The sequence below is a fragment of the Vulpes lagopus genome, chromosome 5, assembly GCF_018345385.1.
Source record: "Vulpes lagopus strain Blue_001 chromosome 5, ASM1834538v1, whole genome shotgun sequence".
Lineage (NCBI taxonomy): Eukaryota > Metazoa > Chordata > Mammalia > Carnivora > Canidae > Vulpes > Vulpes lagopus.
In genome coordinates, this window is record NC_054828.1 from 42,212,739 (window position 1) to 42,284,827 (window position 72,089).

A 72,089-nucleotide genomic window follows, 5' to 3' on the forward strand; every position below is an offset into this window, starting at 1 on the left:
GAAGAACATGTTCTATACACTATACAGAAGGTCTCATTGAAAGAAATTTTTAAAATAAATAAATAAATAATGAATAAAAAATGACATTAAATAATTTTCTAATGACCTCTGCAATTTTTATGTGCTTTGGGAAATTAAACAGGAATGCATGTTTTTTTGCCATGTACTTTGGGACGGGATGCAGTCAGGCTACAGAAATTTCATTATACTTAATACTATCTTTAAAAAACTGAAATCTGGAGCCAAAAAAAAAAAAAATTGATGCTGAATATGTCTAAAATGTTCTAAAAATTATAAATCAAGATTCTGAAATTATACTATGTACTAGAATTATACAAATCATAACAAATTAGAGATACAATATATGAATCTAGTGCAGAATGTATGTGCGTGTTTGTTTTTGTTTTTGTTTTTGTTTTACCAAGGCAAAGCTGGGTGCCACAGTCAGAGCCCTGCTCTATAGTAAAAAAAAAAAAAAAAAAAAAAAAAAAAATTCTACACTATTCAAGAGGGCAGCGAAACAGAGTGTGCACTCATCTGGAAAATCCTCAGGCCTACATAGAGGAATCCCTATTGCTATTCAAACCCTTATGATAATCTAATCTAGAGAGATATTTTTCTTAATGAATGAAAATGGCTTCAAATGACTATAAACCTATGTTAAATTAGCACCCTGTTAACTTAATACAAATAGCATCTTAAGCCAACTGAAATTAAATGATCACTGAGAAAGATTATTGTGAGACTTACCAGTCTTTATCTAACTAAAAAGAATTTTTATTTCAAGTGATATATAAATATCATTTCATTTATCTGATGATCAAACTTCAAACAATCTGACCTACCTAAAACACTACTTCAAATATAGAAAATAGGGTTCTTTTTTTTTTTTTTTTTTAATTCCCTGACTGGCAAATTGCCATCAGAAAAAGAGGAAAATCCTTACACTCATGCTCTGCTGAAGTAACCCGAAGCACCCCACATAGCTGGGTGGAAAATAAAGCAGGAGGGTAAATGGGAGAGTGATGAGGTACAGCAGGTGTCATCGGAAGGATGAGACAGGAGAACAATGCAAAGCAGACAGAACTATACAAGCAAAGGGCTTTGAAATTATTTGTGCAGAAATAAAACATCCTTTGATTTAAACCAAAAGTATTTCCGTGCAAGCATAAGACGATGTATCTTAGAAAATAAGACAGTGGTTCTCAAATTCAGCATGTATCAGAATCACCTGAAGCATTTGTTAAACCATAGACTGCTGGGCCCATCCCAAGTTTCTGACTTCCTAATTCAGGGATGAGGTCCAAGAATTTGCATTTCTAACAAGGTCTTGTGTCATGCTGATGCTGCTTTTCTGAGAACTGCCCTTTGAGAACCACTGATCTAGGATACAAGAATTCCTTCTTTAATGAAAAATCAGAAAAACAGAGAGGTAAACAAAGGAACTGCTCAAAATGAGACAATGTAAGCCAAAGGTTGATCCCTAAATGGACTCACTTACCAAGCCTCATCCTAAAGCACTGACTTGTCAGTTATTATTCTTGCTGTTCTTTCTTTCTTTCTTTTTCTTTTTTTTTAAGATTTAATTTATTTATTTGAGAGAAAGAGCACAAGCAGGGGGAACAGCAGAGGGAGAGGGAGAAGCAGACTCCCTGCTGAGCGGGTAGCTTGATCCCTGGACCCTGGGATCATGATCTAAGCTGAAGGCAGATTCTTAGCACATTGAGCCACTCAGGCACCCCTCCTTGCTATTATTTTAAACCTGAGTTTTTACAAGAATAACCACATTCTTATGGAATCTGTTTTCCTAAACATACAAGACATTCCTAAAATCATACATTCATGCATGCTTTATAATCATTGGCATTATTATCTAAATCAATCTAAAATGTGGCGGCAACCTGTAACTATGTGCCTTGTTTTATGAACTGGTTGGTATGATTTCCTTAAAAGCTATTTATAAATGAGGCTTTTTGTTTTTGTTTTTGTCCATTTGTGTATTGGTCTGCATTTAGGTGACATCAAAGCACATTTAAAATACACAAAGGGATTTCAGTTTAAAGGAAGCTTGCAGAAAAGCCTTTTCAAATCTGAATGATTATTACACACAAATTTTAATTCTCTGATAAGCTAGATTTTCATGCACCAGTTTGGTAAAAAGCAAACTTGTCAACACACTGCTCCAAAGATTTCAGATTTGAAAAATTACTTTCACCTTTTTATTTCTCTCTTGAGGTAATTCTCCTACTTCAAGTTAGCCTCATAAGTAAAATCGTCACATGTGTTACTTTTAATTTCTTTTCATCCTTGAGAAAATGAAAGTATCAAGAGATTCTTCCTTCAGAGCGGAAGGGCTTGTTTGAAACTCCAATGCTCCAAGCAATGCCCAAAGTAGGTCAAATTTCCAAGCTGTAATTTCGGCAGACAAATTTGCCTGATTCCCTGAGACAATAAAAGAGGATACTTCACTGCAAGGGTGTTTCAACTGTGGAATCTCAACCTTCAAAGCCTTTGCAGTCTAGACCAACGCAACCCAACCACCCATGCCATGCGAACATTTGCTTGAGTACAGATACTCATTCCAAAATTCCAAGCTGTACTTGGGGTGCCTGGCTGGCTCAGTCAGTAGAGCATACGAAGCTTGACCTCAGGATTGTGAGTTCAAGCCCCATATTTGGTATAGAGATAACTTAAAAATAAAATCCTAAAAAAGAAAAAATTCCCAACTATGCTTATACATTTCTCCATTCTGAATGTCTTCTGTCCTCCAACTTATGTTCTATTCATCAATCTTTGAGTCCAACTCTTCAAGGTCTTACCCAAACACTTCATGTCCCAATGCTCTCTCTCTTTTCTCTATGCCTCCTAAATTCACTTCCTATATGGCTCATTACTGTACATTCTGTCTCGTGAAGGGCTTTAGCTCTTTCATAGACTGCTTTTTATCCTTAAGTATAGAATCAGTTCTTCAATGTTAAGAAGTATAACTTATCTAGCACAACCATAGTTACTCAACACATAATTCTTCAATATTCTATGTATAAAAGTTATTAATCTGTACCTATGATAGGCCTCACACTCCTGTCCAATTAACTCACAGATGAGCTCCCTGAGGTGGCTCATCTCAGAAACTCTTAGATTTCCTTGAGATTGCTTCCCCCAGCAGGAAATATATGGGCTATTTCTTCACCATGGCAGAAGAACAAAGTACCAACATGGAGCAGCTCTGCTCTTGTGACAGCCTTGCCTTCTCTTTGAGATCAATTTCCATCCAAGTCTCCACTGAAAATATTTTGTGCTCCAAATAATTGAAAGTTTCTATGGCGATATAACAAAGGGCTTCACTATTATACAGTGGGCATTACATCTCTTCATACACAGAGCAGTGTTAAGTATGATGTTTACTCTGACAAAACATCCCAACTCAGAAAACCAATTCCCAAACACAGTATTACCTAGCACAATGGTTAAGAGTCTGGGCTTTAGAATCAGTGATGTGATTTGAAGGGTTTCTGCATTTTACTGGTGGTATGACTTTGGACTAGGTATAATCCATCCTTGGATGCCAAATGTGAAAATGGGATCAGAATGACCCCTGACCATACTGCTTTAAATAATCAATTTAGATGCTGTCTATAAAGAACTTAGCAACATCTCATACAAAATAAGCATTTAATAAGCAGTGGTTGTAAGTATTATTAATGAGATTTTAGTCAAGCAAACTACAGCTCACAAATGCGGACCACTGGGGCACCGAGAAAGCATGAAAGACAAGTAGCTAAATATAGGCACTGGCCTGGACACATTTGGCTGTTAATCACAAGCCACTAAGTTGCCCTGTCCTAGAGGCAACCAGAAATCCTGTTGGTTTTTGAAAAACAAAATAGGCCTATGAGGGAGATGGGGAGATTCTCCTATAGAGTGGACTGCTCAGCAAATATGGCATCAGTGAATGGCTTAAAGTATATCTCCTATAGGACTCATAGCCACAGCTTTCATTTTCTTCTGTTTTTCCTTTTAATTCTTTTCCTCGCCTGATTTGCTCTTTCCCCTTCTATCACTAGCCCTAATCAATGCAGCAGGTCAGGTTGAAAGAATGGACAGCCTCCGAGCCACATACATTTAAACCACTTTAATGCAAATATTGATCGTAGGAGCATAGACACAGGGTGGGCTGCATTTTTTTTTAATGGATGTGCTTTTTTTTCTGGGGCTGTGCTACCCATGATAAAACAAGATCACCATAGATCAGCACTCCACCATCTTTCTATGCACAGAAACGCATAAGGAAACCCAAAGCCTGGGCCGCCTTCAATGCTGAGCTTGTGAGCCTCCAAAGCAGGTGTTTCAATAGTCTGCTGGGCTATATTTTCTTAACCATTTACGCTTTCCTTCCCATACTTCCCAGATGAGCTGCATTGGTGTACACAGAAGTAGATTATCAGAGAGGGTGTGGTGCCTTGTGTCACAAAAATAGTTGTGCAACCGTGTCCACTGTGGTTAAAACGCTTAATTCCTGTGTACACAAGATTATCAAAACATTGTATTAGATAGCCACTATCCAAGGCATATTTAGCAACAGAGTCCAAGTCTGAGCTGAAATCCAAACTGAAAGATCAAGGGCAGGAAAGAATTCTAAGGGCCACTTTGAAATTTGATACTAAAAAGATCTGATATTCTATCTGTAGGCATTTTTAGGTTGGACTGGAGAAAAAAAAAAAAAGGAATGAAAGAAAGAAAAAGAAAACCTGCTTGTACAAAGAAAGCCTGCTTGGCCTATTGCCAAGAGAGGAGGCGTCACAAACTGGGTAGTTTGAAAGCAACACAAACCAAGCTAAAACCAAAGAAAGGAAAGGGGGGAACAACTCGACTTAAAAGCCCCAAAGGAACACCAGTTGCTTCAAAGCAAAACTAGTTGCTTTCAGATGTTTTTTAATTCTATTTTTTTTTGGGGGGGGGGGGATAGGTCTGTAGTTGCTGTTGTTGTGGCCTGTTATAACTCCAAAGGAAAATTAAAAAAAAATAAAATATAAAATAAAATAAAATAAACAGCAACCTTCCACCACATGCACGGAGCTGGCCATGGGGATGGCAACCCTGGCCACCCCTGGAAGGAGCTTTTCTGCTGCTTCTGCAGAGCGCAGCGGCCGGCACATCTCCATGCAAAGGGGTAAATGTGACCGTGAGGAGGAGCAAGCGGGATGTGCACTGGATGTGCACTGGATGGTGGACAGGATGTTCGCTGGGGGCTTATCAGCCCCAAAGCCGCAGATACCTGGAGGTGAAGGGGAAACCGAGCGCTGTGCAGAGCGGCACGAGGCCTCTGACCTTGGCAGGGCCGAGTCCCAGGGAGCAGGGGGAGGGCGAGGGGCCCCCCGGGCTGTAATCTATTCGGGTGAAAACGGGGCTGTCATCCTGAGCTGCAAGTTAGAAAGTTATTACTTTTAATATGCCACTACCTTAGGCCTATACTGTTATGCAAAAGAAAAATAACCTCGTGTGACAGTTTAACATTGATCGATGTGCCTGCCAAATGCAAAGAGATAAATAAGCAGGTGATGAATAAACAGCACTTCAAGTAAAGACATTACGCCGCATGCATAAAGCGGCGCCAGGCACCTAGGAGCTGTGGGTGGCCGGAGGTTGGCCATTTCATGCCCACTCAGTAAAGCAGACTTAATCGCTTCCAATATTTTCTGTTAAAAAGCAAGCTTAATGAGCCAATTTCACAAGCCCAGAGAAACTGATTATTATCTCTGAGTTCCAACAGAGTTGGTTGTTTTCCAAGAGCTAGTTTTTTTTTTTTTCCCCTTTGACTGGATAAAAAAAAACAAAACAAAAAAAAAAAACTCTTTTTAAAAAAAAAAAAAAGAGAGAGAGAGAGAGGGTGGAGGGGGGGAGCGCGCGCGAGCGAGGGCGAGCCGGGGAGGACGGCGGCGGCGGCGGCGGCCCGAGGGCAGGGCAGGGCGCGGGGCGGCGCGGGGCGGCGCGGGGCGGCGCGGCCACTAGGTGGCAGTGTTACCCCGCGGTCGGCGCCCCGGCCCCGCGCGCGCCCGGACAGGGCGAGCGGCTCAAAGGCGGGCGGCTGGAGCGGCTGGAGCGGGCTGGAGGCAGCCTCCTGAGGAGTTCACACCTGCCCTGCGCCCTCCGCCCTCCGCCCTCCGCCGACCCTTTGTCCACCAGGGCTCCGTGCTCCAGCCCGGACGCGGCGGAGACACAAAAGGGGCCGCCCCCGAACGGCCGCCTTGCAGGAGGCCAACAGCCCAGGGCTCGGATTATTCTTCTGAGCAGCCGCGTTTCACAAAGTGCAAACCCGGCTGGACCCACTGCTTCCTGGTGCTTTTTGGTTGTTGTTTTGTTTTTTTGTTTTTTTGTTTTTTGCCCTTAGGGGTTTGCAATCTGCGCATCCTCGCAGGGCTATGCACGTGGCTGCCCTAGGGCCTGGAAACCCCAGGAGCCAGTAGCCTCCGCTTTTCACCATTTTTTTACATTTTTCCCCTTGCACCCTTGTTTTGGACTTGGGGGGTGGAGGGTGGGGGGATGCTAAAGAAAGGAATTTGCCCTCAAAGGTGCAAAGCTCTTAGTGCAAAGATTCCAAGCTGGGAAGGGGAAGGAGCACCCTCCGTGGGGGGCCAGTCATCCCCAGGGTGAGTCCGGGCCTCCCCCAGCTGCAGGCCCGCGCGGTGACGGCTCAGGATTATTTTCACCAACTGCAGTTATTCAATAGCCACTGGCTGAGAAGACCCAGAAACCAGGCCTCAGCGTATAATTAACTCAGATATTAAAAACAAAACAAAAAAATTTAAATGAACTGCTGTTAGGTTCTAAATTGAGATGCACGTTAATTATTTATGAATATTCATAGAAAACTTGAACAATTTCCAAACTTGGCCTTTCGTTTCTCATCACTTAACCAAATAATTGATGTGTGGGGTGTGGGGTGTGTGGGTGGGTGGTGGGGTTTGTTTTTTTTTTTTTTTCATTCTCCCCTCCGTAGGATAAGTTTTTCTAGATGTGCAACAAAGCTATCAAATCCATTAAGATTTTTTAGATTCATTTTGTCTAATGGGGAATCAAAAGGGAAGGGGCTTGGTTCTAGAGAAAAAAAAAAATGATTTTAATCTCTTATCTTTTGCTTCTAGTCACCTTGTAAGAGAAGAATGAAATGACACACAACATTGGTGGTTCCTGGGAAAGGAAATTGGGACCGCTGAGGAACTTTCAGAAGCAGCAGATTAAAATTTGACTTTCTGGATGTGGATGGTGGAGTAGAGAGGGAGGAGGGGCAGGGAATGTCTGGGGTGGGAAGTGAGCACAGAAATGGAACAAGGTACCCCAAACTCCAGAACTTATTGTAGGTAATCGTTGCCACTCTTCTCGTTTAATTACTCTGAACAGAGAGCCCCTGGATGTCCCCTGAGTTTCAACACTCCAGCCCCTGCTCTTCTCCCTCCCCAAAGGTCCCTCCCCTCTCCCCAGATTTAAAGCTGTTCCATCCCACTCCCATGGAGGCAGCTCTCAGGTTCTGAAGAAGCTTGCTCACCAACCGCAAGAACTCATCTCTGCTGACAGATTAACCAACAGCCACGCTGGATTTTCCAGTGACTGCAGAACCTGGTGCCTGAAGAACAAGCAGCTATTCATCAGGACTCCCCTGATGAACACTAAATCAAAATCACGAACACTCCCCCGATGCCTCATTTTAAGTCTTCCATTACAAACAAAATGCAACAAAACAAAATACAAGAGTTAAAAGGAATATGTGGTAACCCGCATCAGAAATCTGTCATTTCAGTGATTTAAGCAACAAAACCCTCTCCTGTTTTAGGCCTAGCACTGTGCTGGATGCTGGAGACAGAGAGCCAAGATTCCTGTGCTGTTTTCAAGGAGCTCACTGGCTGGTGGTTCCAACACAGCGAGAAATCAGAGACGTCCCTGGTGCCCAGAGGTGCCCCCTCAACCCCCCCACCGCCACCCCAGACCTGGTGCCCAGAGGTGCCCCCTCAACCCCCCCACCGCCACCCCAGACCTGGTGGGTCCTAGAGGCTACTTCAGCTGGGAGTGGGCTGGTGAGAATAAGTCATTTCAGGGGACTGCCCTAACAAATTACCACAAACTGGTTACCTTCAAAGAACAGAAATCTATTCCGTCACAGTGCTGGAGGCCAGCAGTCTGCATGCAAGGTGTTGGCAGGTTTGGTTCCTTCTGTAGACCAGGAAGGAGGAAACGTCCATGCCTCTCTTCCAGCTTCTGGTATTGCAACAATCCTTGGCCTTCCCTAGTTTGTAGAGGCAACACTCCAATCTCTGCTTTTGTCTCTGTGAGGACTTACTGGTGTTTCTTCTCCTTTTCTTATAAGGACATCAGTCATATTGGCTTGTGGGGTCCGCCCCCTTGAATGCTTCCATCTTGGCTAATTACAGCTATAAAGACCTCATTGACTAAGAAGATGACATTCTTAGGTTCCTGATAAACATACATTTGGGGTCAATACTATTCAACCCAATACAGAGGCCATGTCAGGCCAGGATGCCAGAGGACACAAAGCATCCTAAGAATTGCAGGTAGTTCCTTGCAGCTTCAGAATAAGATGCAAAAGAAGTGTGGGGAGAGTTGGATTGGAAAGGGAGGCGGAAGCAGGTGAAAACGGATCTTATCTAAGATATTGAGGAGTTTGGATATTACAAAGGTGGCAAAGGAAAGTGGGTTTAAAGCAAGTAAACGTTAAAAACACATTTTGCTAGGGATATAGATATTTGGAAAGTAGTGAAATTGGAAGCAGGTGTATCAGTTGAGGTGGTGGTGCAGTAATTCAAGATGAGACTATAATAACACCATGCCCATGGGGATGAAAGGAGAAAACAAAAAAATTACAATTTTTTAAAGTAATAAATTATAATTTTCAGAATTTCAAGTGGGTAGAATTAACAAAATATATATGTTTTAAGAGTGAAGATGTGGGAAAGTGGCAAGAGAAATGAGGTTAATCATCAAATCATTATGCAAGGTCAGAAATAGATTCTTAAGAAGAAACAGACTTGAAGACTAGAGCACATTGAAACTGGTTCGATTTTGTGCATGCATGCGTGCGTGCGTGCGTATGTGTTGGTATATGCATTAGAGAGGTTGAATTTCTACTCTGCCATATTCATGGAAAACACCAATACTTAATTGATACCTAAGGTGAGACTTTCAGCCTTTTCCAAGATCTCTAAATAATGAAGATACAGCCACAGACAGCAACTTGACCCACTAAAGAGATATGAAGAGGGAGAGAAATGGCAGTATTTCCACTCTAGACAGAACACTTCATTAAAAACAATCCTCAATAAATATTGAAACAAAGGTACTTCTCTCTCATTTATTGCCAACCCACTCACCTTTTACTCATTGATATGTTCAATGACCGGTGTGTTTGCAGTACTTATAAGTACTCATGCTCTTTCTTAAGTGGTCAGAAAGATGATCACAGAACAAGAGCCTCGACTGCAATAAATAGAACACTACACATTTAATACAGGCCAGCAAAATGGACTATAATATTTAGTCAAACAAGACCAAAATTCAATTCAACTCAGAAAAAAATCTGAAGCACTAAGCTACTCACAGGCTCGGATATTTATCCCAGTATATGGTTGATAATTACTGTGATGCATGACAAGAGTTTGTGTCAAAAACCAAAAGAGGGCATCTGCTCACTTTTCTAGGTTAAAAAAATTAATTCTTAGCAATTCTGAAGCAACGGAAGCTCCTACCTGTTTCAACAAAGTTCAAGACATTTTAAGACATAGTCAAACTAGTTTAAATTGATTCTCTGCGTTTGGTGTAAATTCAGAAAGAAGTTATTTCTGCAATGTAAGATTTATGCTAAGGTAGAAACAAAAACACGAAGGTCAAAGAACTGCCAAAAGTGCAGACGTAGTAAAGGACAGCCAGCTGCAGCTCTAATTATCCATTACTCTTACATCTTCTATACGTGAGTACAGAACAACTCAATTGCTGCTGTATTTAGAAAACTATAATAATGGCCGTAATTAGAAAGAGAAAAGGAAAGTAACTTAAGAGTGCCTGCAAAACACATAATTTTCAGAAAATGCAAAAACATACAATAGATTTGCTACTTGAGTCTCTCAAATGGAGACTTCTACTTGAAATCTTGAATTACAAGAGATGTAAATTTCTCCATAATATTAAGAACAATTACCCATGATTTTTTTTTAATCTAGAAAAGTGAGCAGATGCCGTTTTCACATTATTTTTTATAGAATTATTAGAATAGAGATAAGTGAATTGATTGGTCAAGAAATTACCCTTATATTGGGATAAAGGCTATAATTAAAGAGAAATCTCTGTGAAGGGTCAAAATAATCAAGATAATATCTTCATTAATATATTTTGGAAGCAAAACTAACAGCACTGCCAGTATGCTAATACACGCTCCTACCTAAAGACCATGATGCTTTGTCTCTGAAGCATATTGGTATAAAGTGCCAAGATTCCCATATTGAATGTATTCCAAACGTTCAAATTGAAATATATTAATATTTTCTAAGATTATACAGATATATGATACTTGTGTGCATGTGTGTGTATCCCCTCCCAGGGTGTAGTTTCTTTTGTTCCGGGTAGCTTCCCTTCTGTCTGTGTTTTCAATGCTTACTTTGTCAACTTCACTAAGTGCTAGTCCATTCTCAGTGGGCAAAGGCCCAATGCCTCAATAACTATCTAGGCTGAACTCGACACTGTATCTACAACCACATAAAATGCCTTTAGCCTATCTTATTTGCAAATATTAAAAGATTTTTTTTTTCTGAGACTCTTCACCAAGGTGGTAGCCTGGCGCATGACAGGTGCTCAACAAAGGTTGTAGAAGGAAGAATAAATGTGCCAACAGGGACAGTCACCTCCCTCATTAAAATGCTCAACCGGTTACATGTTTCATTCTTCCTTTCCGGACTCCCCCCTTGACAATGAACTAACCCTTATCAGTTAGTGGATTCTATTCTGTATATTTTACTGCATGTACTCTTATAGGTATCCCTTGAAGTAAAAAAAAGAGGGGGGAACCCCTGGGTGGCTCAGCGGTTTGGCATCTGCCTTTGGCCCACGGCATGATCCTGGAGTCCCATGTGCAAGTCCCACATCGAGTTCCCTGCAGGGGGCCTGCTTCTCCCTCTGCCTTCGTCTCTGCCCCCACCCCCTCTCTCTCTCAAGAATAAATGAAATCTTTAAAAAAATTAAAAATAAAATAATCAATCAATCAATCAAGGACCAACCCCCCACCCCCCAAGCCCTATGCCCTATCTGATAAGAATGATTTAAATGGTCATATCAAAGAATCTGTGATGTGAATACTGGTTAAGGATATAGAGCTAGGTGATCCTTAGCCACTTCAGATGTCATTGCAGATGCTCTACCTTGCTAAGAGAGGCACCCATCAGGAAAATCAAGAGGGAAGGGATGTCCTCACATTATTTATCAGGCAAAACTGTGGATTGAGATATTGCTTATCATTTCATTTTCTTCTCAAATAAAATAGACTTTAAGGTTCAAACTTTATTTTAATCCTTTTAATGAGAATATTCTAGAAACTAGATAACAAGTATCAAAAGAATAGATTATATGATCTTTAGCTTCCATAGCATGGTAATACCAAAACACCATTTTGACCCTGAGGAAATACACAGTCTAAAAAAAGGGTCAAATTTCCACCCAGCACCTAGTGGAAGCCAGAATGACCTTGGCTTGACACCCAGCTCCGGCAGTTACATGTTGCTGAACTCACATTTCTATTTCCTCACCTATAAAATAGACATGTAAGTAAACCTCCACAGTTTATAATGAGAATTGCAACGGTAACACATATAGCTTAATCCAGGTGTTCTGTATATGCTAGACTCTTTCTCTTTGACCCTTCCTCGTTAAAAAAAAAAAAAAATCCACACTTCACTGCTTTCTTAAACAAGATATACATAACAAAATTTATTTTCCTTGACTTCTCCCAGCCAAGTGGTTGTAATACATTATTTTATAACATATAATCACAAAAGAAGGCTTTGTTTACATAAAAAACTTCTATTCTTACAGAATATACAAGATTTTGTTTCCATCACTTACAGAGAAAAGTTTTCTAAAATATATTTGTTCTTTTTATTGTTTTAATGATATTATAAATTTAATAACTAAATAGATGCATATTTATTTGAAAAATACACAAAAAAAGCACAAAGAAGAAAATAAAATCGTCATAATCCTCTCACTCAGAGATAATTACTGCTAATTTGGGGGCCTTTATTTTCATTCTATGTATTTGAATGGGATAATTGCCTGTGTGCTGCTTTGTAACCTTTTTACATTTATTAATATTTTATGAACTGAACACCCATAGTCTTAACTAGTCTACATAATATATAATATAAAGATCATTTTATTGACTGCATATTATTTTATATCATGGATACGCCATAAATTATTTAATCAAAGCCATATTGTTAAACATTTAAGGTTCTTGTTGATTTTTCAGCAAGCCTGATCTAATGAACTACCATGTACTCATGACTCAGTCTCAATGGTTATCCACTCATGGGTAGTCTTATTTCATTTATACTCTCACCTATCTCTTGAAAGGAGAACTTTAAAAAAAAATCATAATATCAATATCATCCATCAGAAAATTTGCAATAATTCTTTTGTATCATCAAACACCCAACTAGTGCTTTCTCTCCCTGCCTCTCTCTCTCTCTCCCTCTCTCTCTCTCTTCCTCCATCCCTCCCTCCCTCTTTCCTCCCTCTTCCTTCCTTCTCCAAATCGATCAGCATCCAGTAAGATCCACACACTATAAATAGTTAATGTCTCTTTTAATCAAGAGATTCCTCTGCATCTCTCTTTTTTATTCCCTTGCAACTTATTTGTTGGGGAAAATAAGAAAAAGAAAAAAAATCGTTCAATAGATTTTTGGTATTTCTCCTGTCCTGGATTTTGCTGATTGCACCATCATTTGTATCATTTAATGTGTTCTTCTATTGACTGCATTTCCTAGAAATAGCTACTTAAATCTAGAATTTTGCTCAGATTCAGGTGCCACATTTTGGCGATATTTCTTAAGTTGTATGATACGATGCCCTCAAGTGGTATATAATATTGGACTGTCTTTCTTTTTCTGATGTTAGCAGATCCAGTACTGATCCATAATCAGTATTATAAAATGGTGATATCCTAATTATAACAGTTTTGCCAATACAGAAAACATGCAATAGCTAAAAATCTTATAGTTCATTTTTGTTAACATCTATGTGCACATATTTATATTTAAGAAAAGTTCCTAAAAATTAAATATCTGAAGCAAAGTAAATTTACATTTTAAAATTTATATTCCCATTTCACCTAACTGCACTCCAGTAAAGTTATACTAACTTCCATCTCAATGTCGGGTTATTATTGTCTTCAACATTTATATTAATTTGTTTGCCAAGAATGAGAAACTCACTGTAGTATAGTTTGCAGTATTTGGCTTACCAAAATATAAGGCATGTTTTCCTTAAATTTAAATTTGTACTTCTTCTTTTGTGAATTGTCAGCGCTTGTTCTCTGACTACTTTTCTTTTATGTGTCCATCTTTTCTTTTTTTCTTTTTTTCTCCCTTGCTTCTTTGATATACTTTGTTAAGTATTATGGAAACTGATCTCTGATGAGTAGTAGCACTATTGTAATATATAAAGACACCATGTACCTGTAACATCCAATTGCTTTCTATGCTGTGTTTGACCAGCATAACAGTTTATGCAAGATCCTCATCAAAAATTGCAAAGCAGACATCTGCAAAACAAGCTGAACATGACTGACATACTATTTTAGGAATGGTATTTTAATTCATTACAATGAGGGACTGAGGTAACTGGCCTAGTCTACCATTGTTCTCAGCAAATGATTTTCATTTCAAGTTTGTTTTCCTCTTATAATTTAAACATTATGCCAATTCATTTTCCAATAGCATTATGCTTAAGGAACACAGAACATTATACTAAATAGAGGAGGCCCTATAAAAATCCCTGTACCCTATAAAAGGATTATACATTTACTTATCTCTTGTCCTAGCTTTGCAAGCATTCTTCATCCTCCTACAAAGAATGAAAAGCAATAAGCACTTTTATTATGATACATTTAAAAGTAATAAGGAGGGGCACCTGGATGACTCCATCAGTTAAGCATCCAACTCTTTGTTTCAGCTCAGGCCATGATCTCAGTGTCAAGCCTCACATCAAGCCCTGCAGTGGGCTCCAGGCTCAGCACAGAGTCTACTGCTGGAGATTCTCCCTCTCTCCTTCTCCCTTTGCTTCTCCCCCACGACTCCCCTCCCCACTCTCTCTCTCTAAAATAAATAATCTTTTTAAAAAATAAATAAAAGGTAATAAGGAACCCATCACAGCTGAATCACTATAAGTATAAAGGCTGACTATTGCTACTTATGAGTTCTATACCTATACATGCCATATGTCATACAACAGGCTCTAATGCTGGAAAACAGTCATGCACATTCACTCCAATTTTTTGAATATTTTTCTCTGAAAAGTGGAGTTGCAAATAATTCAAAGTATAGGATTGACACATTAGCATTTATGTCATCTAAGCCAAATCTAAAATGAAAAACAATAATAATATTTAGTAGGAGATGTAAAATGTTAAGCCTATTTGGTGGGGAAAATACTTAGAGCTGAATAAGGTAGCTAAAAGGTAAGTTAGGTCTTTGCCACATATGATTTGTGCATTCAGACCATGCAAATAGAATTAATTAGTGCTTAAGTCACTTAGTTGCAAGTAGTAAGCCAAACTCCATGGTTTTCCAATTTCAAGCATATATAATGCATAATGGAGATAATGTGGCATCTTCTAGAAAATGGAAAAGAATGAAAAGGGAACAGAAGGGAAGAAAGAAGAGAAGGAAAAAGGAAAAACAACTTGCTAAAAACAATTTCATTTCAGAGAAACCATCTTTTAATTATTATTAAATGACTACAATGCTCCGTTCACTAAATTCAGCCCCATTACTGTCTTTTCAGTTAAACTCCAGACGAGTCCATCTTGGAATTTTAAGATAATACCCTTGTAGTGTCTACATAAACCCAAATATCACACATGAATTTCCTTAAAAGATTACAGATGGACACAACTGAAAAGGCGGTCAAAACTATTTCAAGGAAGAAAGTAAACTTTCTTACCTTCTTAGAAATGAGAAATCTTTCTCGAGAATGGTTATTTTGAATCATACCTATCAAAAGTGGCATGGAAGTCCTAGCTGTGTGGTCTGAGCTCTGTTTGAGCTTGCTGAACTCTGTAAGAGAGGGAAGAGGCCTCCTTCATTGGGCTACTTTGAAGTTTAAATAAAGTACTGCATACAGATCCTTCATACAGTGGCTGACAGCAATGTGCTCAGTGAACATTAGCTACTGCTGTCATCATCATGATGATCACCCTTGTTATATCATCAATGTGTCTGGAAAATTTTACATCAGAATATGTGACCTATAGAAAAAATCCTCATCTGGCAAGGATGCCTTATTATACAGTATATGTGTGTTAAAGTAAGTGTCTTAATAGTAGCCATATAGTGAAATCAGGTTCCCAATGTGGGGAGGGGGGTTGCCTCCAGGAAATATTTGTCAGTGTCTGGAGATAATTTTGTTCGTCGAAAAGCAGTAGTTGGCTATTGCTAATGGTGTCTAATGGGTAGAGGCCAGGGGCGCCGCTGAGAACACTGCTACAGTGCACAGGACAGCCCCCTACGATGGAGAACAATGGAACCCAGATACCAATAGGGCTGAGGGTGAAAACTATGCAGCAGACTCAACTCACTCCAAAAAACCACATCTAAAAATAAATATTCGGGCCTTTGCCGAAACAAAACTTTTTAATTCTCCCATGTATTTTTCTAATTTATATTTAACTGCAACAGGATTCAGAAACAACTTAAATAAATTCATTTAAGGAAATAGGATGGATGAGACCCACTGCCTCAAAAAGCTTAGTTTCATAATCAGAGTTACTGTGCCCACTTAAAGAGCCATGAATTTATCATTCTTTTCTTGTATACGCTAGTAGTTTATTTATATGTTTGGGGAATTTCTTAAGAAGCACTAGCAATTTCTTACATTTGATGTTGTAATGTCTAGAATGTATATTTTTATCTTAATGATTTCAGTAGGAGAAAAAGTACATGTTAGCCATATGGAAAAGACAATGCGGTTTAGTAATTAAAACTGAAAAGGTAAAGAACTATGCAGTAATTAGAACACTGATTAATCAGCTGATAATTTTATCTTGATTAATGCTGCTGGTTTCTCTTCTTATTGACCTAGGAAAGGTAGGTTTAGACCAATTAAATATAAATTATTCTCCTTTTTTTACATTCTGGGCAGCTTCCAGTATTCTAAGTCATACTACATTTAAGAAGTACTATTGAAACGCTTTTACTAAATTGGGCAGCTCAACAAAAGATAGAATTAGGTTTATGTTCCAAATATGCTCATGCTTTTATCTAAGCTAAATTACACAGAACTGTTTTATTTCAATATTATCCAAGGAATATTAAAATTAGAGTAAATTGCTATTTTAAAAAAAAAACCCTCTGATAACATTCTAACAGTAAAAAAAAAAAAACAACTAGATTTGACTAAGTCTCATTCATTTTGCTAAGTATAACATGAGAATTCAGAATTACTTAAGTTAAAGAATATAACTAGTTATTACATATAGGGCTTCACTTCTTGGAACCCTGTGGCTATGCTAGTTAACAGAATAAATCATTCTAGTATTAAGGAGACACAGTCACTAATCTTAGCCAATCAGCTTTCCTTTTTTTTTTTTTTTTTTTTCTTTTTTTGGCTTTGAGATATAATTGATATACAGCATGTGTAAATTTAAGGTATACAACAGGATGATTTTATATGTATATATAGCAAAATGATTACCACAATAAGGGTAGTTAACATATCCCTCACCTCACATATTTACCAATTTGTGTACATGGTGAGAATTTTTAAGACCTATTCTCTAGCAAATTTCAAGTTCACAATACAATATTGTTTATTTTAGTCACCATGCCATTAATTAGATCCTCAGAACTTATTTATCTTAGAACTAGAAGTTTGTATTCTTTGGCCATCTTCACTCATTCTCCCACTCTAACTCCCTACCAGCAACCAGAAATCTACTGTTTCTATGAGTTCAGTTTTCAAGATGCCACATCTAAGTAATATCAGACGGTATTTCTTTCTCTTTCTGGCTTAATTCACTTAGTGCCTTCAATGTCCAACCATATTGTTGCAAATGACAGAATTTTCTTTTTTTTCCCCATGGCTCAATGATATTCCATTGTGTATACAGACCACATTTTCTTTCCATTGTGTATACAGACCACATTTTCTTTATCCATACGTCTGTTGAAAGACAGACATCTTGTTTCCATGTCTTGGCTATTATAAATAATACTGCAATGAACATGGGGCTGCCATAGTGATATAGTGATTGCATTTTTTTTATATATACTCGTAAGTGGGATCACTGGATCATATAGTAGTTCTATTTTTAACTTCTTGAGGAACCTCGGTACTGTTTGCCAGAGTGGCTGCACCAATTTACATTCCCACCAACAGTGCACTAGGATTCCCTCTCTTCACATCCTTGCCAACACTTGTTATCTCTTTTTTATAATAGCCATTCTAACAAATGTGAGGTAATATCTCATTGTGTTTTGATTTTCATTTCCTTGATGATTAATTATGTTGAGCACCTTTTCATGAAACTGTTGGTCATTAATATATCTTCTTTAGAAAAATGTCTATTCAGGTCCTTTGACCATTTTTAAATAGGATTATATTTTTGTTTTTGAGTTGTAAGAGTTCCTTCCTTCCTTACTTCTATCAGTATAATATGGTTTTGCAAATATTTTCTCCTATTCCATAGGCTGCCTTTTCATTTATTGATCATTCCTTTTACTGTACAGAAGATTTTTAGTTTGATGCAGACCCACTTCCTTTTTAGAAGCAGCACCTACTCCAGCGATTTTTCTTCCACTTGTTCATATTTGTTTTTGTCGCTGTGCTTTTGGCATCATATGCAAAAAAATAATTGCCAGGACCCAAGTCAAGGAGTGCTTTCTCCATGTTTTGTTCTAGGGGTTTCACAGTTTACCAATTAGTTTTCTATAAGATATCCCCCAAAATAAATAGAACAACTTTTTAAGCTTCCTGAATTCCACGGGAAGTATATCACTAGGGCTAACTTTTTAAAATCCTAAAAGACCTAAAAAAAATAGCCAGAAGGACTAAATGAAAATGATTTAGAAAGAGTAAAATCTTTCTTTTTTATAACGAAAATGATTACACTCAAGTGATGGGTAAATGTCAAGGGAGCCCAGCATTTAATATTCCCTACCTCTCTAAAACATTTGAAATACTTTGGTCAGACAACAAAGCTAAACTAAAAACTCCCCAATTTGAAATTCAGTATTTTTCTATATCTAAAAAGATCAGGTTATATATAGTACTCAATGTCTGAGTTATTCAAATAATTTTCAAGTTGCTGATTAGAGAGATAACATTCATTTAAAAATATGTATTGAGGGACACCTAGGTAGCTCAGTGGTTGAGTGTCTGCCTTTAGCTCAGAGTGTGATCCCATAGTTCCAGGATTGAGTCCCACAACAGACTTCCCACAGGGAGCCTGCTTCTCCCTCTGCCTGTGTCTCTCCCTCTCTCCCTCTCTGTGTCTCTCATGAATAAATAAATAAAATCTTTAAAACATATATTTATTGAATCTCCTCACATGCAACTATTATCACCAGCACCAGTACTCACAATTTATTATGTACTTAATATATAGTATGTATTTAAAAGACATTGTTTCACTTCATTCTCACTACCCTATAGAGTAGACACCCTTATTCCCATTTACTATTAAAGGAACTAGACTTTACAGAAGTGAACCAATTTGTCCACCAGTGCACAGCTAGGAAGGGGTAATTTGCAAGTTTCGATGGGACACATAAAAGGGAGTAAGACAAACCATGTTCATGATTTCACATCTAATAGAGTAAAGCAGATATATAATAACTATACCTCTAACTATGGTAACTATATTTACTTAGTACATCTAGCCAGAACTAGAAATTAAAGTCACCATTTCAGATGAGCATTTTAGAAATTGTTTTTCTGCCATAGACTGTTTTGATCTTCTTATAATACTATAAAGCCACATATTCTCAAAAGAATATGAAAATTAACTACATTTAACCAAAGCAGATATAAACCAGGACAGACTAGAGATGTTAAAGAGAAAGAATAACCATAATTCCTTTAATCTCATCTACTAGATGCTCATTATTATGTCCCATAATAGAAAAGATACAACAAATGTTATGCCCTGACCTTGGCTATCTTATCATCATCCTAGGAAAATTGTTCTGAAATCTCTAAACTAGATATAGAACACCACTGAGTGAAATATATTAAAACACCACATTGAATATCACTGCAGCCTGTGGTTTCCTGGATCTTGTCCTCATCTTCTGTGTGGGATCCAATCTCATTTATCTAGAAGGTCTTGATAGATTAATTCATGGAAAACCAACCTCCTTCATCTTTTCCTGCTCTCAGCCTGCCCCGTGTAAGTCTGGTCCTGGAATGTTTTTCTAGGCTACAGTCTGAGGAGATGTGAAGGAAGGGCTATGGGTACTCATAATCTTAGAAAACCTTGTGTGTGTGTGTGTGTTCAAGGCATAGGAAGATGATTATAATAAAAACAGCCACCCCCAAAAGCCAAAAAAAAAAAACCAAAAAAACAAAAACAGCATCACCTAACATTATTTGTGCATTTGCTATGAGCCAGGCACTGTAACAAAGGTTGATATTTATTGTATTATTAACCCTCAAACAGTACAATGAGTTAGGGTCTGTTTTAGCCTCATTTCATGGATGAAGATCAAGTCACAGAAGGATGAAAAAGTAGAATGCAGGACATATGGGAATTAGATTCAGGGAGCATGACTTCACTCTCCTGGCTCTGATTTTTGGTTATTTGGACCATGTTGCAACATAAATTCCACGTGAGAAGAGAGAATGACTTATCCATTTTATAGGTAAGCATGTATTCAATAGGCATATCTTTCTGACTAGTGGTGGTTTAAACAAGTGACTAATTTAATTTTCGATATGCTTTGCTGCCTGTAAGTTTATAAAATGCACCCAAGTGTCCAGTGAGATTTTACAGTCACTGTTAATGATAGGGAGGCTGATATAGGAAATGCTTGCTCAATTAAATGCTTGAGTATGAGATGAAACGATTTCTTGGTTTTTCTCCCATTGAAAAAGCTACCCACTCAAGAAGTATATTTAATACACTTAGCCTCTTGCCAACCTCTGTTCAAGTCGCTATGTTTTATACTAACTAATAATGTTTTATTCATTCACTCATTTGATAATGCCTCTTAGATATAAGATACAGAAATGAATGAAGTACTCCTTATGGACTTTACAGTCTAATTAGCTGGAATAAAAATTAAAATTATGTGGAAAACCAGGGGCATTACATGTGTTATTCCCCTATAGAAGTCAAGGAATTGATGTCTGAGTTGAGATTTCAACTTCAGACAGTTATTGAAACTTGTATTAAATAGAACAGTTACATGCAACATATGTATAGCTCTTAGTAATTAACTAAATACTTATTTTGTCTCTCACAACATTCACTTAAGTTACATCAAACTGCTGTGTCCCTGTACTAGAGGAGAGAAAAACTGTGGCTCTAAGAAATTAAGTTTCTTGCCTAAGCATATTGAATAAGCAGTGAAACTAAGACCAAAAATTTAAGCTGTGGTGGGAAACCAAACAAATAAAATACTAACAAAACTATAAATACATACACACATGCAAGATTATACAATAAAGAACTAGGTAAACAAAGCTCATTTATTCTGCAAATATTTATTTCTGTCTACTAGGTGGGCCACATGGAATATGTAGCCCTTTATGTGGGCCTTGATGATTGAGTAAACTTTCAAACAAATATAGGAAGAGGACTTAAGGAGGCAAAACACTGTTATAACTTTGCAAACCAAGACAAGATGTGAAACCATGAAAGCATCTGGTATGTTTAGGGAATTATGACCGTTGAGGACAACTGAAGCATGGGGTCAGTGAGGAGGATGTATTAAATGAAAGTTGGGACCATATACTGACAGATGTATTGGCACTGTGCAATAAATATATACTTAATTGGCTATACCATTAAAGGTTTTAAATGGGAGAAGGGAATGTTGTGTAGTATAAATAATGTAAGGAAATTAACAGCAGGAAGAAGAAAAGATTGGCAAGATAAAACTTCTACAATTTGCTTATCTCTTCTCAACCTTATGGTGTGTGTGTGTGTGTGTGTGAATAATAGATAATAATTCAATATGGGTAGAAAACAGAGAATTAAAATACAAATGTAAAAAGAGGCAACCGGAAAGGTCAAGGTTTTACAGAGCCTTGTTAATAATTTAATCATTTTTGTAGGCAGGGTTTATGACACTTATGATCAAATATTATGTTATTTGCCCATTTATATTTCCCTCAATACCTAGCATTGGATCACTGGATTGTATATGTGGAGAACAAACAGCAAATGTTTTTAGTAATTAATAATAAATATAATTTATTAATTAAATGTCAACTTATTAATCTAGTCTGCATAAGACTAAATCTAATGAAAAGCAGTAGAGAGAGGGATTTCTCTGGAAACATAATGTATGCATGTCTAGAAAAAATATCCTTCCTCCTCTACTATATCAGACAATAAAAAAGATAGTTTATAAAGGAATACAATGGTGGAGCACTTATAACTATAACCTATGAATCTTATAACTAGAGCATAATAATAAGAAAAGAATTCTAATTTTTTTTTTTTTTTTTTTTTTTTTTTTTTTTTATGATAGTCACAGAGAGAGAGAGAGAGAGAGAGGCAGAGACACAGGCGGAGGGAGAAGCAGGCTCCATGCACCGGGAGCCTGATGTGGGATTCGATCCCGGGTCTCCAGGATCGCGCCCTGGGCCAAAGGCAGGCGCCAAACCGCTGCGCCACCCAGGGATCCCAAGAATTCTAATTTTTAAAATACTTGCATAGTTTAAAAGATATACTATGATAAATATGGGACTTAACTTTTAAATAATGATGATGGGTAAAATGAGCATGGTGGAAAGGAATATAAGGAGAGGTTGCTGAATGATGTGAAAAAGAACAAAATCAATGCAGGAAAATTGCTCAATTAGCTTATCCAAGGCAGAGCATGTGGTCAGAGTGAGCCAGGATAGAGCTTACAGCCAATGGGCTCCATAGACTAGTACTCTTTTCTTCCATTTCTAAGAGGCTTTGCTGTGTTAATGTATTGAGTCTCAACGTTGTTACTTGCTGGCACAAAATATTAATTGCACATGAGCCCATGTAATTTCCATTCTAAATAGGTATCATTCCATATTTATAAATTATATAAGACCTAATTCATATTATAGAAGCACATATATAACAGAAGAGACTATAACCAGAATTATTGAATCCTCCAACATCAACTAAGCAGTCCTTTTTTCCTTTTTTAAATTTACCATACACTGAAAAATATTAATAACATACAAATGACATATAAACGAAAAATGACTATAAAACATGCAGCCACACAATTACCATTCAGCTTCAAACTAGTATTGATATTTTTGAAGCCACGTCCTGATCACACTAACATCAGCGGCCCACACTCAGAGGTAACCACCCTCCTGAATTTAGTCTGTATCATTCCCTTACTTTATTCATATTTTATCCTAAGTATTATGTTATTTGATTCTGCAAGTTTTATTTGTTTTATTAATGAAATCATATTGGACATAGTCTATGCCTTGGTTTTTTCATTCAATATTATGCTTTTAGATTAATTATCATGCATGTGGTTGTAGCATATGCATTTGCACTGCTGTATAATATTGCATTTCATGAATATATCAAAACTTATTTATTCACTCTACTGTCAAGGGATATGTGGCATATTTTCCACATTTTTTTGCTATTGTAAATGAGGTATCTATGATTATATCTTTTACCTGTCTCCAACATAAATAGTAGGTATATAATAGTTGATTGTAGAGAATTTGCATGTTCTACTTTATTTTATGATACAGATCGATTCCTTAAATGATTTTAATACTTTCATTCTCAAAGACATTGTATGAAAGTTCCCAGTGCTCCACATTCCTACCAACATGAGACACTGTGACTTTTTTTAATTTCTACCAATCTGCTAACTAGGAATGTCCTATCCTTTCAATTTGTATTTTCCTGATCGCTAAAAAGACACACACCTTTCTTTTACTTATGTGTTAGCCATACATCTTTTAATGTGAAGTACGAATTCAAGGTATTTGTCCATCTTTTGTTTGGCATTATTTGGCTTTTACATGTAAATTTGTAGAGTGTATTTGTGTATTACAGATTCAAATCCTTGGCCAATGCATATGTTATTACATTCTTTCCAGCTGTAGCCTATTTTCACTTAATGATGCTTAGTCATAAACAGATATTTGTAATTTTTATGAGGTCAAATTTGCCTTCATAGTTTGCTAATTCTGTGTTTTCATTAAGAGATCTTTCCCAAGCAAAGGGCATAAATATATTCTCCTATATTATCTTCCAAAAATTAGAAACTGCCTTTTTACATTTAAGGTTTGTAGGCATGAAAACAAATTTTAAAAAGAAAGGTTTGTAGGCACGGAACTCTTTTTTTATATAGTGTGACATAGGGAGCGATGGAAGGAGAGGGTTTCATTTACCCACAGTGACAATGAATTGTCTTGGAACAACTCCTGCAGTGAATACTCCCCACCCCACCCCCCACTAATCTGCAGTGCTAGCACTGCCTTAAAGGAATTGGGCATCTCTTTCTGGCATCTCTCTTCTGTTCCACTGGTCTATTGGCTAAACCTGCAAAAATACCATGTATCTTAATTACTTTAACTTTATAATAAGAATTAGTGTCTTGTAGGGCATGTCTTCCAAACTTGTTCTTTGTCTGTGGGAATATCTTGGCTCTTCTTACCATTGCTCTTCAAACACATTTTATTTATTTATTTTTTAAATTTTTATTTATTTATGATAGCCACAGAGAGAGAGAGAGAGAGAGGCAGAGACACAGGCAGAGGAAGAAGCAGGCTCCATGCACCAGGAGCCCGACCTGGGATTCGATCCTGGGTCTTCAGGATCGCGCCCTGGGCCAAAGGCAGGCGCCAAACCGCTGCGCCACCCAGGGATCCCTTCAAACACATTTTAAATATTATCCAGGTCCATACCAAAAATCAGAGGCAGAGGAAGAAGAGGAAGAGAATGAAGAAGGAGGAGGAGGAGGACAGTGGAGAAGGAAAAGAAGAGGAAGAAGTTGAAGAAGAAGGAGAAGAAGAAGAAAGAAGAAGAAAAAGAGGATAAAGAGAAAGAGGAAAAGCTTTCAATATGTCACCATCAAATATGATTTTTTTTTTTGGTAGAGATTCTATCTGGTTAAGAAATGTCCTTTATACATTATTCAATTAATTCTGCTAATACTTTAAATCTTTAGGTCTAATTTCATGGTGAAATTGGTCTATAATTATCTATTTTTACACTGTCTTTGTTTCAAAAATATAAGTTGAGAAGTAGAGTCCTTCTTTCTCTCATCTGAAAGAATTTTATAAGATTGGAATCTTCAGTTGCTTAAATCTTTGGTAAGAAATTCCAGTAAAATTATACTGTAATGATGATTTTTTTGAGGACAAGATGAACTACTGATATAATTTCTAATAAATGTAGAGCATTCATGTGTTCTATTTCTTTTTTTCCTGTTTTGGTAACTTGTATTAGGTATTTGCTCTTTCATGTGGTCTCAGGTTTAGCTACGAAGAGGTGTTCATTATGTCCTTTTATTATTTTTTTGAGTCCTGATGAGTTTTCATTCTCTCAGCATTCTAATACTATTTATTGTTTGCCCTCTTTCATTTTTTTCCAGAGGGCCATTGATTTCATTGGTCTTTTCAAAGAACCAACTTAGTGTTGTTGATCTTCCCATATTTATTCTTTTAGTATTTTATTAGACCTCTTATGTATGTTATTTCCTTTCTCTTAATATCTTTGTACTTATTTTCAGTTATTTTTCTAATTGTTTAATTAGACATTGAGATTTGATCAAAGTTGGAAACTTTTCCGTAGATCTTCCAGTTATTGAGTATGATATTCTCTATGTATTTCTTCCACAAAACTTGTTCATTGGGTTTTCAGTTGTTTGACCTGTGAATATCTAAAGACATGTTTACAAATCTCCCAATAAGTTGGTGCACATAATCATTTTTTTTCTTGTAGTTCTCAGTCCTTCCTTTGTATATTTTAAACCTATTGTTTTAGACACATAAAGATTAGAATGTCTGTATCTTCCTAATTAAGGGAAACTTTCCTCAATGTCTTGACCTACTTCATATTTTGTCTTTTTGCCTTAAATCTCTATATCTTGTACTACTATGTCTAGAATAGATTTCTTTAGTTAATGTTTGTCTAGTACATCTTTTTCCGTCTTGTAACTTAAGTTTTTGTGTTCATTTGCTTAAGGCTGAAATCTATTTTGTCTTGTTTAAGTTTGTTCTACCCTCCTAATGAAATAATCCATTTTGTCTTTGATTTTTTAAAAAGATTTTATTTATTTGTGAAAGAGAGAAAGCAAAAAAAAGAAAGCATGAGCAAGGGGAGAGGGAGAAGCAAACACCCCACTGAGTAGGGAGCCTGATGCTGGACTCTATCCCAGGATCTGGGATCATGACCTGAGTTGAAGGCAAATGCTTAACTGACTGAAGCACCCAAGTGGCCTCATTTTTTCTTTTAACTAAAAAATTTGTTCATTTATTGATTATAATTATATATTTACTTTTTTATTTGGTGCTTTTTATTTATCCTATCTTTACTTCTGTTCTTTTTTTTTACTCATTTGACTTTTACATTGAGTTTTGTTATCGATACTTCTTTCCTTATTGTTTTCTAAATAATTTGAGATCTATATATATGTTTTATCTGTTAGTGGTTGCCTTATTAATTTTATAAGCATATTTAACTTAAAGCCTGAAGATAAATCTTTAACTCCAATCACCTCCTCCAGACAAATACTATTTGGGTGATTGTATTTTAGTTAATTGTATCTTCAAATTAGACTTAGTCAATGTTTAGCTTTTCCCACAAACTTTCCCCGTCTCAATCTCTTTCTCTCTTCTCTCTCTCTGTATCTTAGACTTTCCAAATAAGATTGACCTCCTTTCTAAAGGACCTATTTTAGAATCCTTTTTTTGAAAAGACTTTATTTATTTATTCATGAGAATATACAGAGAGGGGAGAGAGGCAGAGACACAGGCAGAGGGAGAAGCAGGTTCCATGCAGAGAGCCAGACACAGGACTTGATCCCGGGACTCCAGGATCACGCCCTGGACCAAAGGCAGGCGCTCAAGTGGTGAGCCACCCAGGGATCCCCTAGAATTCCTTTTGGAAAGAGAATGTCGGTGATAAACTCTCCATCTCATTTTTCAGGAATTTTCTTCATGTTGCCTTGTTTTTGAAGGAGAGTTTTGATATATAATTATAGGTAAACAGTTGTTTTCTGTATGCTGTTTAAAAACACAATCCCATACTGCCTGTCACTTTCCAATATTGATTGCAATGTCCACTTAATCTAATCATCTGTTCATTGTGTATAAACTGTTTTTACTAATTGAGTGGCCTTTTATATATTTTCTGTGCTTCAGCATTCTGCAGGCTCTCAGTTCAAGGTTTCTAGGTTTGGGTTTTTTAAATTTATCCTTTGAGACTCCTGTATCTGAAAATTAAGGGTTCTCCATCAGTTCTGGAAATTCCTAACCATTATTTCTCTAAGCAGTGCCTCTTCTACATTCCATTTTTCTCTTCTAGGAATCTAATGAGGTATAATATGGTGCTTTTTCCTTTTAATACATCTTTCAACCTTTCTTCTTCCGTATTTTTTATCCTTTTGTTTATCTTTCTGTGCTGTTTTCTGGATGATTTCTTTAGATATTCCAGTTCTCTAACATTCCTTTTAACTCCATATAGTTTGCTATTTAACCCACTTTTTGAAATATTTTGAAATTATGAATAATATACCATTAGATTTTTCAAATCTGCTTGATCTTTTTTATAGTTCTTATTCATATTTTCCTACCCAACTTTGAAACACACTAACCATATTTGTATTTAATATTTGCATGGTGTATACATTTTATATTTGCATAAATTCATTACCTGAAATCTTTTCAGGTTCAATTGCTGTGCCTTTTTTCTACTGGCCCTCATGATAATCTCTTTCCTTGTGTGTATGTGCAAGTTTTAATTTTTGATGATTCACTCTCATCTTTTGTAACTTGATCTTTGAGAATTCTTTGAGGCCTGAAAGTACTTGAGGTTGAAACTAATTTCCCTCAAAGTGTACTTCTGTTTATCTCTGTCAAGTCCCAGACAATTAAGCGAGGTCCTACTTAAAATAAACAGTTTGCATGAATTATTTCTATTTGCTTCCTTTGTTTTCATTTCTCCGTGAAGAATATATTAATTCAGATTCAAACAAGGCTGGTTTGTGCTATGAAGTCATAGAGATGTTTCTCCAACCCTCTCCAGCTACCACTAACGGTAATATAGGAAATTCCTTCTTTCTGGAAGTTTATTTCTAATTCACTCTTAAACTGAAACAAGCAGCCAAAGTCATGCAATAAGCTCCTAAAACACATCCTGCTTTTACACAGGCAGTAAATTTGTTTCACGTCCTGTGATCATCAAAACCAAAGATCAAGATCATTTGCTATACAAAGGCTTACCAGGCAAAGTCCATGTTAGTACTGACTTACATGTCTGGATTTCCACCAACACAGTATTTTGAAATTATGAGGAAACCCAAAATTCTTGGTAGCTCTGTAATTTAAGTTTTATTCTACTTTTAAATTAAAGTGTTTTCATTGGACATGTGGTTTAAGGTATATCTATTCTGCATATTACCAGACGGGTGGTCAAGATTCTCTTTTCTTTCCATTGTTTTATATGATAAAGACTCCAAATATTTGTCAGATGAATAATGGTTAATGGGTGAAGAAGTGGATGGCTCAATAATCAGCTCCTCTATGCCATCCCTCTATACTCAGGTTGGCAAACTTTTTCTGTAAAGGGCCAGACAGCAAATATTTTAGACTTTGCTAAAAAGTCCAAAGGTCTCTATCTCAATTATTCAACTCTGCATTTTTAGTGTAAGAGCAGCCACAGAAAATACCTAAATGAATGAGCATGGCTATGATCCAAAAAAAGAAGAAGAGAAAGAAAAGAAAAAAAGAAAGGAATCAATTTATCTGTGCATTGTCTAAATAAGTAGTGGTGAACTCCCACTGGCACAGGAAAAACTTCATTTATCTAAGCTCAGAAGCAATGTCTTGACAAAATAAGTATAATGAATATTTCTCTGAAGTAGACAGACACGGTGAATTTCCACATTGTACACCAACTTCCTAGGAAACCAAAGGAACTAGGAAGACACATTCATCTTCCCCAGCTGCCCTCTGAGAGCTCTCATTCCAAGAAACTATACAGTAATCTCTCATCTGTGGTAAAGTTTGCACTGGGACCTGTATGTCATCAGATATATTGTATAATATTTTTTCAAAGAGAAAAACATACACTATAGTATTTGAGAAAGTGTGAATTATGTTACTTGGGATTGGATATAATGTATGCCCTTGAACTGGGCAATACTTAAGTGGTTTTCAGATGGCAAAACTGAGATTAAAAGGATTGCTCACTTGAAAATGACCCTTTTTGGTGCTCCACAAAATAAAACTTTATAAATTTAGGCACTAAATGTCTTTCTCAGAGGTAAGGCATCCTGTGGAGTCATGCTTTAACAGTTTGATCATTAACCTAGATTGGGTCTTTTAAAATTTTTCGTTATAAATTGTAAAACATTATAAAGGCCTCAAAATTTAGAAACTGCTACTTTTCCTTTAATATCAAAGATCACAAATAATACCAACAACTCATTTTCATGGACAGCCAAAAAAAATATCCAAACATGACAAAAAAATCCAGCAGGATTATATTACCTTCGCAGCTAATATTCTAGAAGAATAAATGCTCAAAGTATTGGTTAGGCATATCTGTTCTTGTAGACATGTTGGTCAACTTTTCTCTGGACTCCATATGATATTTGCTAGTTTGAGAAAAGAAAAATATGAACCACTATTCTAATGCAGTCATACTCATATTTCAAAATAGTTCAATAATTTATATAAAATATATACCTATGTCTGAGTCTTTAAACTGGGCAGAAATGGAGTCAAACATTTTTTTTTTTGAGTCAAGCATTTTTTGGCAAAATCTGGACTAGCAGCTAAACACTGCCCTACATGAGGTTTCCTTGCTTCTCTCCAAATAGCACTCTTGGTAGTGTCTCTGGGGCAGATAAAATGAAAAGACCCGAGGCAACATGCTTCTCTCTCTAGACCTAGATAACCCACCCACTCAGTATTATGTCATTAACTTCCAGTTGTTGAAGGTTCCTATACTTCATTACATTTAAGACTCCATATTCTCATCAAACATTTTTTAAAAGGACAATTTAAAAGACGGATGTAACTACAGATATAGTGATAAAGGTGATATTATTACATTATCATGTAATATTATTCTGATACATGATTTAATGATAGGCTTTTTTCTTTATATTTTTTATTACTTCCACATTTTCTACATGGAACATGATTTATTGTTATAATCAGGGGAAAAACACACACATGCACAGTAAATAAAAGTAGTCATTTTTTAAAGGTTTTATTTATTTATTTTGAAAGAGAGAGATAGTGAGGGAGCACAAGTGGGAGGTGGAGAGGAAGCAGGGCTTCTCCCTGCTCAAAGCAAGGAGCCAAAAGCAGGGCTCAATCCCAGGACCCCTGGATCATGACCTGAGCAGAAGGCAGATGCTTAACTGACTGAGCTACCCAGGTGCCCCATAAGTCAGTCTTTAATGTCTAAATCTTGTCTTCAGTCTACCCAGTGCAGCTATGGCATGCTCTTGCCTTCATGGGCTTGAGCCATCTGTAGGGTGATCCATCCCTACCCATAACCACCAGCTCCAGCTCCTGCCATCCTTCTGCTCACCCCTTGCTTTTCAGCACAAATCGCTGATTAGACTCACCTGGTTTTTGGGATGTGTTGTGTTACCAACCCCATGTCAACAGTTCCAGAAAAGCTTGGTGCTAACCTTTTACTTGTTTCATTCTTTGAAGGGAAGCCAAGAAAAGGGGGGGGGGTTAGGCTTGGGTAGTTCTATTTCTTGCTAACTCCCGTAAGGGGAAGTGTATAGTAGCAAAAAGGAAACATTGTGTAGTTCTGTATAGGTGGTAGTGGCTCAGATTGCTTACTTTTTAATGATAGTTATCAATTTCTAATACTGGATGGCTACAAATTTACATCCATTTAAGGCTTTAGAAATGCTTGTATGCATTTTATGTGAACTATATCTCAATGAAACTGAAAGAAAAATATGAAAAAAGACCTTATTACTCAAACCATGGGCCAAGGACCAGCCCCCTTACATCAATCCCACACATTTCTCCAGGAAACAGCTCCCATAACCTAAGTAACATCTATAAATTATCATGATCTTTTAAGATCCAGATAGTGGACCTCACTTGATCCTCAAAGAGTGTTCAATCATTCGCTGTAGTGCAATTTTACCATTTCATGTTTTACCTATTACTTTACGGAGAACTAGAAGTATCAATACCAGATTTCTTAACCTTTGTTACTCAAGAGGAACACAGTGATTTCAGCTGGGGACTTGACAGTAGTGCTGTAGTATCTCAGGTCCCAGACAAAATCTACTGAATCATAATCTGCATTTTTGAAAAGGATCCAGGCAATGAAAGTGCACTGCTTTCAGTGCTATGCACTGATACTCATGCTCTTTTAAAAGCAAACACACAAGGGGCTAATAATTCACAAATATGAGTAAAATTGAGTGGCAAGAATTGTATAGTTTAGAAAAAGACCAATCAAGGCATACTGGTTATGCCTCCTTACTAGCCTATTGGTTATTGTGACTTTACACTGTAAGTTCTCCAATAACAGGAGTCACCTACTGTGATATTATGATTTATAATAAGAAATGTATATTTGGTCTTTGTCCCCATTACTGGCACAGAACTCTAAAACCCCTGGAATTTCCTAAATGCTGAGAGTGATAAAGGTGTCTTTGTTATGTTAATAAGGTGATTTCAGGAAGGCCCCTATATTACCTAAGGATGGGGCTGCTCACCAGAGCAACCACCTTGCCATAGAGGGTTAGAATTTTCCTTCCCAATCTCCTGACCTCTGGGGAGAGGAAGAAAAGCTAGAGGCTAAATCATTTGTCAATGGCCAATGAGTTAATCAACCATTTCTATGTAAAACCCAAGCTGATGGGGTTCAGAGAGCTTCAAGGTTTATGTGCTTATGAAGGTGCTGGGACAAAGACACGCCTGGAAAGGGCTTGGAAGCTCTGTGCTCTTGCCCCATGCATCTCTTCTACCTGGCTGTTTGTAAGTTATATTTTTTATCATAAATCAGTAACTTAGCTACTACATGGGTTTCCTGAGTTCCTAGAGTGGCTCTAGCAAATTTTGTTATTATTTAAGACCTTTATTAATAGGTGCTTAACCTTTGTTGGCTTTAAAAAAAATAAGTTGTAAGTTTTTATTACAAATTTAAAATAAGACCCTTAGAAGTTTCAACTTGACCAGACATGAAACAATTTAAAAACCTTTAAAGGTGTGTTGAGGAACAAACAGGCTTAAAAGAAACAGAAAGAGAACCCCACGTTTGACATTACCAAAAAGAGACATCTTCAGGTAAAAATAATAAAAATCTCATGTTGCATAGACAATGCAGATAGTTCTATTCATCTGGTCAGGGGATAAAAAGCAAGCACTTATGGTCTTCAGCTCCAATTTTTTGTTCATTTCTTATTGTTGTAATTTCGTATTGATTTCTGCCTGTTGCATGACTAAATCAGATGACAGGAGAGATGGTAAGCCTGCATTTACTCAGTCCCCCACTGCTCAGCCTCCCAAAGGGATTGAATTCTCAGCTGGTGGATTGGCTGCTTTTAGCTCTTTGCCATCTTGTGGTTTAGGGTTTTCTGGATGTCTGCACAGATAATTGAAGTTGCAGAGGTACTGACGCTGAAGTGGCTGCTGACCTTGGCCCTCATCCCTTGACTTTCCTTACTTTCTGTACTTCAGTCCTGCCTGTGTTGAGGAGGACCCCTGAAGAATCGTGCTCTGTACCCAAATACGTATCCTGTCTGTGACCTACCTTGTTCTCCTGCACCATGGTTGCCAGCTCCTGCCATCACCCCTCCCTTCATGCCATAGGGTCTCCACCCTAGTAAGGTGGGAACTCAGGTGCGGGAGGGCCAGGCTGTTGGGCTTGGCCTTGAGGGGCACTCTTGCAGCTCTCCTCCTTTTCCCACTCGCACTATTCTAGTAATTCTCCTGGGAATTGCGGGGAGGATCCCTGCCACATTGAGAAGTCTATAAATTGGTTACAAGTCTACTGCAAATTTTCTGCCTTGCACCGGAACTCCACCAGTGCCTGTCACATTTGCTGCCTCCGTGCCTTCTTCCTTCAACAACATCAAACTCCACAGTCTTTCTATGCCCTATGCTGTGAAGGCACTTCACAGTTTTTATTATTTTTAAATTTATTTATCTTTTATTTTTTTAATTGAGTACGAACAGAACTTTTGAAAATTGATACTGAGATTAATGTCAATAGAAAATAGGTGTAAATAACATGATCAGAAATTTCACAAAAGAAAAAAATGGCCATAAAACACAGAAAAAAAGCTTATTATTTTAGTAATAAAAATACGTAGTAAAAGAACAATAATATATTGCCAAGCTATCTAACTTACATAAAATGTTAACCATATTAGACAGTGCTTGCAAGACTGAGAAATAATTATTCCGATGAATTGCTGGTGGAAATGTAAAAGTTAAAACTCTTTCTGAGGAACAGGTGAGGAACATGCAACAAAAGCCTGAAGTATTTGCATACTGTAAGTCCAACCTTTCAAATTTACCCTTAGAAAATAATCTGATCTGTGCAATGATGTTCAGCTATCTCTTTTGAAAAACCGTTAACAACCTAAATGCCAAGTAGGAGAATTTGGTCAAATAAGCCAAGGTATATTGACACATTGTAATATACAAAGATTGAATATGTTGTAGAAGAACATGTAATAACACGAAAGCAATTAAAAATACATTATGTGAAAAAAAGTTTAAAGCAATGTGTGCACTATGATTCTTTCTAGAAAATAATACATATCAATTACGTAAAACATTCATGTATGTGTGGATGAAGCTAAATTGATAGAAAGTAAGATACAAAGGTAAATATGTGGATGGACAAATCAATAGATCAATTAATGGACAGATAGGGGTATGATAGATCACAAAGACTACAAGAATATTCACCAAAATATCAACAATTTTGTTTAATTCTGAGTGATATATTAATGGGTGCATTTGAAATAGTTGCTGTTATTAGTTATTTTTTTAGGTTATTATTTTTTTAACCAGGTATTGTTTTTTGGTCATGCAAAAATTATTAAGTTTTCATGTAGTCAAATCTATAGATTTTCCCTTGTGATTTTTAAAGTTATTTATAATGCTTAAAACTATTCATCAATTACTAAGTCAACCAGTGGACTCTGTTTTTTATAGTTTTTATAGGTTTCCAGAGATCTCATATTTTTATTTTACATTTCTCTCTTTAACTCAGATGGAATTTATATTGATATATGATATGAGGTGAAACTAAATCTAATTTATTTTTTCCAAGTGTTAAGCAATTGTCCCTGAGCCACGTGTGAATAGTGTAACTTTCCCCTACTCATTTGTGATACCAACACAGAAAGTTTTACATATTTGAATCTGTCTTGATTTTCCTTCTTTTCCATTGTTTTGTCAAAATGACACTGTATTGAGTATTGTAGCTTTATAACTTATAAGACAATTGTATTGGCTATTTGCCCCTGTTCATACTGAGAGATAAACATTAGATTTACTATGGCAAATTAAAAAAAGAAAAACTTACTGTGGTTTTATTAGGTAATATCAGTTCTATGAATTATTATGAGAAGAACAGACAACCTTTAATATATTTAATCTTCAGTTGATAAAATTGTGTCTTAGGTCTCAGCAAACTTTTACCATTTTCATTATATAGTTCCCACGTGTTTTTCTTGTTAATGATATATCAAGATATTTTGCATTTTCATTATATCTTAAATGGGACTTTTCAATATATATTTTTCTAACTTCTTAGAAAGCATGAAAGCAGTTGATTCAAAAATTATTCTAAAAACTTATTTTGAAATCAATTCTGACACACATAATTTGGAAGCAATAAACAAGCTATAGACTTTTCACAGGGACAATGATGAAGTAACCCAGAGTAGAACACAGCAAATAAATAATCAAAAGTATGGTATGACAAATATCTGTACTTAGTAAAAGAAGTAAATAAATATTCTCTCATAGATTTCCTTTCCTTAAAATGAGATGAAAATTTCAAAATAAAATTTAAAATTAATCTTATCAGAAATCATCAGGCAATACCCATATTACTATTCCCACTGAAATATTTAGATTTAAATTTGGATGATGCCATAGTGTCCCAGTTTATAAGAACCACATTTAAAAAGTGCAGTGTACTAAAATAGTTAATTAATTTTCTGGATCACACACTATTAAGAATTATCCAGGCTAGGCTATGGGGTTGGAGTTAGAGAGAAGGCAGGAATGCCCCCCTCTGTGTAGCATGAATGACAGCAATAGCTCCTAAGGGGAGAGCTTAATTCCCTCGGATTCAACCCTACTATACAACAGATGTGGGGGTTCCTGTGATGCAAATTGCCAGGGAGGATTTAGGCTGGACTAAGAAGATATCCATTATGGAAGAGTAAGATACAAGAATTCTTTAGGGATTTGGGCACAAGCAAATACTCAGAATTACCCCTGGTTGCTGGGATTTTGACACCAGAAAAATCCACACAGTGCATGTTCCATAGAAAACAGTCTGACTTTCTAGAAACAAAAATTAAGTCCAGTGTAAAGATATGTGCATTTGGTTATTTGTTAGGCATACCTAATGATGACCTAAGAACAGGTACTTGGAATGATCTCAATCAGCCCCAAATACAAAAATACAAAGGCTTTGAAGGAATAACTGAATCTTAGGTTTGAAGAAGTGTTTAAGTATTTAAACCAACTAGTTCACCCACAAAACCCAGAATGTTCACAGAATATGGAATATTGATTAACTAAGAAATGACCCCTAAATTTTCAGACCAAATCACTTTTAAAACAAACTCTTTGCAAAGTGTTCTTTTATTTTCAGTCTAACTGTAGAACAAGCATTATTCTACTGTTACTACAGTGAATCGTATAAAATAACTTACATTGCTTCTGATATTGTTTTATCAACAATTTTTTTCCTTCCAAATATCAAAAAAGATTCCAGTCCCTCACGCTTGACAGTACTTCTATGGAAAAATTTAACAGTCAATATTATGAACTGAATATAGAAATAGGGAAATATGAAATTGATTTGTCAAACTGTTGGTAAAAGATAACCCAAAATACCACAATTCCCTAGCTTCATTATTCAATCTATCACCTGCAAACACACTAATGTCTTTAGCTTCTAAAATAATTTAAAATCCTGATTTTAAATCAGAATGTGTACTTTTATGAGAAAATGTGACATGGAAAAATACCTCCCATTCAACAGGAAGCTTGTCAGTGAACTAAGAGTGAGCTTTCCAAGAAAGTGGATTAATTCATGATTTCAGTAGCAACTATATTTCACTTTGTGGTATCATATTGTTTACTTATGATCTGACAAAACTGAGAAGTTTGTATAGCAATCCTGTCTTCAAATACTGAAATCAATAAAATAACACATGAGAGAAAGAATATACTTTAACCAAGGTTTAAAGATCATCTTACAATCATTTTCTGAAATAAGGGTTGACTCCTAAGATATGGTTCTTTAAGAAATGAGAATTTATAGCTAGGCAACTCATTAGCATTCAATTTTGGTTGCTATATAAACTTCTTATTTAAAAAAATCTTATTTAGCCAAGTAATAATCCTGAACTAGTAACTGAGCTTTAGTGAGAAAAATCAGAGTTCCAGCACATATTGAAATGAAACACTCTTAGATGGAAAAGAATAGAGTGATAGAGATGATGATGATTCTCATTTACACTGGATTTTTAAAGAAGGATTTTCACAAAGTGACCATGTGTCTTTTTAACATCCAGGGAACAAAGCTAGAGATCTGAGAACCGTTACTGTTATAAAAAAAAAAAAAAAAAAGGTTAAAAAAATCACCAATTCTGACAAATGCTAGTAGGTACTGGATTAAATAAAAGTGACTTCTTTAATGGGCAGTGGTACACTGTTCTCTAAGCTGTCTAATGAGGCAAAGAATAAAAACAGAGCCATTTTAGGAAATGGCAGGGCTGAGTTGTATAGTGATCATTCAGTTGTTGAAGATGTGTAAAAATTTATTGATAAATCTAGTTACTAAATAATCAGTTTGCTAGTATTTTTAAATATGCAATCCTATTTGTAATACTAAATAGACACCAATAAAACCCAGAATCTTAAGTCAGATATAACCTTTATCAAATATTATAGTCCTACTTCTTAAAAAATAAAGGCAAAAATCAACTATTTAACATGCTCACTCAAGAATCTGGTCTATTTATATGTATATTTGGATTTAAATTCCTTGACCTTATCAAGCCCTAAAAGAAAGCAAGAAATAAAAATATATTCATAGCCCTCAAAAGAATAAGGTTATAAAGAATATAACAAGTGAAAAAAATAAAAGCATAATGCATTTGAGTAGATATAGTAATAATAATAAAGTTGGTAAAACAGAAATAAATTATTACAATTGAAAAAATATTGAAAAGAAATACTCACTATAATGGCTAAAATTAAAAAGACTAACAACACCAAGTGTTGGTGATGGTAGTGAATAATTGGAACTCTAGTACATCTCTGGCGGAAATGCAAAATAGTTCACCCACTCTGGAAAACATTTAAATTTTTTTTTTTAAATTCAACACATGTACCATGTGACTCAGCAATCATACTCCTAGATATTTACCCAAGAGAAACTAAAACTTGGATTCACACACGAAAAATCTATATGCAAATGTTTCCAGCATCTTTATTCATAATCTCTCCAATTGGAAAGAGCAAAAAAGTTCATGAGACAGTAAATAGATAAACAAATTGTGGAGTATCAACACAGTAGAATACTACTCAGCCATAATACGGAAAAATCTATTAATTCATGCAATAACATGGATGAAATTTAAAAGCATTACCCTAAATGAAAGAAGCTAGGCACAAAAGAGCACACTGTATGATTTCATTGATATGAAATTCTGAAAAAGACAAAACTATAGCAAAAGTAAGAAGATTAGAGGTTGCTGAGGATCAGGGAGTGAGTGTAGGGAAACCAATTTCAAAACAGTAGGGAAGTCATTTTTGCAATGATGAAAATGTTCAACATGGTAATTGTGGTACTAGTTACACAATACATACATTTGTCACAACTCATTGAAATATGTACTAATAACAGGTAAGTTTTATTTTATGTAAATAATACCTCAATAAAGCTGATTTTATAAAGGAATGCAAAAAAATATAAATTTTATGTGTAAAATTTCTAATCTTCATCTGCCTTAAAAAGAGGATAACTGATGAAACAATGAAAAAATGAACAATGTGATATCATAACAACTCTCATAACTATTAATAAATCAAATCAATAAGCCTATGTGATATTGTGGATGAATGGCTAAATGACACGAACCTGGCTCTATAATGGAGATACTGTTCTTAAGAGTTGCAAAACCTGGGGTCATGGTGCTGTTGTAATGAAAAATGCTATGTCACCTTGAATCCAGCTCAGGAATTACTTTTATTATTTCTCTACCACAGGAGGCAAATTGTAAACTTCATCATGGTAGGATGGAAGAAAACACTGATAGAGCCAGAAAAAAATAGATATAGGACAAAACACTCAAGTTAGAGAGAGGAAAAAAAACCCTACAGAGTCAAGGAAGAGCAAGCATTATTTGGATTAATGGCCTTTGTTTTATGGAGTTTATTTAAAGAAGCACTCTGTGCAGAAATCCATTAAAAAGAAAAGTTATTTGCAATTAATTTTAATTAAACAAAATGAAAAGAGCAAAAATGAAGAACTATTTAAAAAACACACACACACACAATAAAGATTGTTACAATAAGAAGCAACTTCTTAGCACAAACCAGCAAGGAACAAGAGTGATATGGAACATGGAGCCCAAATGATTAAGCTGATACAAAGATATATCAGCTTCACAACATTTATTATTTTTCTATGGATATGCTTATGCAAATTTATGATAAAAGGCATGTAGTTATTGAAGCATGTGTGTTCAATTATTCTCAAGTAATTCTTTTGTCATCAAATGTAGATTATTGGACTGTACAGACTATTTTATGGTGAAGAGTAGGAAAATTTCTTTAAAATCCTAAACCTAAAAAAGCAATATTATGGATCAAATGAGTATTACAGAAGTTGAGGAATAAGAGAGAATCTGATCAGAAGATTTTAGAATAAAAAACTAAAAAATTAATATCATAATGTCATCTCTCTGAGTTATGAAAGTTTATAACCAAGTTTTGAAACAGTAGATAAATCAAATGTGCAGAGCCACAAATACTGTGTATTTCCCACGACTTAGCTTTTAATATCTTATGACTTATAAAATGATTTGTTAAATAGATTATTAGTACATCAGACTGAGAGTCTGAAAATGACTTGCCAGTGGAATGGAGAAGACATATAGATTCAAAGAAATACAGTTGAAGGAGCTAAGAATGAAAAGTTGGGAGTGGAAAATGCATCTATACGATACATAGGAAAATACTTAGCAAATTTCTAGTCCTATCAAATCAGAAATGTTGAACTAATGAAGGGAAATCCTTAAAAACAGTTATTTGCAAGAAAATAAAGCCTAAGATCATTTGTTCTATGAACACATGGGAAATGTTTTCATCATTCAAAAGATGTGCAAGACACAACACCTTACTCTTAAAACAGGTAAAGCACATATTAAAATTATTTATTAGAATAAAGCCCAGTTCTAACTGCATCTAGATAAAGAGACAATAGTTCAATTTTAATGATATGCATTTATTACACAGATTTTTCTGTGAACTGAAGGAACTGTAGATCTTTGCTAAAATGAATAAAATACTGAACCAAGCACCTCAGTCTTGGGTAGATACACAACCCAAATATGACTGAATAGTAGATGTAGACATTATAGAATTTACGTTCTACCCAACGAAAAAACTTAATGGTGAACATGTAAAGAAACAGGTTCAAGTGCTGACAAAATGGCGAATATCAAGAAACCATTACTTAATTTTCAAGAGAATGATCATCGGCAGGATGGAACATTGTACTTCCAAAGGCAAAAACACTGATGGCAGGCCCATCAAAGGAGCTTTCTGCCCCCAAACAGTCTAACGGAGAAGAACCACAGAAAACATTAGAACACGTCATTTCATCAGCTCTGCACGCAAGTGCATGATGTTGCTCCAGGCCTGGAATTCAGTGAAAAATGATCTGCATCCAAAACCAAAGCATTTCTCATCACGTCCATTTGGGATGTGACGACTCATGGCTCCTTCCGAATTTTTCTCCATCCTTCTTTCACTTCTACGTCTAGGGTTCCTCCAAGCAAAGTATTTCCCAAGCCACACAGTACACACTATAGGAGAAGCATCTGTTTTCTTTCCTTTACCAACAGCAGCAATACTCATCCCCTTCTCTCTCACATTTTCAGATAGATGCTCTCCATACAAAGCACCATTCATTTTTACAGTATCGTCCAAAGGATTGACGGGGTTGTTTCAGAATAGCATCCACCCTTTCCCTAGTTCTTATAGAATTTAGGGGAAACAGTAATGGGAGGAAATCACAAAACGCTTTGCTCCTGGAACGCTGCAAATTTAATTCCTCCACCTATGCATCCCCAACTTCTTCTACTCACACACATTTTGTTCTACCTCTACACTCATCAATCTTGCAAATGCAACAGCGGGCACACTCGGCCTTCTTCTAAAAGCAACAAGGAGACTGCCCTTTTTCAAAACGATTCTGTACTGTTCTGTGGCCACAGTAGCACTTTTCACAGTTGGGATTATTCTCCACATTGTTGTATCCAGTCAAAGCCACTCAAGAATTCCTATGGTCCCAGCAGCACTAAAAATACATAACAGCCTCCTTACAATAATGGCTGTGAATCACAGCATTCCTCGGCTGACATAAGTAGTTAAAATAGTAGGGGAAAAAAAAAAAAAGTTAAATAAAACTTTTTAAAAAGTTCAAGTAAAAAAAAAAAATGAAAAGGGGGTTGAAAAGGACTCCCCTACCGTCTAACAATATTAAAGTCTGTCTCAAATTTACAAACGTCCTCAGCAACATCAAATGCCGCAGCTTCAAACACACGCGCCAGCTTCAAGCCCGACAGCTTCAAATGCCGCAGCTTCAAACACGCGCGGCAGCTTCAAACGCGCCAGCTTCAAACAGCCTTGGGGCAGCCATCTTGCACACGCTCCAAGGAGCACAACCTTTGGGCTCTTAGGCGGCCACCCCATCCCAGAGGCCACACAGAGGCTTTGTTGGGGGAAAAATGGGAAGAGGAAAAAAAAGAGGAAGAAGAAGAAATATAATTTGCAGACGTTAAATTAGCCCATAGAGGGAGCTCACCTAGCCCCATAATTTCACAGTAATTGGAATCTCCTGTAATTTAAAACGTAGCCCCATCATTTGTCAGAGAGAGCCTCCAGGGGTCAAAGAGTGCATGTCTTACTCCATACCGATCTCTGCATGCCTACAAAATGCAATTCCATTTAGACCCCCCTTGACCGTGTGTTTTGTTATCGCCACAAAAAAGATGATGATTCTTGGATACATGTTCTCCAAAACCAGCCCAGAAATTAAAGTGGCTCGTCCATGTGTGCTGTTAGGGTGAATCCAACTGAATAAAGACCGTAATAAGAATGAAGTTCCAACAATTAGAATTGTCATGGCAATAACCTAAATGTCCCCCCCATTCACGGTGTTCAGTTTAGAAAGCTAACGTGCTCCCTTTCAACCTTGACTGGAGATAGTCTTGTGGCTCTCCATTTCTCTCACTGTCTAGAATCCTTAAACCAGCCATGCTGCAACGTGCCTTCAGACAAAAGGATAAAACCGGAAAACGAAAGGATATAATGGCAGAGAGCCTTTTCAATAAAACATGAGAGGAAACAGAATTCCAAAATTCTGTGGAAAGAAATATTGAGGAGAAGCTACACTCAGAAATAAAGCATCCGAATGAGCAGTTGAGAGTGGAAATATATTACCTGCTCTTGTGAAACACATTTTGAAAGGAAACAAATTTACATTAGGTGACTCTTGAATGTTTAGGAACTTTATATTTATGTAAAACTGAAATGGCTTCTAAAAACATCTAACCTTTGAAGTGATTTCTATCCTAGAGTAAACACAAACTAAGAATGGAAAGGCAGCACAAACTGTAGAGCTTAATCAAGAATGTGACATATGTGCATTGTATTCTATTTGGGATAATCTATTAGGTGTTAAGAAAACATATCTACTTCATTTAAATAACTCACAGGCTTCTATGTTATTATTGCTTCTCCGAAATGTACCTGTTGGTTTGGGGTATTATGATTACATTTCCTGCATCCTGTTGTTTAAAATTATATCACTCATAAAATTTGAGGATTTAAGTGATGTTTTAGTATTACAAGATACTATATCAATAACTGTAAAAGGCAAACTGTATATAGGTGGGGAATCATTTGCCTGAAGATGTGAGGCAGAGCTCAATCCCAAATTCTAATAATCACATCTAGTCGAGATTCCATGTTAGGGATAAAAAGGATCTGAATTTTGTCTGAATTTGCCCAACTACTCTGCAGTCTTCTCGCTGCTTTATGTATTTCCAGCATAGAAATGCCTCCCTTTTTCTGAGATGTCTGAACACCAACTTCCTGATTTCTAGCTCTCATTTCAGACTCAATGAGAAAAACTCTAAAAAACCTTGTAGATGTGATTCATCAATAATGACGCCATAAAAACTCAGGTTTTCTTGCGAGCAAGATAATCTCAGGGATGCTCACCCTGGTTTGGCAAGTCTTGGGGCTGCCAGGAACTCCACAAAGAGTATGAAGGGCAAGGGCAGACTCAAAGGACAATGCTTAAGGTTTACGATCTTGAAAAGTAATGGCTATACTTGCCATGGAACTACAAAGACTTATCAACTGCACACTTGTTAAACTCATGAAGGCTGGCTTACACATTTATCACATATAAGAATCTATGTTCAAGTAGTTAAGGCTACGTATTATAGAAGATAATAATCGATGAATTATCTTAAAGTTACCAGTGATCATGAGCAGGAACAAAGGAACTAAAGCTTACTTGTTGTTACAAAGGATAGCTGGACAGTTTCTGTCACTTGAAAATGAGAAAGTTAGCAATCAAGGGTCTTCTTCCAATGAGGGGAAACAAACAAACAAACAAACAAAAAAAAACAAAGAAGAAAAAGTAAATGTAGCCTCTTCATTTCTAGCTTCTCATATTAAAAGAGTCACATTCCATTATAAGCCTGAACACCATCTGACACATACTCTAAAACTAAGCATGTTATGTGATAAACAGGATAACTGAGCATATTAAAATATAGTAGTTCTGCTATTTATCAATAACAATGATAAAGGGATACAATCACATTGTAAAAATGAGAAAAGGCAGCACTTCGATTTCACTTTGAACTCTGAGCAAGCTTGGTGTCTGATGGTACATTCTGTACGTGGCTGCTGACTTTTTACCCCAACAAAACAAATAAGACATTTCCAATATTTCTGTAAGTCATAATAGAAACTTAAAAATAAAACTAGTTACCTGGAATGCTTTCAGGGTTACATGATTTTCTACATTTTTTAAAATAACTGAATGTTAATCAGAAACACTATTTGATGACTTAATTTCCTTGTTTTAAAATCTTTTTCAAAATATGACTGTCCCTATTACCTATAGAATTTCTGAACACAAGTTACTTGAGACCCCTACCGTCTCCTAGGATCATATATATGATTATAGTTACACAAAAGTACCTTACATATAGATGATTAGAAGACTGGGCTGAATGCATCTGATCTGTAAAACTTATTTTTTCATGAATCTTTGTGTTTCTTGTTATCTTTTTAACCCAAAGTTCAAAAACATTCATGTTTTTTGACAGTTTTGGCTTTTCATGTATATGTGCAAAACACATACTCCTAGTAAGACAAGGAGCTTAGTGATACAGGCTCCTACAAGCCATCTGGTCTGATGTCTAATCAGCTTTCTGATCTTCTGATTTCTAGAGTAGAGAAACTAAAGGTAAAAAATTTTACTATAAAACAGAAAATATATCCAAAAATAGACTTAGTTATCTGTAAATCTGACCTAAGAAGAGCAGACCTTTAAGGTAAAAATTCAATGACCGATGATACATGGAAATTAATATAAAGCAATTGGTTAGTTACTGTGAAATTTTTTACACCATTCCCAGGAATAGTTTTTCCTTACTTAAATACATTTAGCTGGCTTAGCAAACATATTTGCTATAAATTGTTTATATTTCCAGACTTATTTGTAGGCAAATATTAGTAGGAAAATAAACACAAATTTTTGTGGGATATACCAACCACCAATAAATTGCATTAATATGAATAAGTTTCCTTACTCTACCACAGGAAAATCCTAAGAGAAGTTTGTGTAGAATTCATTAAGTAAATTATAAAAGACAGTTATGTTTTATATAATTTCTAAGCTAAAAAACCCTGAATATACTTTTAGCCAAAATAAGAAGAAACAATATACTTACGTGTTCCCATACTCACATGGGAAAACGTGTTTGATAATGAATGGAATGCTTTAATTGGTGGGGGGTACAGTGCATGAATTAATATTAGACTAATTTTTTTCTTCAAAATATTATGAACCCTAGCCTTTTAAATATAATGCGGCCAAATAATTAATCATCCAAAACTGTCCCTTTTGAAAGCATTAAGGGGCTCTAGTAATAATTACTCCAGGCCAGGGTAAATCAGGTTGTATGGTTGCCCAGTTTTTATCAGGACAATTTCAACTAGCTGCTCTCTTAAGAGGAGGGGTGGCTGACACTGGACACATTTTAGGAAATTAGTTATTTGGAGACTACTCTGAAAAATGAGACCTAGAGCCAATTTAATAAGCATAAGTTACAATAGATTCTGAAGGTAGTAGTTTGAGAACTTGAGCTTCTTCAGATCTATAGGAGCTGCTAGGCTGCTTGTGCATCTAAATATCTTTCAATAACTGTCAGCCCCACTGTAATAAAGTACAAAAGAAAAGTGAAAAGTCAAACATCAGGCATAGTATGTGATTTTATAAGTTCTTACTCATAAAGCAAGAAAGGATTATGCTGACCTATAAAGTACTTCTTTTTGTGTGTCTGACTTATCAATGAGATATTTATGTATATAAATATATACACATATATATTTAAAATTTACATTTTATTTATAATTAATATATTTTATTGTTATATATTTAACACATATATTTGTCATGTTTAAAGTTTTTATTTTAATTCCAGGTAGTTAATAAACAGTGTTATTTTAGTTGTATATTATACATATACATATATATGTATGTGTATATTTAAAGCCAACTGATGGGAATATATTTTGTTATAAGTTACTCATGAGTTGAAACACGCCTTTTTGGCTTAACCATTTCAGAACATCTGTGAAATGCAAGCACAAAATGGAAATTGCTTAACAAACTATGCAGTAAGATAGCTACAATTTTGTTTTCCCTTTGTCAAGGGAAAATAAAATAAATTTTCCATCAGTCGCAATGAGAGCTAGAGGGACTGATTATTCAAAATACAGTAGCACCTACATTTCTCCAAATATTCCCCAAGACATAGCATTTGTGCTGAGTATTCAATAATTTCCTCAAGCTGTACACCTGAAAAATATATGTCTCAAGTCTGGTGTTCATAATCTGGTAGACAACCACATGTGTTCACAGCCCATATCTTTGAAACAATTATTCTCTTGGGTATGCAAATGTACTGGGCTTGCAACATGTTTATTCAAAAGAGTAGAAAGAATGTTTCTTATGTGAGCATCTGCAGGTTTCCACTGGAAATCTGCATACAACAATACATTTCCTTATGAATTCATTTTTTTAAATGACAGTTATATATCTTTTTAAGTCTTTACCAGGAGTTAACACAGCTCTATTTGGTAACAATTTTTTCATCAAGAAAAGCACATGAAGGGAACAAAATTAAAGTATGTATGTTAGGACCTATTAGCTGCTTTATTGTTTAGATTTTTGCATGCCCCAATAACACAAAAATCCAAACATCTTGGCATTCCTAACTTACCAGCCTTTTCACTATACCCAAGCTATTCTACTGCTGATCTTAGCTTTGACCTCACAACTATTCAGCTATTTTCTCCTTTCATTATCAACCTTCTCACTATCCCTAAGCATGATAAATTTAAAACTGCTAAAAACACTTAAAAAAAAAAAAACCCTCAAAATCCACTATGATAGTAAAATAAAGTACATGTATTGGAAATGGATATGTAAAGTATACAAAGTAGTAAATATATATAATATTAAAAAAGAAAAATATTAAATATTATAAACATAGAAACACTAAAGGTTATTTAATTGGTGTAATAGATATATAAATAATTAAGATATACACAAATAACATATCCAACAAAGAATAAAATAACCATTTGTTTCAAATAACCTCATACATATTGACTATGTAATATTACCATACCAAAAAAGTTTTAATAAATTTCTAAAAATACTTATCATAAGGCCATATTTTCTTTCCCCAATACATTAAAAACAAAAATATATGGAACTTCTATTTCCAATAGTAACTTATTTTGTTTAAATCAGACCTCCAATGACAAAACTTAAAATGCTAGAGAAAATATTTTAAAATCCCTTTAAATTCATTTAATTGCTGACAAAGAAGTGACAAACTAAAGACAGAAATCTAAGGATAGAGAAGGAAACATAAGGATTTAAGTTGTACACATGAGAAAAAACCTGCTCTTACCTGGAAGATGTGTGCCAAATTTGCCAAAAAATGGTGTGGGCAGAATGGGAAAGTCAGGACAAAGAGCTTACCCATAGCAGTGAGTCTGAGAGAAGACTCTCTCTAACATTAATCTGGGACACAAAGGGTTTTGCACCAATGTAAAAGTGATTCATAAGCAATGTTTCGTAGGTACAAGAAGAAAGATTGAGAGAAAAAAAAAGAAAAAGTGAAAATTGTTTGAAAAGATGCAGTCTCTGGCCGGCCTTCTAGTAGATTTGCTGTCTAGAGATGCCTAAGAACTGCAAGTTGTATGCTAGATTAAAAATGCCTTTCATTGGTCACACTCACATGCACTAGTTAGAAGCAAATCTAAATCTTCCCTGATAGAATGCGCTTTCATCCTGGCCTCAAAAGTAATACCTTTTCATACACAAATGTAGTACACAGGCAAAAGTAACAAAGCACAAAAAGAAATGGGGCCTCTACATGATCTAGATGATCAGCCGGAAATGTAATTACTTCCTAGAACAAAACTCAATCCTTCTCAATGAAAGATAAAATCATTGGCAATCCATAATAACATTCATAATGTCAAAATTACAATTAAAAAATTGCTAAATGTGTAAAGAAGTAAAAGGAAATGGCTAACAATAAAAAAAAGTTTTAAGAAGCTTATCCAGAGATGATACAGAGATTAAAGTTTGCAGACAAGAGCTTTAAAATAATTGTGACTAATATGACAAATATAATTGAGAAGTGGACAAAAATAGATGAAAATAAACACAGAGAATTGCAATCTATAAAAAAGAATATGCATCCCAGAACTACAAAATACAATATCAGAAATTAAGGACTCACTGAATGAGTTTAACATCAGACTATGCACAACATAAGACAAGGTAAGTAAACTAGAAGGCTAGACAGAAGAAAATATCTCAATTGAATATAGAAAGAAAAAAAGAAGCCATAACAGGAATGCAGGAGGGATTTGGAACACTGTAAGAATGTATAGGTTTTGGTGTCCCAGATGAAGAGGGAAGAATGAGAGGGACAATATTTGAAGAAATAATGGTTAAAAATTAGAATTTATTGAGATGATGAAAGACATCAACCCACATATTCAAGAAACTCAGTGAACTACAGTAGGATAAGGAAAAGGAAAACTATACGTGGGAATATTGTAGTCAAGATGCTGAAAGCCAGATATAAAGAGAATCTCAAAAGTAGTCATGGTGTAAGGTGAGGGGGAGAGTAATGCTGTCTACAGGATGACAATAAAAATGAGAATCTACTTCTCCACATTGGCCATAAGAAACAGATGACAATGAAATGACATTGGTATAGTTTTGGAAAATAAAATCCCAACCTAAAATTCTATACTCAGCAAAAATATCTTTCAAAAACAGAAAGGGAATAAAGACATTCCCAGAGAAATGTATTGTCAGTACACCCATACTACAAGAAAAACAAAAGGACTTTCTTTAGAGTGAAGGAAAATGATCCCATATGAAAGAATAGATATAAAGTATTTTTAAAATGTGATAATGAAGTTGTTCCAATACATACATAGAAAATTATTTCTAACTGCTGCAGAAATTTTAGAAATAAAGCAACAAAATTCTAAATAACAAAGTTTGCATAGACCTATGTCTATAAAACCTATAAAGCCAAATCTACTGAAATTTAATAAATAAGAAAAACTTTAGAAGTCATGTGACTCTTAGAGGCATTAATCAGTAATTAAATACTTATCCACCAAAAAATTCTAAGTTCAGATGTTTTTAACCTCAAAGTATAATTTGTTATTTAGAAAGAATAACACTAAAACTATAGAAAATACTTAAAGGAAGGGGGAGAAAATGTCACAGATTTTAATCACTGAATTAAAAACATATATATGTATGATACTTACATGAGACAAACCCCGGATTTTTAAAAAATGAAAAAGTTAAAGGTAACCATACAGCTTTGATATAAAAGGTAAAAAGATATGCCTGTGAGTACTAATTAAAATAAAAGTGGTATATCTATAATAGGACCACTAAGACAAAACATTTATGGAAATATATAGGACATTTTACAATGAAAAAAGTCATCTCACCAAGAATTTTTAACAATTTTAAAAGTATATTCAGCAAAAATATTGCTTCCAAATATAAAATCCACAAATTGATAGATTTCAAATAAGAAATGGAAAAATCTGCAGTAATTGTAGGAGACCTTCTCACATTTTCTTGCCATAACTGATAGGAACTATCAGGAAAAGAATCAGTAGGAATATGGAATATTTGAACAACATGATGATTATCCAAACTAAATGGACATTTATTTTAAAAGTACCAAAGTACTAAATTATTTTCAAGTACCCATGGAACATTTATCTAAATTGATGATATGATGACCCATTCAACTGACTTGAAACACCATTTAATCAAGGTTAAAACTATAACTTGACACCAGGGGAATTAAGCTAAAATGAATAATAAAAATAAAAATGTAAATATATTTTAGTGAGCCATAATAGTTATGCTACAAATTAAATTTTGTGGGAAGAAGCTAGGTAGATACTAAAACTTTACATGCATGCACATATTAGAACTTTCTAAAAGCTTCAAAATAAGTTATCTAGCTATTTCAAAAGAGCATCTAGTAAAACTAGAATATAAAGATAACAAAACAGTAAGAATAAGCGCTGAAATTATAACATATACAACAAATATACAATAGGAAAAAAAGGTCAGCAAACCTGTGGTGGGCTCAGTAGTAGCTCCTAAAGAAAAAATAGCCAGGTCCTAATCCTTGCAACCTTTGAGTGTTACCTGTATAGCAAAAGACTGCAGATGTAACTAAATTTGATTTGGGGAATGGCGGCTTATTCTAGATTTATATGAGTAGCCCTAAAATGTAATTGCAAGTGTTTCATAAGAAAGAGGCAGACAGGGGATCCCTGTGTGGCGCAGCGGTTTAGCGCCTGCCTTTGGCCCAGGGCCCAATCCTGGAGACCCGGGATGGAATCCCACATCGGGCTCCCGGTGCATGGAGCCTGCTTCTCCCTCTGCCTGTGTCTCTGTCTCTCTCTCTCTCTCTGTGTGACTATCATAAATAAATAAAAAAGAAAAAAAGAAAAGAAAAGAAAGAGGCAGACAGCAATCCCTGGGTGGCTCAGCAGTTTAGTACCTGCCTTCAGCCCAGGGCATGATCCTGGAGTCCCAGGATTGAGTCCCACATCAGGATCCCTGCATGGAGCCTGCTTCTCCCTCTGCTTAGGTCTCTCTCTGCCCCCCCCCCCCAATTCTGTCTCTCTTATGAATAAATAAAATCTTTAAAAGAAAAAAAAGGAAGAAAGAAAGAGGCAGACAAATAATTGACTACAGTCGGAAAGCAATGAGACAACTGGAGCAAGATGCCATGCCTTGGGCTCTAAACAAAGAGGAAAGGCTACAAACCAAGGCAAGAAATGCAACTCTAGAAGCTAGAAAAGGAAAGAAAGTGGATTATCCTCTATCCTCTACAACCTCTAGAGGGAGTGCAGTTCTGCTGACACCATGATATCAGCCCTGAGAACTGTTAAGAGAATACAATTATGTTATTTCAAGCCACCAAGTTTGTAGTAATTTTTGACACAGCAACTGGAAATCAATACAAAAGCCAAAAACTGTCTTTTTGAAAGAAAATATAATTGTAAACCTCAAACAAGATATTTAAAAAATATTGAGAATAAAAAGAACATTATCATAGATTTTATAGATACTAATATGTGAGATTATGACCAAAATTTGCCACTAAATTTGAAATTTTAGGTAAAATGGAAAATTGCTTGAAAGGAACTTGAAAATGAACACAAGGAGAAAGAGCAAATTTCTTTATTACTAAATCTATTAAAGAAATTAAATAAAATTTTAAAACCCTTTCTACAGATAAATTTCCAGATCAGAGAGCTGGAGTCTTTCAAACTTTTAGAAAATAGCACCAATCTTACACTAAGCCTCCCAGAAAAAAGAAGACAGTTTTTGAAACCAGCTTAATCTTGATGCCAAAACCTAATGAAGCTATTTAAAGAAAGTTAAAATAAAGCCTAGTCATTATGAATACTGATACAATAATTTTAAAGAAAATATTTATTTATTTTTAGATTTTTATTTACTTATGAGAGACACAGAGATAAAGAGACAGAGACACAGGCAGAGAGAGAAGTAGGCTCCACACAGGGAGCCTGACATGGGACTCGATCCCAGGTCTCCAGGATCACACCCTGGGCTGAAGGCGGCACTAAACTGCTGAGCCACCCGGGCTGCCCAAAGAAAATATTTATTAAGTGAAATCTAGCAATATATTAAAAAGAATAATACATCACCGATTGTCCCCACCCTACCCCCAGGAATGCATGGTTAATTAACTTGAAAAATCTACCTGTGCAATTCACCGTATTAACAATATAAAAATGAAAAATCATATTCATATCTCAATAGATACAGGAAAGCATTAGCTAAAATTCAAAAATAAATATTATTAAAGTTAATACACAAATTGTGTAAGGTGCTAGTCAGTGAAATGAGGGATATTAAAAAAAATTGCAATTTGGGGGGAAAACATCCTAAAACTACCATTATTCATTAACATGATTATGTTTATGAAAAATAAAAACTATTTCATTTAATAATTATTCACTCATGCAGTTTAACAATGATGAATATTGACATTATTAGCAATATTAATATCAAATATTACCCATGGTAGTAATTAATATTGGTTACTTTTTTTTATATTAATGATTCAATAAGGGTACTGAATATAGGATCAATATACAGAATTCACTTTTTTCTATGTACCAGTAATGAAAATTAGAAAATAAAAAATTTTAAATGATATAAATTAAAATAGCTCCAAAATTCATTTAATACACATAAACTCATTCTACAAGCATTAATAGAGTAATTTGTAGAAGTCCTAAAAAATATTTGGGATATAATATTTTAGTAGAAATACAAAAGGCCAGAAATGATAAGACAATCTAGAAAAATAATTTCCAAAATCTTATACTTCATGTGAGCAAAACTAATTATAAACCTTGGGTAATGAAAACTATGGTATTACTCCAAGGACAGATACTCAGGCTAACTGAATAAAGTACAGACCAGAATAAATCCATAAATATACCCACATATACACAGTCAGTTGATTTATGAAAATGGCTATACAGTCTGTATACAACTGTACAGTTGAAATATGATATTTTCAATTATTTGTTCTGGGTCAAATGTGAAAATCTTGATTCATATGCCTATTGTGAAAGATAAAATGATAAAACCTCTATAACCTAACACAGGATAGAATGTTGCTGATCTTTTCTACACAGGATACAAAAAGTCCAACTTATAAAGGAAAAGAGAGATAAATTGAACTGTGTTAAAAATAACAACTTCTTTGCATCTAAAGACACCATGAAGAGAGTAAAAAATGCAAGCTATACAAGAGAAGAATATCTGAAATACACATATCTAACAAATGAACTGAATTCAGCATATATGAGTAATTAATTGGTATATTCGAAAGAAAGAAAAAAGGGAAGGAAGAAAGAAAGAATAGAAAAGAGAAAAAAGAGAAGAGAATGGAGAGAGAGAGAGAGAAAGGGAGGGAGAGAGGGAGAAAGGAAGGATGGGAGGGAGGAAGGAAGGATGGGAGAGAAAATGGGCAAGTAGCTTGAACAGGCACTTCTCAAATGAAAACACCAAGATTTGAAAACAACTTCATTATTTGAGAAAAGTATATTAGTGCCACAATGAGATATCACTACGCACTCTTCAGAATGGTTATAATTAGGAAACACTGATAATTCAGTGATGGTGGGTATAGAAACAACTGGCACTCTCACACTCTGCTAATGGCACAGCCTATTGGCACAACTTCAGAAAATAGACAGTATCTACTAAAGGTGGATATGCACACCAAATTATCCGAAAGTTCCACTTCCAAGTATATCAGAAATGTATATGTATATGCACCAAGAGGCATATATTAGAATATTCATTGCCTCACCGTTGGTTAAAAACTGGAAACAGACAAGTATCCTTCAAGGGCATGCATACACACACACATACACACACACACACACAAATATAATAAACAGCGTTGGTAATTAATAAAATTTTGCTATATGCAACCATATTGATGAATCTCATGAATATTGAGCAAAATTAGACAGACTTTAAAGAATAGATGTGTCATTTATATAAAATTCAAGTATACAATCTAAAGGGTTAAAGTTACATAATAATAATCTATAGAAATAATCTATAATGCTAAAAGTTGGAAGGCAGTTAGAATCGAGGGAGGAGTGCAATGATAAGACTGGGCATGTGGGAAACTTCCAGGGTTGCTGATCTCATTTTGTTTTTTGACTATGCAGTGGTCACATGGGTGTTTCCTTTTGTAAGAATTCATTGAGCCATTAATGATTTGCATGCATATGTTCCACTTCAAAAACACATTTACCTTAAGCAAAAGAAAAAAATATTTCTTCATGATCTCTAATTTGGAAAATGTGAATTCTTATAATGTGCATTACTTTGAATTTACTATTTTATTTATTCATTCAATACATATTTATACAGCATCTGAAAAATCACATTGTTAGAATTTTCCCCTTGTTACTAAATATTCTTTGAAACTTATTTTTAATGACTGCATAATACATCGAAATAAGTATGATTTTATAGTATATTTACTTTTTTTTAACTACTGAGCATTTGCATGGTTTACAATTTTACACTATTATAAATAGCAGTGAAATGAATATCTTTGTACTTTAATTTCTGACGATCCATAAAAATATACATTTGCTGGGCCTAAGAGGTATGAATATTTTTTTGCCATATTGTTGTACACAAAATGTGTACTGATTTGCAGTACCATAGACTCTGTAGTTTTCCATAGAGGCTGCAAAACAGTGATGTTCATGATGTAGAAAGCATTTTCTAAATACCTGAATATGAGGATCTCAGAAAAAGGGTAACTGTTGCTTCTCACTATGTGACATTAAAATTAGCCCAGATTCCCAACTCTCACCTTTGGGCTACAAAAAATTTTGATGTATATAGTTTGTATCCAGGGGTTCTAGCCCAAGTAATAAGTGATCCATTCTGTAGAAAGAACAAGGATTGTAAGGAAATCCAGACCTATTTTAATTCCAGTCTTGCCACTTGCTCCCCATTTGAGTTGGTAAGTAATTTCAGCTATCTGAGCCTAAGTATCCACCGTGCAAAAGAAGGTAATCATAAACACTACACAGGATTGCTGTGAACACTATGTGATAAAATATATATAAAGAGCCTAGCAGTGTCTGGGCTAGTTGTTATCCAATAAGTGATTTATTTCCCTTCTCAATCATGACATGTACTCAATTATCCATAGCAATGAGTCAAATGGCATGGATAATTCTAAAACTTTATATCACACCAGATTTTTTACTGCTGATGATAAAATACAAAGGAACGGATTTATTTCAGTTTCTCCACCTATTCCTGCCCTCCTAGCCAAAGTAAGGAAACTGGATAACAGAGATTACAGAATCAATCCATAAATAATTAAAAGCTGGTCTTGGGTCTTCTTTTATGCCTAAAAACCTTAATCATTATGAAATTAAAATCCCCTTTGCAAGTTGTGTTTTCGTTTGGCCTTTTAATAAGTAACTTTCAAATGTCTTGCTTTTTAAAATGGGCCTTTAAAAATCATATCAGAGGTTAGGAAAGGGCCCCACTTAACAATATTTTTTTTCCATATGAGTACTATCATTAAGACAATTACCACTGATCACCTTTTAATGATATTTCAAAACCACTTGAATATTTTTAAAAAGGTCACACAAAGCTACATAACTTATAAAACCGAACAGCACAAATGGGACTTCTGCATTTGTTCAGACATGTACCAGGTTTTAGTTCCTACAGGCTCACAGACGGTTTTCTCCTTAGCAGTTTGCCAAATGTATTTTAGAATGTCCAAAATTTAAAATGTTGATGTATGTGAACCAACTACATAATGAAAGAAACCATGCCCCATTAAAATGATAATATAAATCACTCTTTATTTCTTCAAATATGCTAAGTGCAAATAACTAGATCACATGGAGAGGATCAGAAAGGTAAAAGGTAATATTTTGAGTGAAAAAGATAGATAGACTTCCCCAGTCAACACTGACTTGTTCTTTTGTTTTTGTTTTTTTCTTTTTTTTTTTTAGAGGATTCTTCTTTTTCTTTTTGTTGCAAATATCAAATTATGACCATGGAATATGTATAACAAGCTACAATGCAATTCCTTGATTATTCAGAGCCTAATCATACAGTTTGTGTTTTACCCCAGCCATTTGCTTCTACTTTTCCTGCCGGCTGCCTGCCTTTTGCCATTTCACTGCTTGTTAGTCTTTGGCCAGAGTATTCAGAAAAAGGCTTTTTTTTTTTTTTTTAAGGAGGTTGGGGGAGGCAGGCCAAACCATCTGAACTTCTTCCAGTTTTGTCTAAAGTTCCTAGAGGATGAGTGGAGGGTACAGGTCCACAAAAGATTCTTAGATTATGTTTGACTCTCCATCTAGTTTCCCAACCCTCTGTACCTATCCCTACTATTAATACTGTAGATAGTCATTTTGTGGACTTCTTGCTCTTCAGAAAAAAGTTCTAACATATTTTGATTTTGTATATACAAACCAGAATATTTTATATTTTGTTTGTGCCTACAAAGGGTGTTCTGGTCACCAATGTATTTATGTGGGAGCTTCCCCACACCAATAAGCAATTCTCAGACACCAGCAGGGTAGCTGAGAACTCAAGTCATTTCTGATACTATGTACCTAGAGATGGGGGTCAGATTTCACAGGTTAGGGGCTCAGTTTTACAAGACTGTCTCTCCACATACACTTGAACCACCAGTTTTAAGTCCAGGTTATTACCCGTGCTCCTGACATACTAGGTTACATGGGAGGTTCCCACAACCCCCTCCTTGGGTTCAATTTCCCAGAGCAGCTCACAGAGCTCAGAAAACCCATTTACTAACTATATTGCCAATTTATTATAAAAGGACACAACTCAAGAGTAGCCAGATGGAGGAGATGCATAGGGCAAGGTATGCAGGAAGGAATGCAGAGCTTCCATGCCCATTCCAGGTACACCATTCTCCCCAAATCTCCAAGTGTTTGCCAACTCAGAAGTTCTCCAAACTGTGTCCTTTTCGTTTTTTATGGAGGCTTCAATACACAGGAATGACTGATTAATTCATTGGCCATTGGTAATTGATTCAACCTCCAGCCCCTCTCTCCTCCCAGATGCCAAAGGGTAGGAGGGGGTTAGACTGAAAGTCTTCCAATCACATAATTGGTTCCTCCGATGACCAGTCCCCATCCTTAGATAACATAGAGGCTTTTCAAAAGTCACCTCATTAATATAATAAATGACACTTTTATTACTTTCATTACTTAAGAAATCCCAAGGGTTTTAGGAGCTCTGTGCCAGAGATGGGGATGAAGATCAAATATATATTTCTTATTATAAATCACAGTATCACAGTAACCTACAAGAAAAATGGCAACTATTAGTTCTGTCATTCACTATAATACATTTCTTGACTATTTCAGGATTCACCTTCCTCAAATAGAAGAGCAATTACTAATAACTACACTATCTACTTCTCAAGATTATTCACAATAATTGGCTGTTAAAAGAAGGAAACAGTCTTAGGAAAAGTAACTTAAAGACCTCATGTATATGAGTAAATGTGAGCAAATAAGAATTATTCCTATGAAAAAATAACCAAATTTGGAACCCGTTGGGCTTGGGCTTAAATTCAAGTCCTGACACTGGTTGTGACTTTGGACAAGTTATTTAGGTCTCTTATTCTTCATTTCCTTGTCTGTAAAGAAGATAATGATAATACGAAGTGTTAATGAAGATGCGGAGCAGCTAGAACTCTCATACATTGTTGGTGGGGATAGAAAATGATACAGCCCTTCTGGAAAAGTTAAACATACACTTACTGCATAGCCTTGTGAGGTCCCTACTCAATATTTATCCCCACCAAATGAAAACTTATAATTACAAAACCCTGTATGCAAATGTTTACAGCAGCTTTATTAATAATTGCCAAATTCCAGAAACAACTCAAATGTTCTTCAACTGGTAGATGGATAATCAAACCATGGTACAGTCATACAATAGATTACCACTCAGCAGCAGTATAAAAGAACAATTGATTCATACAAAATGGATTTTGCTAAGAAGCAATACCCAAAAGTGTACATATTATTTCATTTATAAAATATGCTGGAGGGCAAAATTATAGGGATAAAAAAGTCAGAGTCATAGCTAAAAGGTAGTGGTAGGAATATTTTACAAAAAGGCATAATGAGGGTGTGCTGAGGATGATGAAACTGTATCATGCCCATAGTGGTAGATAAATGGCTCTCTACATTTTTCAAATAGACTTGTGCATACCACAAGGAGTGAGTGTAGAATCTTTAAAAAATCAACCAGGATGTGGGAGGAACCCAAAATTAAACTACAAGCTGTAACAAATCAATGAACTATATATTACAAATGAATACTCACAAGGAATGTGGATAAAAAGAAGAGAAACTAAATTACTTTGGCAAACAGTTCTTTGGCTGATATTGGGAGATTAAAGTCAAAAGATAACTCTAATTAAGCACATGTCTACTTAAAGACATATAAAAGATATGTTTTTTTCACAGGGAATGGATCAGCCATCTAGAACTACCTGATGTGTATACTAACATTGATTAAATTGGTAAATATATACATAATAAGAGCCAGATTTTACTGTCAGAGAAAGAAGTTACAAATATGGAAGAAGGAAGGCTAGTCTGAACCTTGTCATGTTGGACTGGAACTGGAAGTATCAGTATGAACTACTTTTTAATATGAATACAGATCAATACAGACATAAAAATACATGTATGTATATGCATGTGTTGTCGTACACACATCAAATTTCTGTTTGTGAAGAAGCACCAGAAGCGACTGGCACCCAGTAACAATGAGACTACCTAGTACTCAGAACTTTGCTTCTAAGCACTATGTTTCAACAAAAGAAAAATATGACTTCATGGTGAAGTGGCTTATTCTTGGTCTGGGATAGAGATAATTAAAGATGAATCTAGAGCATCTTGAGCCACAAAGTAAATAACTCATCAAAAATGATGGGACCATGTTGAAAGCGTACAAGCACCAACATGAAAGACTACATAGCCAAAGCAAGGAAAGTTTGAGCAACAAAATATTGATAATATTGGATTAACTTCAACAGAATAAAATGAGTATCCATGAGTCCATACTGCTATAAATAAATAGGTGGAAACAAAAATAAATGAGGAAGAAAGGACAGCTCTTCCTTACAAAATAATTGCAATTTATAAGCATGGAAGGAATATAGGAAAGAGAAAATTCACAATAATTGTTGCAAGCAAAATCCATCACTGGATGTTAAAATTAGTAGGCATTTGAGGAGATATTTGCATAGCCTCAAAGAATATCCCCCACAATGTATATTAGTTACACAGGAAAAAATACTAAATTTATACTGGAAAACCTAGAAGACTATCATTAAGGTCACTATAATAAGAAATATAACACTACCTATTTTATGGTATGATAAGATGAGGAGGACATCACAACTACAATATTATTTCCAAAAATATATAACCTTAATATAGTTATGAAAAGGCATCAATCACAAATTGAGGGGTAGTCTACAAAGTAACTATTACTCTTCAGAAGTGTCAAAGTCACAAAGACACGGAAAGGCTGAGGAACTGTCACATATTGGAAAAAACTAAGACATTACAACTACCTGCATGGTGGGATTCTAAATTTGGTCCTGGAACAAATAAATGAAAAAGAATTGTAATTAAAAAAAAAAAAACTCATGAAATCTGAAGTCTGTAGTTTAGTCAGTTGTATTTTACCAATGTTAATTTCTTAATCTGGATCATTGTACACATAGCTACATGAAACAATATTAGGGAAAGTTGAGTGAGGTATATACAGGAATTCTTTCTATTTTTGCAACCTTTCTGTAAGTCTAGGTATTTCAGAATAAAAACTTTAAAAATTATTTTCAGTAGTCAAAAACTGAATTAACTGTTCCTGCATCATCCCACCGATCAAGAATGGTTGATTGAAGAATTACCTTATTATATGATACAGAGTAGGCAGTAATGAATTCTAAAGAATAATGTTGTCTTGTTCTTGTCCTAACTGACATTAAAGGTTGGCAGTCTTATTTGGGTATTTCTTACAAATGCTAAGATTTCATTCTGATATTTATAAATCAATGTCCTAATGTTGTTTGGATGTAGAGACAATATTAATTTATTTTAGCTACCTTTTTTTTAAAGATTTTATTTATTTATTCATGAGAGACACACACAGAGAGAGAAGCAGAGACATAGGCAGAGGGAGAAGCAAGTGTCAAGCAGGGACGCCGATGTGGGACTCAATCCCGGGACTCCAGGATCACGCCCTGGGCCAAAGGCAGGTGCTAAACCACTGAGCCACCCAGGGATCCCCCAGCTATCCTTTTAGATAGGAAGGACAGGAATGAGTTAAAGATCTGACTCGAACCCAGTATGTTCATCTACCTGGATTTAACAATGAAGAAAATATCAACTATTCAATATTAAAAATTCATTCATCCAAATGGATGAATTCTTGGCAATGAGTTAAAAAAAATAAAAATTAGTGCTACCAACATCTCTGAATATGATAAAACTGTCTGCATGTTTTTTTTTAAATCAATACATTTTCACACACAATCATTTCAGAGCTTATCTCATTGCTAAGACATGGGGAACAATACAGTTGCTATATTTTGTCGACTCAGTTCTTTCCCATACTTGATCTTTTAAGTATGATTTTCTAAAGTTCAATAAAGGTAACAGTTGTGGGCTCTATAAAATAGAACACTGAAGGAGACATACAAAAGACATGTGACCTCAATAACTCTATCTATTATTTGGAAGTGTGTATTTTCCACAAAAGTTTTAAGGGCAAGACGTTTTTCCTTATTTTTTAACAAAGTTTTATACTTGCATTATAAATGCATCTTCCCCCTTGACTCAAACTCCACAAGAAATTTAATTTGATGGTCCCTGTAAAACATACAGCTTTATGAAGATTTTACCAATTTTAGTCTTACCACTAGGTAGAAACCAAGGAATAATATCCCTACCATTACCAAATAGAGGGATTTTTGGATGGACATAATTATGAATTTAAGATCTCTATCATCTATTCTCATGTAGATGTTTCAAGAAAAATATGAGATTCATTGAGTTTTATCAAGATATCTGAAACAAGGTTATGTCTTCTGAACATTTCAAGCATTTTATATATAAGTTCTATTCTGAATCAACTGTTTCACAAAGACACTTGCATAGACAACCTCACTTGCCTCCTTTCATTACAGAAATAAATAGAGCTATATATTGCTCTTTTGCTGGAATGATCTGAGTTAGACATAAATCAGAATTCATTAGAAGCAATGACTCTCTGATACTCTAATAGCTGTTACTGTAGCAATGGTCAAATTGCATTCAGATCCCTGTAAGAAGTTCATATGAGACAGAAAAAGTACAGAAAGCAGAAATTATATGAAATGTCTAGAATTTCTCAGCAAGGTATCTTTTACAGTCAGCACAACAGGTAAAACACTTTTTATCAAATGTTTATTATGCCATATTAAGCTGGAAGTGTCATGTGTAAAGCACAAAGCTATATAAAATGTCAGTAATGAGCTATATACCACCAAAACGAAAGAACTTATTTAAGTCCACACTTATCAAGAAGATACAATTTTTTATAGGTTAGGTCTATCCTATGGAATATAACTGTAGCATTCACTGAGTTTAATGACAAAGGATATCATGAAAATATAAGATTAAGCAAGGATATATTAATGGTATTAATTATACAATTATCATTTGAGTGAATACTACATATCAGTAATGTATTCAGTGCTTACTCTGTCAGATTCTTCAGATTCCCTAATCTTCAGAATAACTTAGGCCAGTTAGATATTATCTCCATTTCACAAATAAAGAAAATAAAACTCAGAATTTAAACGATTTGTCCAAAGCCATAAAACTAGTGATTGGCTTCCCAATCATTATACTTCTTCCTTTACAAGATCAGTATTCCAAAACCTCCAGCTATTCTTGAGAACTCATGGAAAAGCACCAAGGTCCCTGCCAAGGCATTTCTAATACTGATGGACTGCAATATTTCCAGGCAAAGCTTGACTCTGGCATCCACACTCTGTAAAGTAAAAGATTACTTCAGATGGAAATTTCAGTAAGCTGTTCCTTTTACTCATTTCCATCGGCCAAGCACCTTTTCTGACCCCCTGAATTTCCCCAGGCCTCCCCAAGTCGGGAGTACAAATTAGGTTGCATTTACAGAAATGCTTAAGTATCCGTGCCTTATAGCACATTCCAGTTTCCTACATACGTACGTATGTGTGTATGTATGTATGTATGTATGTATGTCACCTCTTCTTTATATGTTCATCAATTGATGGACACTTCAGCTGCTTCCATATCTGCCTATTGTAAATAATTCTGCTATAAACATCAGGGTTCGTGTATCCCTTTGAATTAGTGTTCTAATATTCTTTGGATAAATACCACTAGTGCGATTACCAGGACAAAAGGTAATTCTGTTTTTAACTTTTTGAGGAATCTCCACATTGTTTTCCATAGTGGCTGCACCAGATTGCCTTCCCACCAATAATGCATGAGTGTTCCTTCTTCTCTACAACTTCATCAATACCTGTTGTTTCTTATATTGTTCATTTCACCCATCTGAAATGGTGAAACACTGCCATTCATTGTAATTTTAAGTTGCATACCTCTGATGATAAGCAATGACAAGCATCTTTTTATGTGTCTGTTGGCTATCTGGATGTCTTCTTTAGAGAAATGTCTGTTCATGTTTTCTGACCATCTTTTAACTGGAAGATTTGTCTTTTTGGTGTTGAGTTGTATAAGTTCTTTGACATATTTTGGATACTAACCCCTTTATTGGATATGTCATTTGTAAATATCTCCTCCCACTCTATAGTCTGCTTTTAGTTTTGTTGATTGTTTCCTTCATTGTGCAGAAGCTTTTTATTTTGATGAAGTTCCAATAGTTTATTTTTGCCTTTGTTTTCCTTGCCTCAGGAGATATATCTAGAAAATAGTTGCTACAGCCAACGTCAAGGAAGTTACTGCCTGTATTCTCTTCTTGGATTTTTATGGTTTCAGGTCTCACGTTTAAGGTCTTTATTCCATTTTAAATTTATTTTTGTGTATGGTGTAAGAAAGTGATCCAGTTTCATTCTTTTTCATGTTGCTATCCAGGTTTCCCAACATCCTTTGCTGAAAAGACTGTCTTTGTCCATTGCTATTTTTTCTTGATTTGTCAAAGATTAATTGACCATATAATTGTGGGCTTATTTCTAGATTTTCTATTATCTTCTATTGATCTCTTCTATAGACCTATTTTTGTGCCAGTACCATGCTGTTTTGATTACTACAGCTTTGGAATATAACTTAAAGTCCAGAATAGTGATGTCTATGGATTTGTTTTTCTTTGTCAAGATTGATCAGGCTATTTGGTGTCTTTTGAGGTTCCATACAAATTTTAGGTTTGTTCTAGTTCTGTGAAAAATGCTTGTGGTATTTGGATAGGGATTGCATTAAATGTGTAGATTTCTTTGGGTAATATAGACATTCTAACAATATTTGTTCTTCCAACCCATGAGCATGGAATGTTTTTCTATTTCTTTGTGTCATCTTCAATTTTTTACTACTGTTTAATAGCTTTCAGAGTAAGGTCTTTCACCTCTTTCGTTAGGTTAATTCCTAGGTAACTTACTGTTTTTGGAGTAGTTGCAAATGGAATCTATTCCTTGATTTCTTTTTCTGCTGCTTCATTATTAGTGTGTAGAAATGCAACAGATTTCTGTACATCGATATTGTATCCTGTGACTTTACTAAATCTGTTTATCAGTTCTAGCAGTTTTTTTGGTGGAGACTTTGGGTTTTCTATATGGAATATCATGTCTCTCAAATAGTGAAAGTTTTACTTCTTCCTTACCAATTTGGATGCCTTTTATTTTTTGTTGTTGTTGTCTGATTACTTAACTAGGACTTTTAGTACTATGTTAAGTAACAGCAGTGATAGCGGACATACTTGCCTCTTTCCTGACCTTAGGAGAAAAGCTGTTTTTCCGCAGTAAGGATGATGTTAATTTTGGTTTTTCCTTTATTGCCTTTATTATGTTGAGGTATGTTCCCTCTAACCCTACTTTGTTGAAGGCTTTTATCATGAATGGATATCATACTTTGTCAAATGTTTTTCTGTTTCTATTGAAATGATCATATGGTTCTTATCCTTTCTCTTACTGATGTACTGTATCATGTTGATTGACTTGTGAATATTGAGCCATACTTGCAACCCAGGAATAAATCCCACTTGATCATCATGAGTGATTTTTTCAAAAGTAATAATGAATTTGGTTTGCTGTTATTTTGCTGAGAATTTTTGCATCTATGTTCATCAGGGATATTGGCCTACAGTTCTCTTTTTTAGTGGTGTCTTTATCCGATTTTGTTATTGGGGTAATGCTGGCCACATAGAATGAAGTTTTCTGTCCCTTTCTATTTTTTGGAATATATGGAGAATAGATATTACCTTTTCTTTAAATGTTTGGTAGAATTTGCCTGTGAAGCCATCTGGTCCTAGACTTTTGTTTGTTGGGAACTTTTTGATTACTGATTCAATTCCTTTGCTAGTATTGGTTTATTCAAATTTCTAAATTTCTTCCTGTTTCAGTTTTGGTATATGTTTCTAAGAATTTATATGTTTCTAGGACTTTATCCATTTCTTCCAGGTTGTCCCAATTTGTGTGTTGTCCAATTTGTTGGCATTTAGTTTTTCTTAATATGTGCTTATAATTGTTTGTATTTCTGTGGTGTTGGTTGTTATTTTTCCTCTCTCATGTGTGATGTTGAGTCCTTTCTCTTTTTCTTGAGAAATCTGGCTAGAGGTTTATCAATTTTATTGATTTATTTTTTTTAAAGAATCAGCTACTGGTTTCATTAATCTCTACTGTTGTTGTTTTTAGTTTCTATATCACCTATTTCTGTTCTAGTCTTTATTATTTCCTACCTTCTGCTGGTTTTCAGTTCTGTTTATAATTTTCTTTTTTTTTTTTTCTAGATTCTTCTGGCGTAAATTTAGGTTGTTTGAGATTTTTCTTGCTTCTTGAGGTGGACCTGTATTGCTATAAACTTTCCTCTTAAAACTGTGTTTGCTGCATCCCAGGGGTTTGGGACCATTGTATTTTCATTTTTATGTTTCCATGGACTTTTTAATTTCTTATTTCCTGGTTGACCCATTCATTGTTTAGTAGCATGTTATTTAACCTCCATGTATTTGTGGTATTTCCAGATTTTTTCTTCTGGTTGAAGAATTTGTTGAGGTTTCTTTTGTGGGTTAATATGTGATCTATTCTGGAGAATTTTCCATGTGCATTTGAAAAGAATGTGTATTCTGCTGTTTTAAGATGGAATGTTCTGAATATATCTGTTAAGTGCATCTGTTCCAGTATGTCATCCAAGGCCATCATTTCCTTGTTGATTTTCTGTTTAGATGATCTGTCCATTGATGTTAGTGGGTTATTGAAGTCCCCTACTTTTATTGTATTATTATCGATTAGTTCCATTATATTTGTTATTAACTAATTTTATGTATTTAAGTGCTCCTGTGTTGGGTGCATAAATATTTACAATTGTTAAATCTTCTTGTTGGATTGTCCCGTTTTTTATTATATAGTGCTTTTCTTTCTCTCATTCTAGTCTTTGTTTCAAGATCTATTTTGTCTGATATAAGTATTGCTACTTTGACTTTCTTTGACATCCATATGCATGATAGATATTTCTCCATCCTCTCACTTTCAATCTGTAGGTGCTTAAATCTAAAATGAGTCTTTTGTAGGCAGTATAAAGACAGGTCTTGTTTTTATCTATTCTGTCACCCCATGTCTTTTGATTGGAGTGTTTAGCCCATTTACATTTTAAGTAATTATTGATAAATATGTCCTTACCATTTTATTACCTGTTTTGTGGTTGTTTCTGAAAATTTTCTTCAATCCTTTGTCTTTCATGTTTTGCTGATTTTTTAGTGATGTATTTATATTTCTTTCTCTTTATTATTTGCATATTTATTAGTGGCTTTTGATATATGTATGGTTACCATTAGGTTTATATATAACCTTTTCTGCATATAGCAATCTTTACTGAGTTGATGGTTGTTTGCATTTGAACCCATATTTTCCTCCTTTCTTCCTCACACTTTAAGCATATGTCATTATACCTTATATCCTTTTTCTGTATGAGTTCTTTAACAGATATTTAGTAGAAATATTCATATTTACTGCTATTGTGTTTCTTACTCTATACTGTTTCTTTGGTCTCCTTTCCACTCAAAGGAGCCCCCTTTAATATTTCTTGCAGAGCTGATTTAGCAGCCATGAACTCTTTTAGTTTTTGTTTGTCTGGGAAACTATCTCTCTTTCTATTCTACAACAATAGCCTTCTTGTATTCTTGGTTATAGATTTTTCCCTTTTAGTACTTTGAATATGCCATGCCACTCCTTTCTGGTTTGCAAAGCTTCTGTTGAAAAATAATCTGCCAACCTTAATGGTTTTCCCTTATAAGTTACTGACTTCTTTAGTCTCGCTGCTTTAAATTTTTTTTAATCATTATATTTGCCAATTTATTTACCATTCGTCTTGGTATAGGTCTGCTTTTGTTGATTTTGATGGGAACTTTCTGTGCCTCCTGGATCTAGATATGTTTCCTTCCCCAGATTAGTGAAGTTTTCAGCTATTATTCATTCAAATAAATTTTCTGCCCCCTTTTGTCTCTTTTCTTCTAAGACTCCTAGAATATGAATGTTACTACATTTGATGCAGTCATTTAGTTCCCTAAGTCTATTCTCATTTTGCATAATTCTTTTTCTCTCTTTCCATTCAGCTTGATTACTTTCCATTATTCTCTTCTAGATCATTAATTGGTTCCTTTGTTTTTCCATCCTGCAGTTCATTCTATCATGTGTTTCTCATTTCATCTATTGAGCCCTTCATCTCTGCTATGTTATTCCTTATCTGTGTTAAAGTTTCACTCACGTCTTCCACTCTTTTCTCAATTCCAGTGAGTATCCTTATGGTCATTGTTTTAAATTCTCTATCAGGCAGTTATTTATATCTCTGGCCATGGCATTGTCCTTTTTCTTCCTTTGGGATAAATTTCCCTGTCTTCTCATTTTGTCTGCCTCTCTGTATCTGTTTCTCTGTGTGAAGAAAGTCAGCTCTGCCTTCTGCTGTTGAAAGTAGTTACTTTATGAAGAAGAGGTCCTGGACTGCCCTGCAATGCAGTGTCCACTGTTCACCAGAATTTGGCACTTCAGGAGAGTATCCTGTGTGTGTTGCTTATACTCTCTTGTTGTACCTGAGTCACTTTTCCTTTCAATGTAGTCCTTTGCACTCTCTGCCTGTTGTGGGCTGTGTTTGCTCTCTGTGCTATTAGTGGGACCCAGAAAGGTCAGCCTGGGGTTGGGCATGCCAATTCCTGGGGTACTTGGAAGCAGGATGGTGGTGTTAACAAAGTGTGTATCGGGACAATAGTCCTGTGCCAGATCCGCTAAGCATTGGGGTGACTGGGGGCTGCACACCAGGGTGGCTGGGGTTGCAAGGCTGGGTGTGGTCCATGACGGTGTCTAGGCATGGCTGGACAGGGCTGGTGATGTTGCCTGGGGGCACATAACTGGGAAAGGCTTAGCAGATGGGCACAGCATGCAGCAGCAGCTGTGCATCTAGTTAATTCCACCAGCTTAACACACATACACACACTCACACACAATCTTATATATAAACCTATTCAAATAAATCCCTAAAATGATTACCAGGACACCAATTCCATAATTAAACAAACTCTAAATTAAAATTGGAGAGCACCATGAATATTCTGTTATCTTTTTCAAACTGGAGGACAATCCTTACCTATCGTTTAAAACGTCTCTGAATTCTTTCCTGATGTCTCATAAGTACAGTTGTTGGTTCTGTGTTCTTTGATTCTATTTATATTCTCTATATAATTTTTAAATTTTGATTAAGTTCTTAAGTGTCTATTTTCTTTTATGGATTCTACGCTTCTTGAGGGATCATATCGTATCCAACTTGCACAGCACTAGCATCCTTAGCACAGTCCTTGGCTTAATAAGATGAATAAATACTCCAATATACACGCCACACAAGAAAACTGTTCTTGATATTCCATTTTAAAATGTCGAGCTTTCATCCTTTAGCAGTTGAAAGAAAGATTGCAATTTTGGTGTTGACCCACTAATCAAGACCTAGTGAGGTCTAGTTTAGCATAACTTAAAAAAGAGTTCAATTCTGTTTAGAAACATTTACTGAATGTCTACATGACAGAGAATATTAGTATAAGATTAAGACACAAAAACATTAACTTAAGGGCTAAGATGATTTTTGGTGTAACAATAATTAAAACTACTATGGAAATAGAAAGGAGTGATAATTTTAGATTTAAGAGACTTCTCAGAAAAGGCAAATCTTGAGCTATGTTTCTGAAGTAGGGAAGAAGAACATTCTAAGGGAGGAAAAAACTGGAGCAAAAACCCTAAGGTTGATGAGTATATGGAATAGCCAAGAAACAACAAAAAGACCAAAAGAGATGCTATTTAGGGTATGTGGTTTTGGTGTGAAGGTAGAAGGTGGCCTAGAGATGACAATGGAAATATGAGAAAGAATAAATGTGTAAATTGCTGATTAAATCATTTCCATCCTTTATATACCAAGAAGGCAAAAGGGTTTTGAGGAGAATGACCCAGTATTTCAGCAAGGTAACACAGCAGTATATTACAAACGTATAGTAATATATCAAAAATATATACTAGAAATACATTAGAAGTTACAGGGTTTGGATATATTTTTAAGAGACATCAACTACCACTAACCTATCTGGAGTTCTTTTACTCCAGCTCTCTGGGGACAACTCTCATGCAGCCTTCTCATCCTCTGGATGTGTATACTAACAATAAATTCAAAGTTAGTAACCCTTTCCTTGAGGCACATTCATCATCTGCTCATCTCCCTTAATGCAGCTAATATCAGAAAGGAATCTCTTTGAGTGTCTCCTTTTCTTCAAGATTAATTTTGAAATGCTGGTTACTTATTCACTATTGGGTCAACTGTTTTATTCAACTTTGGGAGACAATTTAACCAATCACATAGCTAGGTCTTATTTGATTCTAAATCATATCATTAAGATTTCACCTCTTCATCTCCTAACAATGAGAATAATCAACATTCTTATCAAAAGTTCTGAGTCAGAGTTTGGTACCCGATCTCCTTTCCTTATCTCCAAGAAGAGATGGCCATAAAGAGAATTAGAAGAAAGCTTTATATAGGAATTAGTCTAAGAATCTACGTCAACATTAATAAGGTCTGAGCTAAGTCACTAGGAATGAAAAGAAGGGAAAATACAAGGAAACCCTTGATGTGCAGATTAGAACTAGAGAGATTGGTTACAAGTAATATTAATTATGAAAGTGAGTTACATCTGAAATACCTGAATGAAACTGCCTGAAGCAGAATGAGACAAGTGCTGAGAACTGAGCCTGAGTACATTTCTATACCAGCGGGTCCAGCACAGAATGAAGGGACTGCTGAATAATAAAAAGGATATGTAAGAGAGGAGAGACAAATCAGGAGAGGAGAAAGAGTTTGCAAAAGAGGTAATAAACATCCTGCTTTACCCAGAACTGGGATGCTGTGTGACTCATGGTCAAACCACAACAACCAGAATTACTGCTTGTGGTCAGCTACTACTAGTCCATTTTCTAAACTCATCCTTAAGTCAACTCTAAAATCACCAAACATGTCCTTATTAGGCCATCTCTAGCATCATGATTATTATCATATAGAATGTTCCTGTAAAAATTGAATACCAAGTTTGTATTGTTAACTCTCTTTCTTAATTACTTCCTTGGAAAGAATGAGGAAGAAAATTAAGAAGTGTCCCTTATAAATGATCTCTCTCAAATGTGTAAGTGTTCTTAGTAGTCTTTGGTGGAAAAGAGAGAAATACTAGAAAAAAATTCTCCAACTGGGCACTGAATACTTTATCAGTGTCTCTACTCACAAGTCACCCATTGCTTCCTCTCTCCTGCCAGTCCCATGTGCCTTAACTTTTCCCAGGTATCTATGGAAATCTTAAGACAAGTGAAACAAGAAATAACTCTTTTTTATTAGTAGGTGAATAGAGCAAACTTAGCTGCATGGTATGATTGTTCAGTTTGGGCTAGCAAGGTCACTGAGAAAGACTAGGTCTTGCTTGGGTTGGCACCAGCTGAGCAGGCAAGCAACATAAACTATGGGTGAGAGTAGATCAGTGCTGTGCAGCGTCCCAGAGGACAGGAAGCCGGATGGCTCTGCCACGCCAGATGACCAGCCATGGACATAACTCTAAATAGGGAACTGTGTTTGTCAGCCTTCCCCAGAGATATTGAAATCAATGTTCCATGGACAAGCCCACTGAACTGTCATTAGAGCAGATGGAAACTAGAGTTCCCATACTCCCCAGCCTTCAGTTAAAGTTATTCTTTGAGTTAGTTAGACCTGAGATTCTTAATTGTCTACGTCTCCTTCCCAAGCCTATCTAATTTTGGGGGGTGGGATTCTCAAAAGTAAATTAAACTGCTCTATACTCAAAACGTACTCCTCAAAATCTACATCACTTTCAGCATTCCCAATGCCTTTACATTATTTTTCTGGATGTGATTAGTTCATTTAACTCTAATAATTCACTTAACTTAAGATGCCTCTGCCTCCAAGTTGGAAGATCCTCTTCTGAATTTTGACTTCTGTCTGAAAGGAACTGTGCCTATGTCCTATGTGGTAAGACTCTTATGAGACCCCAATAACTCTGAAATACAGACTCTTGTTCCTGTAACCGGATATGACCTTTTAGGACAGAGCTGGCTCCATAGCTAGAGATTACAGGAGACCTATTAAGGCTGAGGACTCCGCTGTTAGACTGAATATTTTAGACTCCTAGTCTTCTCTTAAGTTATTGCTAAGAAATTATGTCATTATTTATTTTTGTTAATATACATTAATCAATATTAATAAAATATTCTCTAAGTGTTGAAATTTTTAGTTTTGTAAGTACAACTTTTCAGACCTTAGGAGTACAAAAAAAGGAATGAGTATGCTTTTGGGGGACATGAGTAGATAAATAGCTCTGATAATGGAATGACTCTAGAAATTTCAAAAACAGAGTCTCACATAGGAGTCTTCTCATAGGAAAATAATACCTGGAATTTTGTGCACAGCTATCTGTTTTAACCCAAGAAAATAATTTGGAGTTCCTAAGGAGGTCCATCAGATTTTACATGGATTCTCATACTTTGCTAAAAACCCCCTCTTCCAAACTGTTCTAAAGTCATTCTCAACAATGCCCTTAATCCTTTCTCACCTATACTTTCAACCCTTTCCCAGTATTCTAAGTGGCTCAAACTTTTGGCATGCTAAAATAATTTATACATACTTTGATAGAAGTAAGAGATGATATGTTGACTCATTTTAAGAAATAGCCAATTTATAGGTCAAAAGATAAATACTGGCAATTTCATATGATTCAACTGAAGATGTCAATATATATCTAAATCTACATATAGATATAGATATATAATCAAAAGAGTTATCTCGTAGATCTAAATTGGCAAATATCAAGTAATTTAATGTTTCGATTCCATGTATGTTTCTGTGTATACCTTCAAACTTAAACAATTCAGTTTTTTAAAAACTAATAAAATTACTGCTTGAAACTAATTATAATCCTTATTGAAAGAGTTATTTATTCTACAACTAATATATTAGCATACATTATAGCAAGGTCAATCAATTACTTGGTGTGATATTGTACCATTATTATAAAAGAAAGACTGGGTGAAGGATGCATTGGACCTCCCTGTAAATTATTTTGAATTTCTCAGGAATTTATAATGATTTTAAAATAAAAAAGTAATGTATTATATTTTCTATATTTCATACATCCATTTTATTTATTTTTTTTTAAAAAAGATTTTATTTATTTATTCATGAGAGACACAGAGAGAGAGAGAGAGGCAGAGACCCAGGCAGAGGGAGAAGCAGCCTCCATGCAAGGAGCCTGACATGGGAGTTGATCCCAGGTCTCCAGGATCAGTCCCTGAGCTGAAGGTGGTGCTAAACCACTGAGTCACCCAGGCTACCCTCATACATCCATTTTAAATAAAATTTAAAGCAATTTTCTTTAGAAGATCCCTTATCCTTGCTGTTCCAAACCACTAAAACACATTTCCAAACTGATATTTTAGGTTAAAATCCAGGTATATTTTTGTGTCTACCCATGGCCAAAGAGTAATCTAGAAATCTGCTCCTTATAGTCTTAACTTATTGCATGGAACTAATCAAATGTCACTTTGAAAGACCTATACTTTGAGAGATAAAGTGACATTTGGACTTCAAATAAACACATGACTTTGTATTTCACACACACACACACACACACACACACACACACACAAAGCGAGAATAAAAAAAGAAAAAGAAAAAGAAACTGGCTACATCTGGTTAACGATTAGTCCATTAAAAAAATAAAAACTTTAAAATTCAATCTAGAATTCTGAATTTTCCAATTACCAAAATACTCTCTGCTTTGCAGCTGTCTAAAATAAAATTTTACACTTTCAAAAAACCAATATTTTCCCCAGTGTTCAGACTATCCTACTATTTACAAAATAATCAGCCAAATGAAATGATTCTAGTGTGAAAGCCAAGTGAAAAGGAAATTAAGTCTTGAAAAATATTTATCATAGGGAACTTATCATAAAGAATAACCAAGAAAATAATATCGATGACTATCTTCATGATGTATTCATTCATACAATGAATGATATATGCAACCTCATTGAAATCAGGCCATTTTCAAAGAAGCACAAATTTTGAATCAAATTATGGCTTCAGAAATTTTCTACAACTGAAGATTGAATTTTCAGCCACCATTACTGCCAATTACAAATCTATCTTCCCTAGTTGGTATCAACAATAGTTTTCTTGTGTGGTTCAGTAATTATTTGGATGTGTGAAGAAAGTAATTAAAAAATGTCGAAGATTTCTCATTTTTATTAGTTTTTATGTCTGATTACTCACAGAGGTTGAAGAATCTGATATAAAAAAGTCATCTGTGATTCCCTATGTGGCAACAAATAAGCAGTAAAATTTACCAGTATATAACACTCAATTTCTTCAAGAATCACATTGATAATTTAGGGGTTGATTTGTATCATTCACTTGGCATAAACACTTTAGCAAATTAGAATAGAATCTGCTTATACTGTTCTAATCTTGTACACTCAATTATCACTTGGAGGTCACTAGGAGCTCCAAATGGGGAAAAAAGAAAGGGAGAATCCCAGAGTAGAGTCCTCTAAGAGTATAACTATCTACATTACTGTTCTCTAATGTAAATCCTCAATTGGGTTACAGTTCAGAAAAAGGCTCCATTGGAAACATTTACAGATTCAAGCTTCTAACAACTT